This window comes from Perna viridis, chromosome 14 (assembly GCF_037379345.1).
Source record: "Perna viridis isolate PV_CMFRI_1.1 ecotype Kerala chromosome 14, ASM3737934v1, whole genome shotgun sequence".
NCBI lineage: Eukaryota > Metazoa > Mollusca > Bivalvia > Mytilida > Mytilidae > Perna > Perna viridis.
In genome coordinates, this window is record NC_142458.1 from 13,952,407 (window position 1) to 14,024,495 (window position 72,089).

The 72,089-nt window shown below is 32.6% G+C and overlaps 3 protein-coding genes and 1 long non-coding RNA gene across 6 annotated transcripts; 2 read left to right on the forward strand and 2 right to left on the reverse strand.

Annotated features, from left to right (window-relative positions):
- Positions 1–1,043: 1,043 nt before the first annotated feature.
- On the reverse strand, positions 1,044–10,186 carry LOC148598306 (uncharacterized). 2 transcript variants are annotated; one of them, XR_015918627.1, is made up of 4 exons: positions 10,075–10,186; positions 7,644–7,717; positions 6,757–6,900; positions 1,044–2,987 (listed from the first exon to the last, which is right to left on the reverse strand). It is a non-coding gene; the product is annotated as an uncharacterized LOC148598306 (long non-coding RNA). The 2 variants fall into 2 exon arrangements; XR_015918628.1 differs by lacking the exon at positions 7,644–7,717.
- A 14,237-nt stretch (positions 10,187–24,423) lies between these two features.
- Positions 24,424–38,117, reverse strand: LOC148598307 (dihydrolipoyllysine-residue acetyltransferase component of pyruvate dehydrogenase complex, mitochondrial-like). The gene is made up of 11 exons (XM_088560168.1): positions 37,964–38,117; positions 36,585–36,661; positions 34,397–34,620; positions 33,411–33,713; positions 32,528–32,757; positions 30,091–30,231; positions 29,171–29,252; positions 28,296–28,376; positions 27,424–27,498; positions 26,602–26,666; positions 24,424–26,418 (listed from the first exon to the last, which is right to left on the reverse strand). Exons 1-11 carry the CDS (start codon positions 38,065–38,067, stop codon positions 26,289–26,291), a joined length of 1,512 nt encoding a protein of 503 aa, XP_088416294.1. The 5' UTR covers positions 38,068–38,117; the 3' UTR covers positions 24,424–26,288.
- A 158-nt stretch (positions 38,118–38,275) lies between these two features.
- LOC148598308 (uncharacterized) lies at positions 38,276–46,822 on the forward strand. Of its 2 annotated transcripts, XM_088560169.1 has the most exons (5): positions 38,288–38,393; positions 40,286–40,300; positions 41,220–41,303; positions 43,719–43,962; positions 46,614–46,822. In XM_088560169.1, the coding sequence occupies exons 1-5, from the start codon at positions 38,384–38,386 to the stop codon at positions 46,717–46,719; spliced, it is 459 nt and encodes a 152-aa protein (XP_088416295.1). In that variant the 5' UTR covers positions 38,288–38,383; the 3' UTR covers positions 46,720–46,822. The 2 variants fall into 2 exon arrangements, with proteins under 2 accessions (XP_088416296.1, XP_088416295.1); XM_088560170.1 differs by lacking the exon at positions 40,286–40,300 and having other exon boundaries at positions 38,276–38,393.
- Positions 46,823–63,872: 17,050 nt separating this feature from the next.
- On the forward strand, positions 63,873–70,354 carry LOC148598309 (uncharacterized). The gene is made up of 6 exons (XM_088561806.1): positions 63,873–63,975; positions 65,358–65,537; positions 66,133–66,297; positions 67,220–67,314; positions 68,106–68,202; positions 70,067–70,354. The coding sequence occupies exons 1-6, from the start codon at positions 63,921–63,923 to the stop codon at positions 70,318–70,320; spliced, it is 846 nt and encodes a 281-aa protein (XP_088417932.1). The 5' UTR covers positions 63,873–63,920; the 3' UTR covers positions 70,321–70,354.
- The last annotated feature ends 1,735 nt before the right edge of the window (positions 70,355–72,089 follow it).

A 72,089-nucleotide genomic window follows, 5' to 3' on the forward strand; every position in this document is an offset into this window, starting at 1 on the left:
TATAGCGGTAAATCATTGAATAAAATGTTGGATTTCGCAATATGACTATCTTGGGCGTAAATGAGACACATCTATTTCAGTGATTTTTTTTTTCGAAAATGTCACATTCCTGCAAAATATGTGAGTGCGAACACTTTTAAATTCCATCAGGGTCTAAATTTATTGTATGAAATGTAAAAATTGTGAAATATTAGTATCATACGGTTAATGCTATATACATTAAAATCATAATTCTAAAAAATTACATATTTTTGCAAAATGTATGCGTGCGAGCGTATTTAATTTCCATAAAGATCAAATGTTGAATTTTACCATATGACTTTCATGTGGGAGACTGCGACAAATATATTTCAGTCAGAATTTTTCCAATAATGTTATATTCTTGCAAAAGTTTGTAGAAAATGTTAAAAATTGTCAATTTATACTTGTGACTGCGACATATAAATTTCAGCCCAAATTCTTTAAAATTCCTGGTACGGCAGGTAAGGCTACCCATGGCTGTATCAATAAATTGTGTTAATAATGTATGCCGTACTTAAAAGTCTTGTCAAAAATTGAGAAATAAAAAAAAAGTTCAAACATAGCAAGACGTCTTTCCGTCCTATGAATCGGGATTCGGGTGCTACGCCTGTTTTTTTTTCTGACTCACGTACAGTACATGTACTGTATGTAATTAATTCACCCAGAGAAGTATTTTCTAGCTATTGTCTGTCATAATCTGACAGGATATGTAAGGAACTCTTCTAATCCACGTCACAGTAACTATTCCGCCTCGAACAGTTTCTGACAGGAGACTGTCACGACCTATAACAGATTATGATAGAGCTTGTCCTAAGCCCTAATGATCCTTGCAAGGTGTGTCGTGGATCAAAACAGTTCTATGACGGCGAACCCTGACAGAATCTATGAGAGATTAGAAGTGATCGCAACTGTAAGTTTCAGTAGAAAATGCATTTTTTCAGATTTTTGCAGCTACAACTTCGTTGAATTTTGCAATATTTTTTTTCCCGCCAAATGTGGCAATAACACAGTCTTAACAGACAACAAGTACATTTTTTTTTATCTCTGAAAGCTAAAATTAAACAAAATTTCAAGTAAAAAAATTGCAGGTTTTTAAACAATCATCAAACACATTTAGGCTACTTTCTACTTAAATATCAAATATGTAATTAATTTTTCTTTGCATCATTTTGTAAAAAAAAAATATACTGAAATAAATTTCACCGAATATTCATGCGAAAGTACACAATAAAAAAGGAACCGATATGGCGAAATGCAACAAATGTATCACTGTATTTACTAGTAAATACCATCAGATATCACCAAAAGGTCTTCAACAAAAACACCTTTAAGCACGCTCGGAAAGGCATCGACATCAAAATTAATAACACAAAGATGACAAAACTAAAACAATTCCCCAAAATAAAACTAAAATGAAATATAACTACACAAAAACAAAAGATGAAAACATTTATAATGTATTACAAACAATGTTAAAAAATAAAACACAATATTAATCGATAATCAAGGGAAGTATTTTTCATGATATAAGCCATCATAGGAAAAGCAAACATTTAAGATGTCTATAAGAAACACTAAGTGTCAGTCTTTGTAAGAATCAGACAGTGGGTGAAACATAGTATAAAAAACCATCATATCGATAGTGTAAATTGACTATTTGCACCATCAAAATCAAGGAAAACATGTCATGCTGGGCCATTGCGTTACAATTTCATTGAATTGCACTAAAAATGAATATTTCAAGGACAGATAACTCTGTCAAAAACCAAATTTTTCTAAAATTCAATTGAACAATTTCAATGATGCGGAGATCAAACAATGAGCAAGCTTCCTTGAGTAAAATCATATTGTCAGATCGGTAAGGGTTTTGACATGCATGTTTCTGATTTTTCTAATTTTACCTGATTCTTACAAACATTTACACTCAAAGATTAGATTGAATATTATGTAGGAGTTGAACAACCCTCTGTTTGATTTACACACACATCCATACTAATTCAGTGCAACCTGGCCAAACCAAACCCTAGTAATCCAAAAATCTGTCTAAACCAGATACTGTAAAAAAAGTCCCAAAATATATTTTGAACCTGGTAAAATCAAGAACCTGACTAATCCGAACCAAAACGGGTTTAGTTTAGATAAGTTCCACTGTATATTCAGAGATAGGTTTCCATGATGATATTTCATATTTCAGTGTCAGTGTTGTTTTCTTGATTACTGTCTGTTTCCACTAGCGACTTATATCTTACTTCATCAGACGGCTTCTCATTTGCTACTTTCATCATTATCAGGAAAACGAAAAGCATTAATATAAACACCGTCCCGCAATGCCAAGTGAAAACAAACCCCGTTAGCTTTAAACTTACATGAGATTCTTGATTCCATGGGACTGAGAACGGATTATAAAGTATGAATCCGATTTGACAAAACCAGGAACCTTGCAGAATTGTTAAATAAGGTCGAAAGAGAGCAACAAGAAAATTATCTTTATACTTGATTTCAGCAATGACAGCTATACAACTTCCTATAAGGACAAAAACTAATAGATGATGTACTAAAATGTCTAATTCTGTGCGTCCATACAGATGAAAGTTGAAAAGTGTGACTTCCATACAGTAAGCTAGACATAATGATACATAATCGAGATTTTCGGGAATATCAATTTTAAAGAAGAGTAGCAAATCTACAACACCTGACAAACCAAAGAAAAAGTACATAGTGAAATGCTGTATGTTCTTTGAATGTAATCCCTCAATCGCCATCCCAGTGCTAGTAAAGATAAGCTTGGCTACGGGTTCAACTGGGAACCATCCAGCACGAAAAGTTGAACTTGACAAAAATGCAGTTTTGTTTTTACGGGCTGTTAGGTATTGTTTCATCATATGAATTGTCCACCATATTCCTACAGATATGAATAGACTGCCAGGAAACACGTGACCGGGAAAACTTCCCATGATTCTTTATTTCTAAAAAAAAATAACATACACACCTTCACAAACATGAATATACAATAAAACCTATTAAAAAAACTTTTTTAAAACATTTTAAAACTTTAAAAGTTTTATAAAAAAAAACTACTTTTTTTTCAGTTTAAGATATCTGAATAATACAGGAATTGAAACTGAAATGCATAAAAATAAAACTTAAATTTTCCCACTTCTTTTCTGAATGTAAGAAAATTTGGTCTAGTCACACCTTATACATATCGGCAAAAACGAATACCGACGTGTCGGCAGTAAGATGATTCAAATACGTCAAATTCCAAACAAGCAAGGCCTAAAGGTAAACACTTGCATCAAAGACGATCCATCTACATACACAATTTAGCGAACCGCCCAAATTAAATTACACATAAAACTGAAGATAAGGGAAACAAAACGTCACACAAAAACCTAAAGCACGTGCAATATGAACTCCCACAAAAAAAAAAACAAAAAAACAAAAACAAAAAAAAAAAAACAAAAAAAAAAAAAACAAAAAAAAAAAAACAAAAACCGAGAGTGACAACCGGAAGAGTTAGTATGTTCTGCTCAGCCAGTGCATCTGTTAATTGCAACTGTCCAACACTTTCCACACTAAGGCGAAATCATTTTTTCAAGAAATTATCACTATGTTAACGTAGTAAATAACTTGGAAACTGTAGGAAAATATCCGATAAACAATCACCATAAAACATACGCCATTATCACTTTTTTTTTTAAACCACTGGAATTCGATCTTGATTTCGAAAGGAGGAATACATTAATTGATAAAAAAAAAATAACATCGTGCCAAAACATTTCGTGAAGATGCCAAAAAAAGTAATAGTAAGATGTATATATCTCAACGTTTTAATACGATAACACGATAAATAAATAAATAATATATAAAACGAATTTAATCGGAAATATTAATATTATTTTAGCTGAACACGTTTATGGATACTTGTGTACCTCGATTAAAGTAGATATTTTCAGAATATGTTATATGTTTAGACTAAAACTCAAAATGAAATGTGTTTTGAAAATGAAAAGCCATGGCATTGGCACAAGGCCACAGTCGTTATCAAATTGAAATTTAAAAAAAATCAAAATAAAACATCCACTTCCGGTAGAGGATAAAAAATCTTATCCCTCCAGATATGGGCATGGATATTGAAATAAAAACTCAACAAAAATTCAACTCTTTGGGTAATTCCATCGTACACTCAGGAAAGCAGTTTGTTTTATAATTGTAATTATAGTGAATCTTATGACATAGCCACTTAGAGTTGTGTCAAAAGATCTACTTTACTACGACTGGTAGGTGTCAAGATCGGACGAGAGTCATGCAATTCGTTAAAGTCTTGAATCTTATTGAATTTATCTTGTCTAATCTGTGAGAGTGAAACTACAAATCGCGATCGATCAAATTGTGATGATATTAACAAAGGCTGAACATTCCCGTGATTGATTTATTTGACGATATCTGCACCCTGCAGACAATTTACAGGCTCGACCATAACGAAACAACTGTGAAATGTACAATCCATAGGCTATGGATGTTCGTATATTTCCACGAAGAACGGAGAAGTTTATTATTGGGAAGTCGAAATAATCGCTTTAATTATATTAAGTTTCGCTTGCAAATGGCTTGTATTGTCTAAGTTCAAATTAAGGTCTAAATATGAGTATGAGGCATGCGTAGGTGTACCATTTGTCTCTTTAATATCAAGTTCATTGTGGGTAGATAAGAGGGAGGTATTCTTTAAAATAAGAAAAAAAACATCATCTATTTAAAAAAAACTGATATGGATGTACTGGGCTATTCGCTTCTCTTTTATTCTGAAGGAGCCGAGTAAAAAGCTGGTTGCACATGAATACAGGAAAAGATCGACCAAGTGTATTCCAATGGTCTGTTGGAACACATGTACCCACCCCAAAAACGACCAGCAGTAATTAAACATTTAAAACAACATCAGACTCAGTATACTTTTTGTTAAAATTAGTGTGTTTTTTCCCGATTATTTGAAAATCAATATAAAGAGATTTCAATTGCACAGTTACAACGACATTTTCAAAAAAAAAAACAAAACAAAACAAAAAAACGGACATAAATAATTCGATCATTTTACACGAATGTTTCCCAGGACAAATTCATTCATTGGATACAAAATTATTTCGTCATTCAAAAATAGAAATTAATTTTTTTCTAATTTGTTTCCAAGAGTAATCAAGGTAACCAAGATTCTAGTGAAAATCAAAAATATTAATCCATGGACAATGACCAGACATAGAAAACAGACATACCCAACAAAAAAAAACATCAAATAATCAAGATAATACATACAAAATAAAGAACTCGCACTCCATTAAAAACTGGGAGCATGGAGGAGGTGCAACGTTAGGATAAGAGACCTCTGCTTTTCCAAACACAGCGATGCTCATTAAAAGTGAAGTGCGGGTAGACAAAAGAGGAAAGGAAAACTATGACACGTTGAACAAATCAGTATTCATGACTTTGATGGATACACCGTATCGATCCAAGAGTTCATGATCACGACTATAAAACTTCCGTAGTAATGATTTCAATCTTATAGCAACATAATCCTTTTCGAGATGCCAAGTTGTAGCACGTCTAGCACGATACAAAAGTCTGCGTAGTTGCGGCAAGCTCTGGCATAAAGTATAAGTTGTGATATAAAAACTCCATACGCAGGTGCTGAAGATATGTTTCCACAGATAAAAGGAAAATACGGAATGAAACGTCATCGCGTTTGTCGTATAGTTTGGTCAATAGTTTTCCTTCCCCATCGACCTCCAAGTGCAGGTCGAGATATGAAGCTGACTTTGCAGTGTCTGTGATTGTAGTATCTTATATATCAAGTTCTCTGGGATAGATACCATGTATCAAATCCCCGAAACTAGGATTGTTCAACGATATTTCGTCAACTGTACAGCGGAAACTGAGATTAAAGGATCTAACTAAATGATGTTCCTTTTTTTTAGATCAGACCAGCTACAAATTCAACCAAACAAATGTGAAGATGGTAAGAAAATCGAGGAGCATGAAGTGTTCCCATGACGACCGTTTGTTTTAAAAATGTGTTCACCACACAGGACAAATATGTTGCTGATAAAAAATTCAAACATTTTTTAAATCGTCTTCATCGGTATATTTGGAAGATAATATGGAATTATTTTTCAAGAAGTATGAGGAATCTCTTCCAAGAACTACCTATTTATATCTAGGTGTCCAATTAATGAACACACGAAAGTTAATGATTCGTCATACCATTTATTAAATCAATTTTAAGCTAAACGATGAAAAATATCTCTGAGATTTTAATATCAATTTATTTTTAAGAGCCTAATAAATAATCAAAGGAACTAAAATTCAAGCGGAAATCAAATGATGTACCAGGGTCATAGACTAAAATGGAAAAACAGAAACACACAAAAAATACATGAAATAACCAAAACCAAAATAATATGTACAGGGAAACAAAGATAAATGAACAACTCGGACTTCACTTAATACTGGGAACCTGGACCTGGCGCACCGGTATGGTGAGCGTCCTGTGCTTTTCCAGAAACAGCTGCCAATTGCTCATTAAGGGTCAAGTCTGTGGTAGACGAAAGTGGAAATGAAAACGTTGAAAAAATCGGTTCTCATAGTGCAGATAGATGCACCTAAACAATTCATGAATTCGTGTTGACGACTATAAAACTTGAAATTGTAAATTTAATAGTTTTAATACAAATTTTATCAACTTACCTCATTGACAGGTTATGTTTGAATTAAATCTTATCGATTGCATGCTGTCAGTGAAGCGTAATTTATAAGAAATCTGGCTCTGAGTTGTTTTGCATCAATACATACATATTTATTCTAGACAACAACAAACGAATATCAGAAAATCTAAAACAAAACCAAAAACAAAAAGAATAAATTCATAAAAAAAGAATAAAAATGAATAGAACCTAATGAATTGCTGCGCTTGTATTCATTTAAGTAGCTGTCTTTTGTACGAATCATGCAAAATCTGAAAAATGTGATACAAAAAAGGCCACATATTTTTATTTTTGTAATTAAGCTGTCGGGTCTTTACTGTGAAATGTGTAATTATTCATTCAAATCTGCCTGCTCCTAGGAGATAAAATATAATAGATTATATTGTATTTGAGCGCCATTTACATGGTTATCTCCCTTAATTTCGAAATCTATCGTGCATTCTATATAATTTTTTATCTCCTAAGAACACGGGTTATGAAAAAAAATGAATGTTAATTTCTGTTTACTATTGCAGTTCAAACAAAATATCAAAAATAAAATATGTAGGCTTTTAACCCGTGAATCACATTTTGCATGTTCTTAGCTGGATTTCTACTAAAATAGTCGATGCTGTAGTCGATTTTATAAGAGGCCCTGATTGTAAAGTTTGTCCTAAGTATTTCTGTCATGAAGGAAAAACAACATAGCGATGTCATTGCGGATAAACTTCACACAGAAATTGATTACTAATTTCTAAAAAAAAAAAAACATAGTGCAAATTTTAGTTTACATCTCTAGAATGCTTTCCATAAGTTTTTATATAAAATTTATAGTACTGATTTTTAAGAAATAAATTTTATTTTATTTTACTATTATAGCTAGATTCTTACCGGATTTTACTCATGCGCACTGTGACGGTTGTCGCCGGCGGATCAGTACATGCTAATTGCTCCGGTACACATATCTGATATGGGAGTGAATTCAAGAAATTTATTTTAAGGTTTTATTATCTACAGTCTTTACATGTAATTGTATTTGATTCTGTTTGTCAGATTGTATATGCAGATCGTCTCTGTTCCTTATTTTCAGCATAAAAATCTCGATGTTGATGACTCTGAATTGTATGATTTGGACGGGTTTGTATATTTGCTTTGGTACTTTTCCGATATGTTAATGTTATTGGGAATATGACCATTAACCTAAACAGAAAGTATTGGATAAAACAAACCAAATCAATGTACCTATTCGTATAAAGTACTTTTCTATATACTGATAAAAGTTTTATATAAGTTATGTACTAATCAATAAACCCTCTACTGAACACAATGGTTAAGAAAATTATGGCTGCGTGTTTTGATAGAATAAGGATTATTGATTCTATGTACATATATTTTATTCAGTATGAGCACAATTAAATTCAAAATTATATTTCATTTGAAATTGAAATATACATCTGGAGATATACGTTCGTGGGGATCTGCTTTCTTTTTTTTTCTACCCTAAAAAAATGAAATTTCAAAGAGAATTAGCTGTTATCGTGACCGATTATTTTTGCTGTTTTATGTATAGATACTTTTCCACTGGAAGGTGTTGTTTTCTGTTGAGCTTTATTTAAATCAGGGGTTTCAGTTTTTCTCTGTCTAAAGATCAGGTAAAATGTGTATCAGGAATTGCACATGAAGAAAAAAACGCAATTATAGCAACAGCTAAAATTACCAAACACGTATTCATTTTAACACATTGGGACTATGCTCGAGGCAACCATTAAAAGATAAATAATGTCAAAACTACCGTACACACTATATTTATGGTAACACCCTGGCACTATGCACGAGGAACCCCATTAAATTCGTTTGTTAATAATTCAGGCAGATGAGCTAAACCCATCTACATTCGAGGGACAGCTTTATTATTACACATTCTTACACGAGTTAGATACCTAACATCGTGGAACAGAATTGATCTGCACTTGATTGAATGATAATTACTTGATGAACTGCCTTATAAAGATAACTGGACAGTTGAAATGTGACCTAACTTAACATAGATTTAGACACCTATGAAATAATAGATGGTTTGAATCTCTTTTATTTTACTTGCTAAGATGACACTAAGCATCGACTGCTTTAAAAATTATGTTGGCTATATGTTTTCAACAGTGAAAAATTCTTATTTTTAAGGATAATTTCCCGTTTGAGTACTGAAATCAATTGGACTTTGATAGTCATAAAATCGGGACAAGACCAACTGTTTAAGGCTTAGTTAATGGTTCATTGCTAGCCACAATACGAACTTCTAAAGTATTCACAACACTTTCCTATTACCCTAAATGTAAGCTTTTCAATTCTAGTATGACGTCTTCATATCGTCAAACAGTCGGTACAACCGCACCTTTAACACCTGCACACTGTCTCTTTTCTTTCGCTGTCGCTTCCGACAAAACACTCATTTAAAAACGTTTACGCCATGATTTAATGGCTGGGAGGTTATCTAAAACTATACTGATACTGATACTTATTCAATACATAGTTTACATGGATATATGGTTTATTTCTTAATTAATCCAACTTCCATACGGCAGAGGTTAAACGGAACAACCATTATTTTGGCTACGCCTAGGGAAATTTTTGTCACAAAAATTACCGTATTTGTCATATTCGAAAATAAATAATTCATTCGCTGTCGCTAGGTGTAAAATAATCGAATATAAATGCCGTACCCATGTTAAAATGAGTACAAATCTACCCCCTCTATGAATTATTTCTTAATTATTCTGTCCACATCTAGTGTTTGATTGGCCAGGTAAAAGTAATAGCCGTTTGTTAGGAAAAAATAAATGCGTTTGGTCTATTTTCAATATGACATGTGATGACTTATTTTAAATTACAAAATTCAACACTGGATTGAACACGTGCCAAGCTGAAAGTACACTTTTGTCAAAACTTTTTTTTCTTCAACTTAAAGACAAGCTAGTTCATTCAACCATATTTGTTGAGACTTCCAAATTTCTTTAGAAAATTGATCTGTAAACTCAGATGTTCCAACGTAAAAATACCGGTAGAGACTGGTAGATGGGTTTGGGTACCACGAAATGAACGTTTTTGTCATTTGTGTACATAGTTGGTAGTTGGGAACGAATTACATTATTTGTTTTGTGTAAATGTGCAAAAGTTACTGATATCAGTGATAAGTATATTTCGGCATATTGTATGAATAAACCATCGAAAGTAAAAATGTATGGTCTGTTGACATTTGCAATATACCAGTGCTAATAAAATTGGCATTATTTGTCAAAGATCTCATGAAATTACTATAACTTACATTCAAGAATAATAAGATTCCAGCTGTCTCTGGTAACATGTTAGTTCCCATTAGCTCAGATGTTATTATTATCATTATTTTTATAGCACGTGCTTCCTGGTCATGAATAGTTTTTGAGTTATCGGTCGTGATTATGTTGGTCAATATATTGTTCACACAATCTTTGTTTATTTGTATGAAAATTTACTATTAATTTGTATGAATGTCTATCCTGTCTGTCATTGTTGAATTGTAAATGGGTTAGTTTTCTGCCTCTTGTTACAGTGTAATTCCTGTCAGAGATTATTAATAAAACTTGAAAAAAATGAAACACATGAAGCACGTGGTTTTATTGCTTTTATTTTCTTCCCCTGAAAAGCTCTTACCGTAAAGGTGGTTTTAATTGGGGAAAGTTTTGCAGTAGGCTATTGGGAAACTTTCAGTAAATGGGTTCAGGGTCCGTTTATGATGTGCCTCACAAGCATGTAATAAATTCAGTTGATAATCTGAATTTCTAAGACTTGTGTTCATCATACGTAAGAAATAAAACTGTCTTTTCCTGGTGAAATTTCAAATGCTTATATCGCAAAAACGAGCACCGTGCAATGACCATCTTTTTCTTCTTCTTATATTGTATTAGCATTGTTATTCTTAAACAGAGAAGCGGACATTTTGAATAAGTGCTTTACTTTTCATCTTTTCATGTCTAATTTAATCTAAGTTTGATAAAAAGATTAAATCTGTCAATTATCCAGTTAACACCCTACGGAAGTTCATAAGGAAATTTTCTTTGATCAAGGTTAATTTATTCCAGGTGATTAACTAAATCTTTTGCTGTGAGTAATTTAATATTATTTACCTGAACATTGATATGCATCCTTAAGCATTGCTTTCATGATGACATTAGTAATAAAGAGTGTTTAGAATAGATGGTAGCGATACGTCAGTTTTCAGGCACTTGAACGACGGTTTCCTCTATGAATCAAGCGATCGCCTGTAGAGGCATTGACGGGGACTATGAAATGATTATTTGCTTTATTTGGGGAGGTGCCAATTGTAATCAAATAACGCCTTAGACATCATTGTTCTCGACCAATGGGAAGAAGCAGGACTGAACTAACTAGAACATCCGCTTTACGACTATGTCAAGAACAATGACGTCCGATACACGTTCTTATGCTCCCCAATACAATTGTGAGCTATGAAATGTTTCAGACTACCCTCTACGTATAAGGAGGGTCTCTGACGTTCCGTCTCTTTAACTTGTTATACATATAAAGACGTCCAATACTTATGTTGTGAACGCACTATGTCACTGAATGACTGGTACTAAATATTTCTTCCATGAAAATGATAATTAAAATTGAACTGTAACACAAGAGACAAATACTTAACCAAACGTTTAAAAGTTTAATTGATAATGAATGATAGGCAATGGATGACATATGGTATGAATAATCTAGCATTTTGAAAGTGTCACGTGTCATTCATTATCAATTAAACTCTCATTTTTTTCTGCTGATTCTGATGGCATTGATATGGTCAAAAATAGTCGAACACTGTCGAAGTTATAGGTCATTTCATACCATATGTCATCAATTATCAATTTTAAGTAGCACTCCAGCTAAGAATCATGCAAAATGTGATTCATGGGTTAAAAGTCTACATATTTTTTTTTTATTTTTGATATTTTGTTTGAATTGTTAAAGTAAACAGAAATTAACATTCATATTTTTTCATAAAACCCTTGTTCTTAGGAGATACAAAAATATATAGAATGCACTTTATATTTCAAAATTAGGGAGATAACTCTGTAAATGACACTGAAATATAATATAATCTATTAGATTTTCAATATTGATTATCTCCTAAGAGCAGGCAGATGTGAATGAATAATTACACATTTAATAGTAAAGACCCTTAAACAACTTAATTACAAAAATAAAAATATGTAGCCTTATTGGGGGTGTATCACATTTTTCAGATTTTGCTTGATTCTTTCAAAGACAGCTACTTAAGAATTAAACTTTTAAACTGTTTATCTCTTGTATGCTTTGATCAGAATCAAGAAGTAAGGATAAGAATTTTTTAATCTTTTAGATAAAATTAATGATGTTTTTATTTGAGAGTAAATAACTCTGTCAATACCTTAAATTCCGAATATTCTAATGACAAATTCTAATTTCAAAGCATCTTCATATACAACAGAGAAATGGATAATAGGAAACGGTAAATTGTGAGATTAACAATGCATGATTTGTATGAACGACTTATGCAGAATAACAAAAAATTATATCAACCATGGAAACTCGAAAATTTAAAATGGAATAGGCATCTGCAAACTAAAATGTTAAGATAGCCCGGTATTCTTAGATTACTAAAATAATCAAAGTCTTTTTACAATATGTCAAAATATGGAAGCTTATTGACAGAGATGACGATCCTCGGTAAATATCCTATTGACTACTCCGTACGAAGGATTAGGTGGCTATTAGTTATTTATTCTGACACTGACAACGATTTTTTTTTAAATTATTTTTTTATTTATTTAATTTTTTTTTTTGTCTATCTATGTAATATTTTTACGTAATGATATTCGTCTGTGTAATAAGTTCATCTTCCACTTTAATTAAGAAGGATACATCTTTCAATATGAAAATGTCATACACATTCTATTTAATTTTATCTAAAAATGCAACAACAAACTTTGTGGTAATTTGGTGTTTTTGTTTTATATGAATGAATCACCTCCTAACTGAGTTTTATCAAGACGGCTTAAAATACGTTATTACTAAAAATCCTGCGCGAATTTATTGTTCCGATTGTAACATGTTTGGGTCGGAAATGTTATTTTATTTTTGCAACTTTCAGGAAAATCACGTGCATGCATCAGTAATGTTTCAAGTTATTATTATTATTGTAATTTAAGGCCAGCCGTATTTGTTCGCAATTATTTTAGTTATGGTTACAATTACATGTAACTTTTCAGTATATTTAAGGAATGACTGTAATATTTTTCGGTCTATGTAGAAATACAACAGTCATTCCTTATGATTTAATTTAATTTCAATATTTAACGAGTAAATAATTAAAAAAGATTGATGACGTCATAGTCACATTAAAAATTTTGGTATATGTGATAATAGACAAAATATTTTATACAATCAGAAAGAGTGTTACTTTTGAAATCAATGATATGAAATGAAAGAGTAATCAAGGGAACCAAGGTCATAGCGGTAATCAAAAGAATGTAATCCAGGGACAAAGACCAGACATGGAAAACAGACATATACAACAAAGAACATACAGTAACTAAAATCATACATACAAAGTAACAAAAGTAAATGAGCAACTCGGACTCCACTAAAAACTGGGAGCATAGACCAGGTGCACCGGTAGAGTAAGCGTCCTCTGCTTTTCTAGAAACACCCGCCGAGTTGTTCATAAAAAGTCAAGTCCGGGGTAGACAAACGAGGAAAGGAAAACTATGACCCGTTGAATAAATCAAATTACGTTGAAAAAAACGTACAAAGAAACAGTAAATGTGCATGGACCGGACGTACTGTTGATGTGAGCGTCCTCTGTTGTTCTAGAAAGAGTAATAATGAATAAATGAATAAGAGCCACGTCAAAAAATAAAAAAGAACTACATACAAATAACATATAAATAAAACGTGAAAAAAAAATCAGGAAAATTAGCCTAAATCTTCGACCTTACGGCTTTCGTAAGGAACAAAAACTAAACTACCAACCCCTATCACAGAGACCAGGTGCCCTTTAAAATTGATCTTGATCATTGTGAAATATGCGTCAAGTTCAAGATGAAAAATATAAATTTGTATGTGAGCTGACGAAAAGCAATTGAAAACCGGGTTATGGTGACTAAATAATGCAGGTTTTAAAATTCATTCCAAATGGAGTGAGCAGTCCCAAGAAACACCCGACGAGTTGCTCATAAAATAACAAGTCCAGGGAGACAAAAAAAGAAAAGAACTATGACAAAAGGAACACATCGGTACTCATGGTGCTGATGGATACACCATTACTATCCAAGAGTTCTGTAGTGATGAGTATAATATTGTAGCAATAGGCATAACCCTATTCCAGAAACCTAATTGTAAGGAAACTAGTACGGTACAAACAAATCACGTAGTTCCCGCAAACTCTGACATAACGTTTGAAAAACAGGTCATATGAATCAGGTTGATTACTAGACAGGGAAAATACACACACACAACAAAGAACATATAATAACCAAAATAAAGAGAATAAAGACGTAAAAGTAAATGAGCAACTAAGACTTGGACTCTACAAACTGGGGCAGAGATCAGGTGCACCGGAATGGTAAGCGTCCTTTGACTATGAGTTGTGATATAACTTACAACATTTGCCATCATAACTTTTTTTTAATAATTAAACATGGGCATGTTTTCTAAACAATAATTGACTTATTCGATAGCGATACAAAATGGATTTGAACTGTTCGTAACGAATGGGTTATTCCGTTAGGTAATAAGATTGTTCATACCCAAAACTTTTATTGGATACAGTTTCCGGTTTTTCTCTCAAAGATGAAATTGAACGAACATCATCTATCGAAAGTTTTCAGGTAATACCGACCTTATTTGGAGATAATTGAGCATAAATATGGGCGATTCGTACAGCATTTAGTTCGACACTTGAGGAATTTTTCACTGCTTCGTTAAATTTTAAAAAAAATGCTGTTATTTTTTTTTATCAGATATTGTTTATTGTCTCGAGCCTTTTCTTTGTTTTCTAGTCAAAACACAATTTTACGTTGCTTTTATTTACTTGTATCGCATTTTCGTTTACAATAATCATCTCATCTGTATCAAAACTACTATGAAAAAACATATCAGCAAATTTACCAAAAATACTAACGTCATATCTTCAAGCAGACATATTTTCATTCATGTTAAAACAGTTAACAATATTTCACATTTAGAAACAACGGCTTTAACTTATTATGAATTATCACGTTATTCTTTTGAAAATGGCCCTTTGCAAGTAAAGGCGACCCATGTAGGACGAGGTGACACGTTCTCTTTGTATATTGAACGTCTTTATAGTGGCAGCAACATAGACACATTCAAAAGATAAGAGAAAATTCATGCCACTTTATACTATCTTCATGAAATAGAGGCGATCTCTAGTTGAAGCGAACAAAATAAATATATGTTTCATGGAAGGAACAGGATTAAAAATCGTGTTATCTTTAACTTGATCGGGAAATTTTTCGTCGTTTCACTCGTTCCGCTTCGCTTCACTTGTGAAAAAAACTTAAATTTCTTAAACTCGTGAAGATAACCCCATCTTTAATCTTAACTAATGTAAGAACATATCACTATTTTGTTAATTTTTTTTTTATTTTGATAATGTATTTAAGTAGCAGTCTTCCTAAAATTCAAACATGAGGGGATGTCAAAAACCCACCAAATTCAATTCAATCTTGTTCAGAAACAGTTACTGATCACATAACTAGTCTTAGTTTTTCATATGGTTGTTGCTCCTTTGAGATAAAACAAATATATAGACTGTACATGGAATTTGCACTTTGCAAGAGTTATCATTCTTCGCTTGGCTAGATTTGGTTGATTTTAGGTGGAGATGAATGTACGATTTTCTAAAAAGTGCGGATCTGAATGCAGTAAAAAATGTTGTTATGTGAAAGTATAGCATATGTTGACTGAAAAAAGCATCGTTTGTTTGGTGGGTTTTCTTCACTATGAATCACTTTCCTATTAGCAGTATCTGAATTTCATGTAGACTGGTACTTTATAAGACGGTTTTACGATAAACAAACGTATTATAATAAATGATCTAAGTTATTGTAAATCGTGAAATTTTCGCGGCGGTTTTATGTTTGCTATTTTCTCGGTAAGACCCAATACGCGAACATTAAACTGTGGTGAATGTTTTCTTCGAAGAACATTCTAATGCGATTCGGGGAACAATCGCAAATTTAAAGCTGCGCAAAAGCGGATTGATTGCGGAAATCGCAAAAATTTCCCAGTTTATACAACATATATGTGCCTATTAACGAAATAACCATGACTCGTAACAACTAAAACATTTTGCAATCCGCAGTTGACGCTAGTAATTGAATATAAACAATCTAATAGTTAAACAACAAAACAAACAAAAACTATCAATATTATGTTTTCATACCTCATTTTTGTTTTTGTTTACAAGAGTCTTAACACTTTATTTTAAATATGGTGCACAAAATACAAAACAAAAAAGAAATTTACTGGAATTTCGGATCAGCAAAACAATGTTGCATTTACAATGAGCATTTTTCTATTATATTTGGTTTTGTATTATCTATTAAAAAAAATATTGTTTTGAATATTCATTCTCTGACCTTTGAAACCTCAAAGATATATAAACTTTCTGACAAAAGTTATGAAAAAAAAGTCCATATGCTGAACATGACAAAACGTTTTTTTCGCTGATATTCAGAATTGTTTGGGACATATTCTGTTTCCTGTAAAATAATCGTAGACGATGGATGTCCATAATATTTTTCATAAACTATATTCTGTACTGCTATGACTATTGATTTTAGTCACTTTGCCTGTTGACAATTTACGCTTTCTGTTCGTATTGAAATATACTTGAAACAAATTGGGATGTATAGCACGATCGAACCTGGTTAAAGAGTAATCAAGGGAACCAAGGTCGTAGCGGTAATCAAAAGAATGTAATCCAGGGACAAAGACCAGCATGGAAAACAGACATACACAACAAAGAACATAAAGTAACTAAAATCATACATACAAAGTAACAAAAGTAAATGAGCAACTCGGACTCCACTAAAATCTGAGAGCATTGACCAGGTGCACCGGTAGGGTAAGCGTCCTCTGCTTTTCTAGAAACACCCGCCGAGTTGCTCATAAAAAGTCAAGTCCGGGGTAGACAAACGAGGAAAGGAAAACTATAACCCGTTGAATAAATCAGTTTTCATGGTGCTGATGGATACACCATAACGATCCACGAGTTCATGATGACGACCATAACACTTCTGTAGTGATGACTTCAATCTTGTAGCAACATAACCCTGTTCCAGAAGCCTATTTGTTAGAGTTCTAGCGCGATACACAAAGTCTGCGTAGTTTCGGCAAGCTCTGGTATAATGTATGAGTTGTGATATGAATACTCCATACGCAGGAGCCGAAGGGATGTTGCCACAGATGAAAGGAAAGTTGACAATTCTGAATGAAAAGTCATCACGTTTGTCGTAAAGTTTAGTCAATAGTTTTCTATTTCTATCGGAAACACCTGTACCAAGTCAGGATCTATGCGGTAAAATTGCAATTGTTCCTTTAATGTTTTTGCTTACTCACAGACTTCTAATGCATTCGGAATAACATATGCAATTTGTCATATTCAATTAGACATAATTAAAAATCATGTAGCGCATCGGCTTAAATAGACTTGATCATTGGCCAGTCATAGTCTCATGTTGTTGAAATCAGTCGCTTCAATGCCTTTACCGCCGTATTATTCTTATAAGTGTTGACATCGCAGTGTCATTAATCATTTGATTAAAACTAGTAAATATTTGTTTCGCTTTTTCATAGGTTAATTGCTCTTAGTATGTATTTGATTTGTTTTGTCCGGTTTCATTATTAGGCACAATATTTGCTTTAAATTGTAAAAATTCAAGCAGATCCCATCCATTTTTTTTACGCCAGGTATTTGTTTCCCTAATTCACAAGAAGTCCTTTCTGACTAAAATATTATATTTATTTGGTTAGAGGATGACTAACACTTTGTGTCCTATCAATTTATTTTTACTCATATTTTCTAGTTTTAATCTCTGATCAAATCCGCTAGTACTATTTGATAGGAGAAAGTATTTGACAATCTATGCATAATTGAATTCTAATCTAATGATAAGTAGGTATAACGAACAGACAACCCGAGAAACACAAAACAGTCGCTGATCATGCTGAACAAATGTCCTTCTAAATTGGTCAGTTAAAATGGTCGATTGGAATATTATATTTAACAACATATACCCTCGTTAAAATTTCTAAAGTCAAAAATGGAAAATGTTGACAAAACATTTTTTTCACAAATAAGCGTTCAGTTGTTTAAAATGTTTCAAATTAAAGGACGATATGTTGAATAAAACAAAGGCTCCAAAAAAGCAAAAATATATATATATATATATATAAAAGTAAATGTAATCAGATAACTAAGCTTATATCGAGTATACAAACAATAAAAAAAACCAAACAAAACTGTAAAAAGTTGCTTTTCAAAAATGCAAACAAGCAATTATTAATGTACAATTTTTATCTCATAACCACAAATGATGCCATGTATATAGAACTTATGATGCTATGCGAAATGAAAAACAATCTTTTATATACGTTCTCAAAAGATGGTTAATACTTTTAGTTAATGAATAAATCCTGTCTAAATGTAATTTGATTGGCTAATGCATTGAAGATATTGCTCAATGGACATAACTTTATATTAAGATATGCCTCTTTGCAGAACTCCTTTTTAATTGATCAAAACAAACACCTGTGAGCAAAACAAAAACAAAAATACAAAAAAAAAAAAATAAAAAAAAAATACGTTATTTGACAATGTAATCGTGTCCATTGAGAAATTACCTTAATTTTGGGTGTTTACATTCAGAATATTCCCCTACGTGGATTATCAAATGCTAACGCCAAATATTAAAGTTATTTCTCAGTGGACACAATTGTTATGACAGTCATTCCTTAATTATACTTTTATAATTTCATTAACTATGCCCATATACAACATACAGTGGAGTATGTCGAAACCGTTTATAGTATGACATTTTAGAAACGAACTCTTGTAATACATCCACAGAACCGACATGGCAAATTATACATGTACAACATAATCAAGATCTTATTGCTCCGCACTTTGTCACATTTGCATTTCCCACTTATAACAACTATTTCAAAACGACTTTTATTATATACAACATGTAGTGGGTACACTGACTCAGTTTAACTCACTGAAACATTAGGTTTTTTTCTCAAGTAAAACTTTTATAATATCAATATGGTCATGTTTACATGCAATATGTAGTGAATTCCTACTTGTCTCACTACAGGTATTTGACATATCTGTAATACTAGCTATAGTATATGCAATATTTTTTTCATAATTCAATTATGACCATGCTCACATGCATCATAAACTCCTGCCACAGCACAACTATGAGACATATCAGCATTTATCTCAAGCAACAATTTTACAATTTCAGTATGACCATGCTCGCGTGCAACATTCAAAGGAGTAACTCCTTCCTTAGTACAACTCTGTGACACATCAGGATTTCTTTCTATTCTCACTTTTACAATTTCAGTATGACCATACTTACATGCAGCATAAAATGGGTAATTCCTGCCCCAGTACACCTCTGCGACACATCAGCATTTTTCTCTAGCAACATTTTAACGATTTCGATATGTCCCTGCGCGCATGTACCATATAGTGGAGTGTTTCCTAACCTATCACACTGTGACACATTCGCATTTCGCTCTAGTAACAACTTTACGATATGAAGATGACCTTCTTTACATGCAACATGAAGTGGAGTAACTCCTGATTCAGTATAACTCTGTGACACATCAGCATTTTTATCCAGCAACAATTTTACAATTTCAATATAACCGTTCTCGCATGCAGCACAAAGTGGAGTAACTCCTGACTTAGTACAACTCTGCGACATATCTGCATTTCTTTCTAGCAACAAGTTTACAACATATTTATGGCCATTCACACAGGCAAGATACAGTGGAGTATGTTGTAACTGATTATACTGTGACACATCAGCAATTCTCTCCAGTAATATTTCTACAATATCAGAATGGCCCTCTCTACATGCAGAATAAAAGGACAACCCTATCAAACCCCAATCTGAAACATTCGCATTTTTTTGGTAAAAGCTTTACTATGTCAATATGACCATCTTCACATGCACCATCTAGTGGGGCAAATCCTTCCTCATAACAACTCTGTGACGCATCAACATTTTTCTCTAGCAACATTTTAACGATTTCGATATGTCCCTGCGCGCATGAATATATAGTAGAGTGTTTCCTAACCTATCACACTGTGACACATTCGCATTTCGCTCTAGTAACAACTTTACGATATGAAGATGACCTTCTTTACATGCAACATGAAGTGGAGTAACTCCTAATTCAGTACAACTCTGTGACACATCAGCATTTTTATCCAGCAACAATTTTACAATTTCAATATAACCGTTCTCGCATGCAGCACAAAGTGGAGTAACTCCTGACTTAGTACAACTCTGCAACATGTCTTCATTTCTTTTTAGCAACAAGTTTACAATATATTTATGGCCATTCACACAGGCAAGATACAGTGGAGTATGTTGTAACTGATTATACTGTGACACATCAGCAATCTCTCCAGTAATATTTCTACAATATCAGGATGGCCCGCTCTACATGCAGAACAAAAGGACGACCCTATCAAACCCCAATCTGAAACATTCGCATTTCTTTTTAGTAAAAAATTTACTATGTCAATATGACCACCTACACATGCACCATCTAGTGGGGTAAATCCTCCTCATAACAACTCGGTGACGCATCAGCATTTTTATTCAGCAACAATTTTTACAATTTCAATATGACCTTGTTCACATGCAACATAGAGTGGAGTGACTTCGTCTATAGTACAACTTTGTGCCCCATCAGCGTTTTTATCCAGCAACAATTGTACATTTTCAATATGCCCATATTCGCATGCAACATACAGTGGAGTACATCCTTCGCCGGTACAACTTTGTGATACATCGAGCTTTCTCTCAAGAAGCATTTTAACAAGATCAATATTACCATTTCTGCATGCAATAAACAGAGGAGTATCTCCTGGTTTCCCAATATGGCGTGGTTCAATACCATATCTTTCTGCTAAATAGTGGATATGCCGAGTCGCCTCATATGTAAAACGCACTGGAGTTAATGTTGACACAGTACAGGTCTGTGATACATCCGCATTTCTCTCCAATAACAATTTCACGATATTCGTATACCCACCGCTACATGCAGTAAACAAGGCGGATTCACCTTTGAACTGGGACACATCGGTATTTTTCTCTAGTAACAACTTCACAATATCAGTATGCCCACCATCACATGCGCCATGCAGCGGAGTTTTCCCTGATTCACCACCCTTTGACACATCAGCGTTTTTCTCTAGAAGCAGTTTCACGACATCAATTTTACCACAGAAACATGCATCATACAAAGCAGTATACCCGCAACTACAACATTGTGACACATCAGCATTTTTGTCCAGTAACAAATTAACAATATCGATATGCCCATTTGAACATGCAGCACTCAACGGAGTGCCCCCTGACCTACCATTACACTGTGAAACATCAGCACAAGGAGAACATGTAATAAAGATTCTGTGAAAGTTTCATTCAATTCCATTCAGTTGTATAGAAAGAGTAACGAATAAGAGTTAGGTCCCCAATGTCCCCGTATGTACAAATGATAAGTCCATGTTTTAATAGAAAGTGCACAGTAAGAATAATTTTTAATAATTTAATGATGCCAGCGCAAACAAATCGTGTTTACATCTAGAAAAGAAGACGCTTACCCTACCAGTGCCATTCTTTCGCATGCTATTTTGTATACTTTCAATTCCCAGTCGTCATATTTGGATTATATTCTTTTCATTACCGATCGAATCCTGCTTTTCCTTGATTTCTCAGTCAACGTAATTTATTATCGAACTCGAATCCTAAAAAAAATACCTTCCTGTGCTAATGAATATGTACCAATATACTTTTTTCGTGTGCATACACTGCTCATTTAATTTAACCTGCAATTTTTTTTATCCTTGTTTAAGTACTGTAAATGTATAAATCTGCAGTTGTCGATATTCGCAGATTTTTCAAATGAATACAGTTGGAGGTAAAATATATTTTTTTTATAAAAATATATTTTGCGTTTCATTACGAAATAGAAAGTTTCGTCAAGCCCAGTATGATACGACCGAAATAGTCGAACCCTGATCAGATCAGGCAAGTGTGGGGACAATATTAGTTTTTGACATAATTAAGCATAAGTACATTATTTTGGACACAAATGGTCTGCACACTAATATGCACAAAATTTTCAAAATCTGACCAAAAATAAAAACGTGGATATTTTATGGTGTGATCCCTTCTACCCTTGCAACTAGAAAACAGTAAGAGATATCTCAACACGCAGGCCGTGATTTGTATGAGAAATAAAAAAATATCTTTTTTTTTCGAAATTGGACAAAAAATAAAAATAGTTAATTTTTTTAAGCATACCCCAACTTTGACCCCCTATAACCTGGAAACGGTCTAAAACACATAAAATCTGCTTTTACATTCGTTTACCAGAATTAAATAAGAAATACAATAGAAAAGAAAAATCCAAAGTTTCGATCTTCAATCAGTCGGGAGAAAAACAAATAACAAGTTTGAAATAATAAAACAGTGTAAACTTTATGTACAATTCGTAAACATGGCTACCACCGCTTCGACAAAAGATCCGAGCCGTTCAGAGGCTTACTAACTGCTTTATTCCACTCATTTTCGGCTTTTATTCAAAATAATTTTGAAAGAATGTATACTAGACGGCTATAAATGTATGTTATCAGTAGCCGATAAACATCTTGAAGATTGAAATTGACGACTATGTCACGTTGTCAGTTGCATGGCACCATCTGCAATGTCGATTTCGAGAGTCATAATGACAGATATCATATGAAAAATCTCAGAAATGTATTCTATTAAGAGAATATAGTTACATTTACTGTGTATATCATTAAAATACGTTAATCTCATTGGAAGAGGATTCAAAGGAACCAATGTTACAGCGGTAATCAAAAGAATGTAATCCAGGGATCAAGACCAGACATGGAAAACAGACATACACAACAAAGAACATGAAGTAACTAAAATCATACATATAAAGTAACAAAAGTAAATGAGCAACTCGGACTCCACTAAAAACTGGGAGCATGGACCAGGTGCACCGGTAGGGTAAGCGTGTTTGACAAGGAAGGCACTTGTCTTTTTGGTTAGTATCTTGATCACCATTATTATTTGAAACAGTTTGATCTCAACTTACAATGTAAGAAATAAGTTTTCACCGTACTTAGATTTGATTGTGCTCAGTAAAGTTATGAAAATGAGCCAACTCTGGTCATGTCATCAAGCAGAATGCATTTCCAAATGTACCTTAAAGCATAATGCATCCACCAAGTTTCTCAGTAGCAACATTTATACTGCATACCATGCTTAAATGTATTTGTATCTAAAAAAACAAAAAAAATAAACCAGAAATTTAGAAAGGTTATTATTTAGATGTATTTTTGTAATATTAAAATGCTCCGATAGGCCTGTACTTAATCAAAATGTAATTGATTTTATGATTTGTTTTATAGGGAGGAACTTTCACAATATCAAATTTAGTAACTAAATCATACATACAAAGTAACAAAAGCAACTGAGCAACTCGGACTCCATTATAAACTGGGAGCATGAAGGTAGGGTAAGCGTCCTGGATAATTGGTTTTATACATGTTTCATGGGTTCATAAAACTTATTTTCCAGCTATTTATAACCTGTGAAAATACTATTTTTTGTTCGCTACCAATTTTCATGGTTTTCGTGGGCAGGCCAAACCACAAAATTTGGTTCCGAACTAAAAGGAGAATCCCATTGCCGTGTATACTGAAAACCTCAAAACTTCAAATTCAAGAATCCACGAATTAAAGTACTTTCATTGTAGGTCACGCCATAATTAGATGGACAAACTTTATTGATCATTTACTATTGTTTATGTTCTATGTATGTCTAAATGTTTCATCTGCATGTAATGGTGTTGACCAGTATAGCATTTTGAAAAGAAGCGCTAGTAAGCTTACCTGAAAATGTATTTACACGTCAATGAAACATCAAAAATGACAAATGCAATTCTTTTAAAAAAATACAAAGCAGTATTAAAGAAATAAGAATAAGACAAATAGTCTCTGTCATGGAGAAAACGCAACAAAAAGCATGTTTTTTCCCCCCAAAAATAGCATATACTTCAAAATTGTTGATGAAGTATTGATTATGAAGACTTATTTTCAACTCTTTCTTGGTTAATGTAGATAATGTAGACAGTGAAGGCAATTAAGGCAGAAAAAATAGAGGTGTGTATAAAAAGACAGGAGGTAAGCTTGCCTATCTGGGACACATCACTAAGCCTAAAAATAAGCCTCTATAATTACATATACCAGTAGTATATATCAGTGTCAGTTTAATGTATCAGATAAAATGAAAACTTCCGAAATAAATTATTTATTTCATTATCCATCATATAACCTTGTCAACAATTGTTTAGTGATAAGCCATATGAATATTGTAGTCACTGACTGTACAATTAGGCAATGCCAGTTCTTACTTATTACACGTTCTAAATATATAATGACAGAAAATCCAACTTTTTATTCAACGTATTACCTCCCTTTAAAATATTGTGAGATTCCTCAGATTCTGGTTTTATAATTATGAACATTTTTGTTAAGCTACTGCTTACAAAGCATTTGGAAGAACAACTAAAAATATTCTTAGTTTACAGGCCCTTCTTTGTCCCTTGTGATGGTACCTCATTAGCCATTCCATCACCATATTTATGAAATGTAAAACGGTCAAAAAAAAAATACCTCTTTTATCATTTGTTTTTGCAATGAACAATGTTAAAAGCATTCCTATTACATTTTTAGACAAAAAGTAATAATGTATGTTTTCCCTCCTAAAGTTTTTTTTAGAGAATGACCCAAGAACCAAGTAATTAACTTTGAAAAGCCTTAGGAGAATTAGTTACACACCATTTACATAATAAATAGTCAATAATAATTGTTATAAGAGTAACATTATGCATATGATACACTGTTAAAATCATTCAAAATGTCGGTCTCTGTAAGAATCAGGCAGCGTGTGAAACATGGTATGAAGAAAACCCAACATTTTTGAAAATTTAATTTGGCTATTTGCACCATCAGAATCAAGGAAAAAAGACAAGATTTTCCACATCATTTTGGTAAATTGAGTTTCATTATAGTGCTCTGGAACTGAATATTTCAAGGGCAGATAACCCTGTCAAAAACCTAATTTTTCTAACATTCTATTGAAAAATTTCTGTCATAGCAAAGGTCAAATAATAGTCTAAAACTAAAAGAACTATCCTTTAGTGAAATTATATTGTCAGATTAGTGTGTTTTAGACTCTTTTTCCATTTTGCCTGATTCTTACAAATACATACACTTAATACAATAACATAAAACTAAGAGTGACATTCACTCAAGCACTGTACTGAATCGTCAACAATTTACATGTAAATAATATTTAGTATTGACCACTTCCTTCTAAAGCTTATTTTACAGAACAAATAAGGACAAAAATGATTTCAAAGGCAATGTTATACTTTTCTATAAGAAAACACCAGTCATGGTGAAATTTGATGAACCATTTCGAAAGTCTAGCAGACATTTTCAGATATTCTGACAACTTGTAAGGTAAAAATGTCAAAATTAACATTCGTTTGACAAGTTTTAAAACAATTTCACCAATACTAAAATGCATGAAGAAAGAAGAATTTGCTTTGCTCATTTTTTATCATATTTAACAGCTAAAAATAAGTATTCTAAAATGTTCTAACCACACAACAGAGAAGTCAAATACCATCCAAAAACCAGACTGGCTTACTCTTGTATAAACCAATAAAATGGAAAAAAAAAAAATTAATTTAAATTGAAACATCTAAGTGTTGCAAGCGAAATGTCAAGCAAACTTAAAAACCAATCTTGATACCCCTTGACCCGGTTTTACAAATATCTAAAGTTGAGTTGAGAATTTCTGCAAATCCTTTCTCGACTCAAAATTCAACAAATCAGGACTTGGTTCCAAAAACAAGAAAAAACAGTTGGCACTGTTTCATGTTTTATGTCCAATTGTGGTTTCAACAATATATCTGATTGATATCTTTTCAAGCTGAGAAGAATTTGAACAATTCTTTATTTTGGATAATCTTTAAAACAGAGCCGCAGGTGAATTCAACTTTAACAAGTGATCTAGTCATTCTCTATATCACCATGGTACCACTGCAGAACTTCTATTAAATAAATTAAAACCCTAACAATTAACATGGCTATAACAACATTGTTTCTGGTCTCTCCATATACTTTTTGAACTCAGCCAGCCATTGTGCTCCTACAGCCCCATCTACCACACGATGGTCACAGCTCAGTGTCACTGACATCATAGTAGCTGAACTGTATCTGAAATATAAAACATTGATATTAAAAATATTGACAATCTGTGAGCCAATGCCCATAGATGATTTCGAGTGGGTTTATAATAATTTATCTTCAATTATTTTCCTATATTAATTATCAACCTTTGGACAAAATACTATAAAAAATCTACAAAATAAAGTATCAACCGTAAAATTTCAGACTTACCCTTTATCACTGTCCTCATCTACGACCAGTCTTTTGTCTGCTCCTCCTACTGCTAATATACAGGCCTGAAATAAGTTAAATAGAGCCATGACTGATTTTCTGAAACCATTCTGGACTAACTATATTCTTATGTATTTCAAAAACTTTGACCTACTCAAAGTCTGGACTTTTTTTTTTAGTTGGGTTTTTGCAAGTAAGGTACTTTTATTCGCAGGTGTCAATTTTTGTGGTTTCAGGGAAAAAAAAAGACTTGGCAACTCAATCATACTGGGAAATTTCTTTTTCATTAGGAACTAAATATCCAAATTCATATGTCAAGCATTTTCACCAAGTACAGCCAATTTGGTATATTGAAGTTTTTATCTAGTTAGCACACTATGGTAACCATACTGCTAAAACAGTATACATATAATTCTATCTAATACAGGGATGTTTATGCTACTTTATAACAATCCATATTTTCTGCCATATTTCATGAAAATGACCTTAAGATCCTTTTTTTTTGGATAAGTCTCCATAGGATTTTCAAGATCATTTTCATAAAATATGGCAAAAAATGTGGATTGTTATAAAGTAGCATTAACATCCCAGTATTAGATAGAATTATATTAGGTGTATACTGTTTTAGCATTATAGTTGTAACAATGTGCTAAGTCTCAATCCATAGATTTTTACAGTCAAAAGTCATAGTAACTATGAAGAAACAGTAACAGAAGGCACTTGGAAGAGATTCATAATCCATAAATGCCCATTTTGCAGACAAATTTTATAGAAACTACAGAGAATCAGTAAAGGTTAACAATTTCCGAGAATATTACATACCTGTGGTGGATTTATCACTGCTGAAAATGACTTGATTCCAAACATTCCTAAATTTGATATTGTGAAAGTTCCTCCCTATAAAACAAATCATAAAATCAATTACATTTGATTAAGTACAGGCCTATCGGAGCATTTTAATATTACAAAAATACATCTAAATAATAACCTTTCTAAATTCCTGGTTTATTTTTTTGGTTTTTTATGTTTGTTTGTTGGGGTTTAACGTCCGAGCAGCAATTTGGTTTTTTAAATACAAATACAAATACATTTAAGCATGGTATGTAGTATAAATGTTGCTACTGAGAAACTTGGTGGATACATTATGCTTTAAGGTACATTTGGAAATGCATTCTGCTTGATGACATGACCAGAGTTGGCTCATTTTCATAACTTTACTTAGCACAATCAAATCTAAGTACGGTGAAAACTTATTTCTTACATTGTAAGCTGAGATCAAACTGTTTCAAATAATAATGGTGATCAAGATACTAACCAAAAAGACAAGTGCCTTCCTTGTCAAACACGCTTACCCTACCGGTGCACCTGGTCCATGCTCCCAGTTTTTAGTGGAGTCCGAGTTGCTCATTTACTTTTGTTACTTTATATGTAAGATTTTAGTTACTTTATGTTCTTTGCTGTGTATGTCTGTTTTCCATGTCTGGTCTTTGTCCCTGGATTACATTCTTCTGATTACCGCTATAACCTTGGTTCCCTTGATTACTCTTTATCTAAGCAAGTTTCATTTGAATTTATGAAGGCAACCTCCAGTGAAGGAAGCCATTTATGGATGAACAAAAAGAAAGCTGCCATTGATTTAATAATAAAAGTCACCAATTTTTCACATTTTTCTCAGAAATAACTTGAGGATTTACCTGAAATTCATGAGGTTGTAGTTTTCCTTCTCTGGCTTTAGCTGCTAATAAAATTACATCTTGACTGATCTGTGACAGACCCTGCAATAGTAAAGAAAGTTAGTACAAACCTTCTTGGGATCAAATTTCATCACATCAAATACTGAGGCCAGATAAAAAAGGATGTTATAGACAATGACAGTGCACTGACGTGATTTATACAGGTGACCCTTAGAAATGCAGGAAAATAAGAGACTGCACTGGTTCAAGCCGAATTCATACATCAAAGTTTGTTTCAAGTCAGTGCACTGTTATTGTCTTTATACTGCAGCAAAAATGTAAAAGAAAAAGAGATATTTGAAGTAAGAGAAATGTTTTTTCATACAAAATGGCAACATCCTGCCAACTTCAAAACAATGTAATGTTTGTGACATCACAACAGTTAAGTTATATTCAGTCAGTGACCACATATCACTTGTAAATATACAGTCAGTGCATTTTGACTTCTCAAATTAAACAGCTGCTAATGAAAAAATATCATTGTACTTACAACGGTTCTATTGATCACTGTAGTTATCAATTTTTATGGTTTTGGGGGGGGAGGGATATATGTTATGTGGGGTTCATAAAATCATGGTTAATATGTCAATCAATAAAAAAAAATATATTCACATTAACTGTCTTGACATGGTCAGTACAAAAAAATGAAGTTTTAGCATTATCAGATGTTATGCTGAAATGTAATTTACAACATTGCAACAACAAAATTCAAAAGGGAAGTAGTTCAAAATACAAGTATACAATGATCCTCGCTGATCATACTCATTTCCTAACATGTAGAGGATACTACTCACTGATCAAACTTAATTTCCTAACATGTTGTAAATAATGCTCACTTTAATATCAGCTCTGGATACTATAGGAGTAATGAGACCAGCCTCTGTGGCTACTGCTACATTTACATCTACTACATTGTATCTGAAATATTTTTACAAATCAGAAATTTGAACGGCACTACATAATGCAAGAAGCAAATCTAGAAAGAATATGTAAAAGAAACATAGATGGCCCTGTTACCCATAAAATGCATTAGACCTTTACACTGGGCTCAGATATGGCGCTACCTTTTGGTCTTGTGTATTGTGAAAATGAGTGTTAATTACTTCTTAGTAGTGTTACTCCAATGATTGTAAAGTGTTATCCAAACAATCAATAATGTCAGGTCTTTTCTAAGAAAAGTATTAGTGTGTAAACTGGATCAGTTCAATTACAAATTACACGAGTCCAACAGACTTTCATTATATGTTTGTGAGGAACTTAGTAGTCCAAAACTTTATCTTAAATAGGCTTAATATCATTAGAATCCTTTTAAACTGGAGATCAGGAATTTATGTCATGGGATCCGTCTGGTCTGGCACATGGAAATTGCTGCAACTTTGATTACAAAATTTATTTAAAAAAAAACACAACAAATAAACAAAAACAAACAATAAAAGACTCTTTGAGAACAACTACTAGTAACCGTCTCAACCTTTCATATGAATATATTCCCAAATAAGCAAATCATGAAGGAATTATTAAAAACTAGAAAAACTGAGAGCAAAGCTTGCTAGGTGATACTCCTCGCTTATCTCATTCAGATGGAAATTAGGTGCACAATGGCACCATGTGATATAGAATGGCTGAAAGTTTCACCAAATTTCATTCAACGGTTTAAGAGGAGTTTGGGATTAGAACCCTTGACAGAAGGATGAATGGAAGAACAGCATGATCACTATATATAAACCTCCCACTGTGCTGGAGGTATGATACTTACTGTCTAATGGTATCATCCAACCATTGTGAGTTAGCTTCCGGTACCTTTTTACATGATAATGCAGAGGCTTTGATAATAAAATCATTTACTGATAATTTAATATTGTCTTTAGATAAAATCTCATTTAATTCTTTACGTAATCTGAAATGAAAGAAAAAGAGTAATTTTTATACTTTAAATACTGTTTATCTATTGTAAGAAGTTGTTTTTGATCGTTCCCTCTGCAGGACTCCAACTCATACCATTGTGACATCTGTGGCAACACCGCCTGCACGAAGTCAAACATTTTGTGTAGATGTAAGTAGACGTCTTCTCAATACTTTTTAACCGATAATTTTTCGGCTGCCAAGTTTCACGATTTGCTTTATGAATAGGGGTACAAAATATTGGTGATTTTAATTTGCAGAGTCCATAGATACAGTTTATGGGATTTAACTTTGAAATATCTGGACTTAAAATTGGCAAGCTTTTATGTTCCCCAATGCTTTCATATAAAGCCCAAATTAGAACCTCATGAAAATTCCCACTACATAGTATCTTAAACAAAATAAACCAAAAAAATTTACGTGTACAGTACAGAAATGATGCCCTCGATTGGACGTCTAATTCAGCAAATACTAATTCTCGGAACACAGGACCATCGGGAGATCATACATTTGGAACTGGCATTTTGTCTGTTTATACTTAGATGAATATTCATTTGTTTTTTTTTCAGTAATTTAACTTTTACTTCTGATTAAAATGACCTTTTTTCACCTTTTGTGGCAAGTGTAGCAAAACTTACCCCCATAACTACGACAATTTTCACCTCTACCATATGTATTCAAATCTATAAGATGTTTTTTGCTTCAAAAAATTATGTTTGGCTACTAAGAAAAATGTTAATGTTAAAATTTGGGACTTGTTCACTTCTTGCTTAATTTACTAAGTGCTTAATTGCATGACTGTTTTGCCAAATTTTCATGAAAATCGCCTGGACATACAAATTCCTTATTATCTTAAGACAATAGTAGCATAAGAGCATGCTACTATTGTCTAAAGATAGTTCGTTATTTATTAAGAAATGGATTAGCATCTTAAAGCTTCAGCTTGTTTCCGTATCCATGTGTTCCATTATAAAATCGTCACATCATATCTTGATGTATTCTTTGAAATAAAAAATTCGTTTAAAATAAACTAAAGCTTTAGCTGTAAAAGACAACTGACAAATGATCAAATTTACCATAGAACAATAAATTGGATAGAGGGAATATCTAAAATATATTCAGGAGTGCTCAAGAACCAAAAAAGATTGAACCAGTGAGTGGAAATTGTTTTGAACACTAATATAATCTTTTAATTTCTTTGAAAGTGTGATCATATTTTTGTTATTCACAGGTACCAATTGATTATCCTTTTGTACTACATTGTATACCGATTATCAAAATTTTTTACAGTAAGAATATATGATTTTTAATAGCAAATGAAGTTAAGTAGCACTCCAGCTAAGAATCATGCAAAATGTGATTCATGGGTAAAAAGCCTACATATTTTTATTTTTGATATTTTTTTTGAAATGCCATAGTAAACAGAAATTAACAAGTGGTTTTTCATATAACCCGTGCTCTTAGGAGATAAAAATTGTATAGAATGCACTGTATATTTCAAAATTAAGGGAGATAACTCTGTAAATGCCGCTCAAATGCAATAGAATCTACTGGATTTTCAATGTTGATTATCTTCTAAGAGCAGGCAAATTTGAATGAATAATTACACATTTCATAGTACAGACCCATAAAACAACTTAATTACAAAAATAAAAATATGTAGCCTTTTTTAGGGTGTATCACATTTTTCAGATTTTGCATGATTCTTACAAAGACAGCTACTTAATTATTCAAGTTTTGAAGCTTCATTATTGACTCAAAATAACCAGTATGCTACAATTGCAAAGTTATGTGATGTTTTACCATGGCAAACAATAGAATGAAATATCAAATGAAAACCAAACATTTTTTTTTGCCTAAAATTATTTCTATATATTTAAATGCAACCTACATTTGAGATTTTTTAGTTTATTTTTATAGCTTTTTACCTTCATGATCTTGTAAGAGAAGCCATTGACAACAAAAATAACCCTTGCATAATCTTTTTTTATTAATCCATAACAAATCCTATATCATCCATTTCTTTAGAAGGCTAGCTAAGGTAAAATAAAAAGTCTGTTTCCTGTTACCCTACCTACCCTAGTTTTTGTGCCTACCCTACACATTTTATGGCTATTGTGGTGCAAGTACTGTTAAAGTCTAGATTGTTGACCCATTAACTCAACAAAAATTGTTTTGAAAAATAAAATAATTTCCCTACCTACCTTCCCTATTTTTTTCTTGCTGGTAGCAGGAAACAAAAGGGTTTTTTTTTTCGTCTTACATTATATCAGTCCCCCCTTTATATTTACCTTAATACTTTTTCTACATTTAGATCTATAGTTAAGTAATAATGTGGTATTGTCTGTTTGGACTGTAATAATCTCTTGGCAATTGTCTTTCTCATATTGGTCAATGGAATATCAACATAGCTTCCAGTTGGTGCAGATGTTGCCACAGCAGCAGGGGAGACAACTGCAGGACTAAAGTTCATTACATCATCAGCTCTGATTTCTCCACTAGGTCCAGTACCTGTCACTTGCTAAAATAGAAAAAGTACTTTTTTTTTCCAGTTGTGACTTCCAGACTTTGATTAATGCTACTGACAACTAGATAGAATTATATAAGATATAAACACCTTTAGTTTATTTTTAATGTTACTTGAGAAAATAGGGGCAACTCTTTCAATGTACCTGCGTAGAATGACTACATGGTGATGTTTTGGGGCCAGCTGCAACCTGCCCTATGTTATGAGGATTTCCTTGTTCACTGCAGACCAAAGGGTAGCCTTGGGCTGACATTTTCACTCCGGTGGGTTGTTGTCACTTTGGCATATACACCATACATATACTCGTTATACATGTAGAAATTAGAACCAAACTAATACAAAAGATTTATTTACTCATAGCTAAAAAAAAGACCTGTAAAATCTGTTCAAATTGGTAATAGTCCTATCAATGAAACATGTTGCGTCAAAACAAACTAATAAATGTATCCCTAAAAAAGAGGTGTGTAAACTGATCACTTGCCTAAAGAAAACAAATGATTCAGTATAACAGAGGTTACTCAAGACCAGTATTTGTATGTTAAACAGGCTATTCAGTGCAAATAAGTGAATCAGACATTGAAAAGAATAATCCCAACCGTGCAAATGAATTTTTATTTTATGAAAATTGAATAATAACAAATCCTTACACTAAGATCAATTCCTCTTTCAGCTGCTAGTGTTCTGGCGTAAGGCGAGGCTGCAATCTTCCCTCCCTGAGGGGGTGGGGAAACTGCCTGTGATGGGGGCTGTGCTGGCTTAGGAGGAGCAGCTGGAGCAGGAGCTGCCTTAGGAGCAGCTGGTTTTGGAGGGGGAGGGGGAGGCGGAGGTGGAGCAGCAGCCTCAGGGGCAGCAGCTGGTTCCTTCCCTTGGAATTGGTCGTCCTCTGGTTTTGGCTGGTAGTCTTTAAAAGCAGCAACATCTTCTTCATGTTCCACTATAATACATAACAGCTGTAATACAAAAAAAAGGTGTAAATGTTTCATTGATGTACTTCCTTCAAATGATTTTTTAACTAGAAAAATTTGCTTAAGGAAACCTCCACTCCCTAACCTACATACAGTGATTATATGGTCAAAATATAAACATATAAGTCGTCAAACAAGTTGGTGTCACTTCAGTCTGAAACTGAATCCCACCATATGGCATGTATATATAAAACTTCTGTCAAAATATAAAGTGGCTTTGATAAGTATGAGATATGCACAGAAAAAATAAACAAAACATCATGATGACTAAATACCTTATGCAAAACAAGAGGTATTAAAAAAATAAGCATAATTAAGAAACAGATTTTGCTACTGATATCAACAGCTTTAACATATTTCAATGTCTAGTCTCTAAACATTCTGATTCACACAAATAGCTTAATGCATTCTTACCAACTATGACTTTGAAATGCATTTATACTATTCTATATATATTTTAAGCAACTATTTGATTTTTATAGATGGTGGGAATAAAATCAACATGTTCATCCTGATTTTTTTTTTCCTAAATTAATCCTGTACTAAATTTTCATTTTCCATTGTGACTTGCTCCATCTGGACTTTAAATTTTGTAAATCATTAATTTTGGTCCTTCCTTTTTAATTTCAATTCAATAAATACAGTCAAATGGTTGTTTCTTTATATACTTTGCCAATGGGAACATCTTTCTCTCCTGCAGCAATAAATATTTTGGCAAGATATCCTTCTTCTGAAGATTCAAACCCCATAGTGGCCTTGTCTGTTTCAATTTCCGCCAACAAATCTCCTTCAGCAACTTTATCCCCTTCTTTTTTCTGCCAATTGTTGATAGTCCCCATTTCCATGGTAGGTGACAGGGCTGGTAATACCACTTTGGTACATTCTGGATATTCTATACAGGAACAGAAATAGAACAGTTAAGTATTTCTCTGTCTAAGAATCAGGCAAAATGTGTAAAAGGTGTGGCACAGGAAGTAAAAATACACAAAGACTTTACTGAATTATCAAAGTATTTATACCTCATAACCTCAGGAAATTACTGTCAAAGGGTTTTTGTAAAGTTTGCCTTTCTAATATCTTGTTTTTCCCAGAGTTTTTCATTATATAAGCAGTCAAAAAATATCTACATCACCACAGGGCTCACACTACTGGGCGATTTGGGTGAAATAGTTGCCCTGGAGTCGCTCATTTTGCCCTCAGACTACACCGAAAGCGAAGTGAAGTCGGCCTCTCATTTATAGACATCACCCATGATCGGCACTGTACTGTCTTTTAGCAGTATTTGACCAGAGTTATCTCTCTTCTGATAACAATTCAAACAAAAATGGCGCCCATTCGAGAAAATAAATTGTAAAATTCTTTACAAAACATGCAAATTTGTCGTGTGGGTTCTTTGGACGTTAAATTTATCTTAATTGATAATTCAGCAGAAAACCAGTAGCGTTTCTTTTGATCTTCGTGTTTCATATCAGAACAGTTAATTCTTCATTTCGACGGAACATTTCTTTAGCTTGAGACGAGTTTGTACCGACCGCTGCAGTCTACAATACGTGTCAATAAAGTTTCAGTCTTGATTTGTCAGTAATATTTTTTTACATGATTATTGATACTCTTGATCAACATCTATCAAGAGACTGGATACTTTGAACAAGAAATCATTATGGATTAAATGGGATCAGGAAAAAAAAGCAGAACAAAAAAATTCCAAAAGAATGTCACTGCCTGAAATTTTCTAATCCAGTGCTGCTAAAAAAAAACAAAATCAATAGGACAATGCAATGCAAGAAGCTTTGCTTTGTTCAATCCAATTACATGTATATATTAATTTTGCTGTCATAAATTTGGTAAGGAGTAGAGGTATAGATTAGAAATTCAATTTCATGAATATACGATACAGTCAATCATTCAGTCAGCAGGCTGATTTCATTTTGTCCAAAATATTTAGTTTCTTCAATATGCAGCTTAAAGAAAAAGTAACATTTATCTCAATAACAGAAAATGAATATATGAAAATGCTTACTTATATTGTGTGTAAGTAACATACATTTTATAACACATATAATTTTCAAAAGCATTAGTAAATGATGCACATACACGTTCACTTCTCCCTGTTCATCCCCACTTCTCCCTAGTGTCTCTCTGAAAGAGAAGTCACTTCTCCCTGTTTTTCTCAAGTAGCTTGAGCCCTGCACCAATGCTTCTGGATAAATTTAAATAGCTTTTCAGTTGTTTTCTAGATGTATTTGAATACATTTGCAGCAAAAAAGACCAAATTGAAGAAAAATGTTGTGCCATTCATCGCCTGATTCTTACACAGAATGGTACTTAATTGCAAAGAGCAAATAACAAAGATTTTTTGAAGGCCTGAAGAAACTGTTCACCCCAAAATCACACAAAATCTTAATTACTGTGAAAGTACTATTGATCTTTGATTACCAATTTCCATGGTTTTCAAGGGTAAGAAAAACCACGAAATTTGGTTTCCAAACACAAGGAGAATACTGAAAACTTCAAAACCACAAATTTAAGAATCCACTAACTTTTGTTTCTTCTCTAAATCGACGAAGAATTGGTATCCACGAATTAAAGTACTTTCACAGTATGTGTTTCATTAAAATAAATGTCACATATATATAGTTTTGATGTAAGGTAGATTACGTTAGAATGAACAGTGAATTTTGATATGAAGCCTCTTGAGTAAAATAAAAGATATTTAATGTTATATTTATTTCTTGAATTAGTTGACAAATAAGAATTATCTCCCCTTAAAAATTAATGATAGAGCATTCCATTTGTAAGTTTTCCTGCAACTAGAATAAGATTTATGTGAAACCAAATTTCAGAAGCACTTAATACCTGTACTATAAAATCTGTTGTTCAGGACAAATCTGTGTACTTCTAAAAGTTGCCTTGAATTTTTATGGTGTGGTTGTCTACAAAAATATATTTATAGAATCAATTTATTAAAGAACGAACTTAATATGATGATAAAGGGGTGTTAGAGGTGAATTGTGGTTAAACCATTTAATTGCAAGAGAGAGGTAAGGGCAATAAAGTGTACTTAATGGAAAAACTGTGTTTTGATATGAGCGAGTAGGATAGAAACTAGACAGAAGAGAGATTATACCATTCATTATACATTGTATTGTAGCCATTCACCATGAATGCAACAACATGGTATTTAAAGAAAAATTAGAACAGAAAAAGAAAACAGCACAAATCCTAAGGGCACCTCAGTGTACTTGCAGCTGTGTTGCTTATAAAATTGGATGAAATGACTGTTTCGAGCAAGTCATTACACTCCTCGAGACGTTTAGGTTGCTCACACACGATACCCATATGCACACTAAACACTCACCAAATGCACAATAAACAAACTAAACACTCACCAAATGCACAATAAACAAACGCTACTATCATGCATTTAAATGCACGATAAACTAACGCTCTCAGGTTGCGTTTAAATGCATGATAAATGAACATTTCTAGCATGTGTTTAAACACAAGATAAACAAACGCTACTATCATGCATTTAAATGCACGATAAACTAACGCTCTCAGGTTGCGTTTAAATGCATGATAAATGAACATTTCTAGCATGTGTTTAAACACAAGATTGACAAACGCTCAGATCATGTGTTTAAACATACAGTAGACAAACGACAAAAAATAATAATATTGACATATAATGTAGACAGAAAAAATAGGAAATGAAATTATTTAAATTAATAATAGCAAAAAATATAAAATAATAGTTAAATCAATGAAATTACAAAAATAAACAAACGCTCGTATCATGCGTTTAAATGAACACTTCTAAGGTACGTTTAAACGTACGCTCCTAGTGTGAATTTAAACAAACGCTTCTATCATGCGCTTATACGAACACCAAACGACGTCTAAACGCACGTTAAACGATGCACAAACTCTTAAATGGAAAACGTGAACATCTCAAGGAGTGTATATATGTACACATATTTCTAATGAAGAAAGAGTACAGTAAAAGACCCAGGTCCTTCCCAAAAACAGTAGGTAATCCACCCATAACTGAACATGATTCAGTTGGGACATATTCACATTTGTGCATGCCATTGATAAAAATAAATTTACGTGAACATTGTGCAATCCTACATCCAAATATGCCTTTAAAATAAATCTATGCTAATATTTTTTTTTATTATTATTTTAGTGAAATGAAGCTCTTGTCTGGTGATCTTTTTTTTCTACTCGAGTACCTTGCACTGAAGAAGCATGATTTGGAAGCTAGTGCTCTAATGTTGTTGTTATTTTTTCTTTGAAGCCTCAACAGTACTCGAATGGCTCGCGCAGGACGAAACATCGTCGATTTTGTGCGCTCTGCTGCAGCCTGCCAATGTCAGAATCAATGTCACCGTGTTTACGTATTCTTATTTTGTATAAAAAAAAACTTTTTACTTTACTTTTCCGTCATTAGACTCCAAAAAATGATGATTTTTTTTTAAACTAAGGTGTTTTTTATTCCAAATGCAAAATTAAAAAAAAAATAATTACGAAACTATATACAAGTGCGTGATCAAATCTCGCGAGATTTAATTTCCATGGCAAATTGTTTACAAATGTCTGCGCCCATGTTATAATTTTGACTGGTAAATTTCATCGATTTCAGGATATCTAACATGCCAGCAGGTATGTATACAACGATTGAATGAAAACAAATAATAGATGACATTCTTTGTTTTAGATGAAAAGCCTGACACATAAGTTAAAAGTGTTTATACACATTATTTTTGTGATATCTACTCTAGAAAGTTTCAGTGTATATTATTAACGATCACGGATCAGATAATAGAAGAGTTCGCCTATCTCATTAGTGATGTCATATTCACTTATTTGCATATCATTAAGTGTCAATATGGTTGGCAAATAAACAACTCAAGTTCGTGATTAGAGTCCCAATTTTCAAAACTTTATAACTGTTAATTATTTTATATTCAATTTTGGTTCTGTAAAATGTTTCATTTAGATAAAATAATTCATATTTTGTATATGAATTTATATATCTTTTTCTTGAAAAATAAATTTGTAATAATATTTATTTCAAAACCTCTATTTTCATATAAAAAAATATAATTAAAATCTTATGCACATAATGCCTAATTACTTAATGTTTATTTAAAAATTCCATGGATAAAAAGAATTTAATTTGCAATTCTGGGAACCAGGTATGGTCTAAAATGTGTAATCCGTACCTGTACCAACTTTTCCTGGTACCCAAATACTATTTTGCCAATATCTTTATTATTATTTGCTATTTCCAGTTGAAAGTTGGTACACATTTACAAACATTATGGTTTGGCTATGATTAATGATTTTAAAAATAAAAAAAATGATTTTATTCAATATTCTGTTTTCTGAAGGTCTAAAATGTGTAACCCGAAATGCCTGTACCCAAAAATCAAAGTTCTGTATTTTTCTTATCTGTTCTAATTTAATGCATGTTTGACATTAGAACATCATTATATCATAAAAAAAATTTCATTGACGATAAGTTAAAATCACATCAGACTCTGGTTATGAGACTTTGTTTTTCCCATTTTGGATAAGATCATATCCTTTCTTTGCTGGTACAGGGATTCCGGTAGGTACGGTGCAGAATTCAAACTCAATCTCTTCTTTTTTAAAACAATACCAAATCATTCAAAACTTTATCCAGAGTCTTAACGTGAAGTTTTAACCTCTTAATGATTTCAGAAAGAAAAAATTCGGACAGGACAGTGAGAAATAGTCAATATATATTTGGGTACGGTAACTTTTGGTTACACATTTTAGACCTTTTCACTTCAGAAAACTGATTAAACAAAAATTATCAGAAAAGTATACATCATTATCTTGTTGAGAAATGAACTAAAACAGACTTTTCCACATCTCATTCCATTTTTAGTTCTTTACATACTGTAAGAATGAATATTTTAGCAAAACATTATTTGGGTACGGGGAAAAGTTGGTACGGGTATCAGAACAGTATACACATTTTTCGACCCTACCTGGGAACCAAAAGAATTTTTCAATTATCTTAAAAAATGAAAAAGTTATGATTTAAAGTTGATGCCCTATGCCGCTCAATGGATTTTTTGCCAACCGAAACCAAATCATAGGTAAGTGATGACATCTCAAAGAACTCCCCTATACATTTGTACATGTATATATATTTCATTGACTTTTTTAAGTGCTGCAAATAGATAATGAATACTTGATAAATTGTCCTCACAAAATGTGAATACTTCATAGAGTGCACAGATTAAAGCTAAATAAAAACCCAGATCTTTGCATATATTTGTACTATTGTTGCCTTAACCATTGTCCTTAACTCAAATACATGCCCAATGCATGACCTCCTGTTTTTCTAAAAAAAAAAGAAATTAAAATGAAAGAAAATCACTGAAGAGTGAATGTGGACCCATTCTCTTTGGTCAATTACATGTAGCTTGCCCCCATTCTTCAATTTCTATACATACGCACCTGGTCCTCATCATTTGTGACTGAGGCAAATCTAATTAATATTTTGTGGTGAATTTCAGAAAATCTTGTGGAAGGTAAAATGTGTGGACTATATTGTGAAAAAAATATGTTGTCAATTGTGCTTACATCTGCGTAAAAGCACTACTTAATGCAAATACAGTGTGAGAATTGATATATTTTAGCTAACTTTGTGTAGAATGTGTGAAATGGCTTGCTTTTCAAGCTGCATTAGTCTGTGACTTTTATGTTTCAGATTTAAATAAAGCATTTTTTTAATCCATTTTTTTTTCTTTTCTTTTTTTTTGTCATTAAAATTATTGCATTAATTATGTGTTGACAGACAATAACTTTTTAAAAATACTCCTCTTCTTATTACAAAATATGGATTAAAAGTTAGAACGCTGTATTGTTAAGTTGTGTTTTGAATTCATGGTACTAACACAGTCTGTTTTAAGATGAAAGGTGAAAGTTATTTTTGAAAATGAGTTTTTTATGCTTGTTAAGATTTGTTAAATCAAATAAAATAAAAAACAAAAACAAAAAAACAATGAAAATAAATATTGCAAGATTTTCCTTTGAATTAAAGATCAAAGGTCAAAGGAGATGAACTGCATGAGTTCATTAAAAATCTCCATACAATAACATTTTTGAAGTTTTAATCAAAATATTTCAACACAGCAATAACTATTTTTTTTCTTCAAAAATACCCTGCACTTACCAGATCTATTCACTATGCCTTTATTCATAACAAGGAAAAAATGCTTTACACAACATAATCCTTTCTCAATTTGTATATCCTAAGTCCTCACTATATAATACCCTGTCATCACAAAATTGCACTGGCTTTTTAAATTATTTAAAAACTACTAGATTTTTTTTTGGAAAAACTCATAATTTTACACCATGCATTCAGCTGCGCAATCATTTTGAAAGCTTGAGTTACTCATAAAGAATTTACTAATGTATTTTTAAATCAGATTTATGATTTTGCAGATAAGAAAGACAAAAAGAAACAGGAAGATGCCACACCCACTGTGCTGAAGGGAGTTTATGTGTTCCCAAACGGAGATAAATATGGCAAGTCATTTTTCTTTGTTAGCTAAAAATCAGTGAAATATACCTAAACATTAATACTCAGAAGACATGGCCAGAATGTTAAAACAAGAAACTGAGATGGTTCTAATCTTTGGATCCTTAGATTTTTTTCAACATTAAAATACCTGAAGTATTTTTGTTTGCCTTAAATTACCTCCAAAATAGGGCTGTTTCCCCTGATGGAAGTTTTCCAACCTGTAAGATAAATGGCCAAAACATAATCCAAATAAGATAAACTATTTCCCAATTACTAGTTGAAGGATAGGGTATGGAATTTTGTTCAAAATTATACACATTAATTGTTTATGGCTTATGTTTTTCTTGATATTCTCCACAAAATTAAACATTTTAACTACAATTTCAAGGTTTTAAAACATTATCCCAAATATAAAAAAAAAATGACACATATTTTCCCAATAAAAAAGGGGATGGAGGTAGATTTGAAAAAGTTCAACAATATAACTGAGTCCTCACAAGAATGACAAATAACAACTGTAACTTGTGTCAAATCGCACAAAGGCTAATAGGGTATGTAAGTCTCGTCATATGACCCTGTGATTTCACGAGAATGGGTCCTAGTCTACCATTCAAAGGCATAGATACTTGTCATTTAGAGAGCATTGGGTTCAGTGTTAAGGGCAAAAATATTTCTGTGTAAAAAATACTGATAAAAATAACAAATAACTATTTCTACATGATAAATGTAGTAAGAAAAAACATAAACTAGAAGATTTTGCATTGTTATACAGTGTTTCAAGTACCCAGAAGTGAACAATGAAATAAAGATCGGTCTTCGGTTTTCAATACGTTCTACATCGGAAATTCTGGTCAAGAAAATGAAACTAGAACAAGACTTACATACCCTATTACCTAGATAATAAATAACCAACAAAAATTAATTTATCATTGCTATATTTTAGTGTAGTTAAATAGTTATAGCACATGTTACATTGGTATATCTAACTAAATGATGGTCATAAATATCTGATCATCGTAATTGATATGAAAGAGAGTAAAACAATTTGAATCAATAATTTAAAGGATTATGGATTAGTAGTAATTAGTAATTACTAAACCATACCAACCAACCAATGGAATAAACAGGTATAATGGTACCACACACTTGCTAAAGTTGCACAATAGATAACTTTCACATTCACTTCCATGCCGGAAACTTCTTCAATTATTTCAAGGTCAACTGGGATCAGCAGGCATAAGATCAGGTGACATTGCAATGGGAACCAAGTGAACAAAAACATGATTTGTTAACGGTCAGGAATTTTTAAAATGATACATATACTATAGAAGCTTTTCTGATAGTTTAATGTTCGGAGACATATTTCCACAAAACTATTACTGTTCTTGTGGCCTTCAAATCTGATATCCTGTCACGTTCTTTGGGTCTGAGGAACAATGTTCAACTAAAGAACTACAAACTGCTTTAACCTTTTAAATTTTTGATTTTCAAACAATAATTTTTCACATTCAACTATACATCAATACACATCACAAAAAATATCCCTCAGACGATTATTAAACTCTTTAAAATCTCTGCCCTGATCCTGGAGTTGTACCCAATTTTAAAGTAGTTATAATATTCAGTCCCAGAAAGCAGACATAAAAAAATAGAAATATAACATGTCCTAGTTCTCCACCATGTCATGTTTGTTTTGATCTGGAAAACAATTATCAATTAAAGAACTATGAACTGCTTTAACCTTTTAAATTGTAAAATTTCAAAAAACAATTTTTCACATTCAACTATACATCAATACACATCACAAAAATTATCCAGCAGACGACCAATAAATTCTCCAAAAGTTCTATCCCAGAATTGTACGCAATATCAAGGCAATAATAATATTCAGTCCCAAAAAACCACGAAAATAGGAATAGAACAATCCTTTCTTTGTCCAGTATGAAACCGTTCACCAGTTTCCACCAGATTCGACATAAATGGTGAAGGTCATCTATACTCTTAGCACTTGAAATTATTATTACAGTAACACCTGTTAAATCTACACATTCTTTAGCACTTGTAGTCATAATGACTGTTACTGTAATAATATGACTCATAATAAATATTCAGTTTTTCATGGTTCATTCGACAATGATGTATATAGAGTTGATCGTCCCTTGATTTAATGAAAACCACCTGATGAACTTCTTTTGTCAGTTTGGTCTGTTTGATTGAGAAGGAGACTTAAACTTTTTATCAAACACAGATTTAAATACAGTGATAATCTCTGTGTCAGTTGTCAAGTTAACTACCTGAAGGAGTTCATCAGGTGTTTGTCATTAAATCAAAGAAAGATCATCTGTATCCCCTGGATATGATTATTGTATGGGCTGTAAGGTTTTTTTCAATAAATGACCCTTCAATTTTGTATTTTGTAGAAGGAGATTATACCCATGGTAGTGATGGATCAATGGACCGCTGTGGAATGGGGGTCCACATTACAACTGATGGGACCATGTATGAAGGAGAATGGGCCAACGACAAGATGAATGGAACGGGTACACTGACACACACCTCCGGTGCTAAATATGAAGGATCATTTGTAAACAATCAGTTTCATGGTTTAGGAACATACACATGGCCTAATTGTTCATCATACACAGGCCAATTTGTAGAGAATAAGTAAGTAGTGGATGGATTTTAAATTGAAGTGCCATTACATTTTTGATCTGTGTGTCTATTCATTTTTTTCATCACATCTCAGAATAAAGCTTTTGCATGGTTTTGATTCTGTGACATCATGATGTTACTATTCTAAAAAAAATGAGAACTGTTAACAGGGATTGAAATAAGCACTCGCCAACTGGCCCACTCATTATGATGATAGGAAGAAAAGGATTTTTCTGTATCAAATGGGGATGACAACGAATGTATGTTCAAAGTTCAATAACAAATCAACTAAATTATGAATAGATCAAAGAGTTATTTCCCTTTATTTAAATTTTGTACTGCTATATGTGTACTTTGTTTCATTCATATCATTTCAGTAAATTACAAAACAACAACTTATTTTTTTAGTTTGTGACCTCAAATTTATGAAAATCTTTTAAAAATAAAATTTGGCATGTGCCACTTACTGTCTCTGTCCTCAGTTGGCACCCTCTTAATATACACCCAATATAGAGTAGCCATAATAGCTTTTTACTGCAACCACCTTGCCAACATGTCTTTTCATTCTTTCATAGCTACTTCCCTGATTTTATGAAATATTTTTTATATTTGGAATGCTGCTCTGGCATATCGTAAATTGTGTAATATCTCCTCTAGCCATGCTTTTAAAACTTGCTATGCTAGAAAAAGAATTAATCAAATGTGGAATTTGAAAAACTCAAAAGAACATATATGGAATCTTAAGGAGGTAGACCTAGGGTAAGGGACGTAATTCTTGAAATCAGTGATATGTTTGCATCATATTCAATTTCACCAAATCCTATCAAGCTTTCATTTGAAACAGAATGAAATCAGTCCAAGTTACTTTGATGCTTACATGAGATTGATGTAAAGTTGTTAATTAGAACATTCCAATAATTTGTAATTCAAGGTTGCTTTTTAAAGAAAAATAGTAAACACAGGTATCAGTACATTATTTTAGGGCAAAGACGTTCAAAATTTAGGAAATACACCAACTGTAAAATAATCAATGTTCTATTTTTTGATAGACATCATGTTTGTTCAGTTTTTCGGCAGGCAATTAGAATACATTTGTATCAATGATAAAATATGTGCAATTCTTCTGGCAGATTTTTTTCTACATTCCTATGAAACCACAGCATTCTAGGATTTTACTCTTAACAAATCCTTTAAAAAATTAAGCTGTCAACTTGCCGAAGGGGAAGGAGGCACACTCCATTTTCTTCTCTTTTGGGTTTAGATTTTAGGTTGAGTTAGAATTTTTTTTTCGTGCATGTGCAAAATTTTTTTTTTTCCAATCAGCAGCCAGAGGTAAAAAATTATTTGAAAATCTTCATTGTTAAGTAATTTGGGATTTATTGAATCTTAATTTTTTTGCTGTCCATTGCTGAGTAAAAATGATTTTGCACTTGCCCAGGAAAGTGAAATCCTAGAACCCTGCAGCTGCTGCCAGAGTTCTCTATCCTGGGTTTACTGCTATAAAAATAATGCAAGTCAGCCCAGTCTTTTATTTAACTTTATTGCTCTTTCACTAAATAGTCCTCTCTTTGGAGATTACCGTCATCTAATCTATTCCAAAGAGATGGAAGTTTAAGATACTTTAGACACACCTAAATCTGCATCCTGTCTTGACAATGGAAAATGTACACAATAAAAATTTACGATAAAGCAGACGATGTTTCCACTGTCAACTAGCCATTTCTACAATGTATGTGGAAATATTCCTGTTGCCACAGCGTGTGAAGTTTTCATTTTACAGCTTATGCCTTTTGCAAGTTGCAGATTTTGTTGTAATGGTTAAGAAACTATTGAAACAAGGAGACTGAAACGTACGTTTCGAAAGACCGACGGCCGTCACAATGACCTAGTTGAACATTATGACCTAGTATCTGTTAAATGAACTACATTTGCCATTGATTTTTTTTTCATCTTTTCGGACATGATCTTTATCAATCAGCACGTTTGGTGTTTTGCAAGAAGCCTGAGTTCCCCCGGTAATTAGTGAGGTTCTCTTTGCTTGTCTCTGTCTCTATTTACTTTTTTTTCTTTCTCGTTGCTTATACTCGCCCGTTTATATGTTACCGATCACGGTTTTCCTATGGATTTACCATCTTGACTATCCCCATTTTTATTGGCACTTCTGTATTTCCGATTTTCCTTATTCTTAACATAACTACTTTCTATTTATTTTGCAACTTAAAATTTATTTTAATTACTGCTTACGAGTGGTGTTATATAATGAAAGTAACTTGAGACCTGAATATGTACTAGACAGATCGAATGGAAAAAAATATACTATCTTTAAAAAAGATAGTCGACACAGTTAAATGTGTTCTTTTTACTTATAACTTTAAACATTTCATTCAGGAAATAACACATGACATGCAATGTCAGTTTTCGATACAGTTCTTTGAACGCCACTTAGTTATCAGTATTTGCCCAGTCTGGAAACAGAATCGTGATCAGGTGACTTGCGTTCCCATGGACAAGCGTCGTTAAAGTCAAAGGGTAAAAAGCGAAACTATACCGACTGCGTCGCAAAAATAATTTAAGTTGCCAATAAACTGGTACAGTATCAAAGTTTAAGCAACCTAGTAACAGTAGAAATTATCAACAAATATCGTTTTAATATTTTTTTTCAGATTGGAAGGTGAGGGAGAATTTACAGACACTGATGGTCAAGTTTGGGTTGGAACTTTTAGATACCGGGCGGCCCCAGGACTTCGTTTCAAATTGAACTTGGACTAACCTATGTAAAAATAAACTAGTTAAGTGGAATATGTAAATATTTATTCATTCATTTATGTTGTAAATATTGTATATAAAAAGAATAAAGTGTTTCTTTACGTTACTCTTATCTGTAAAAAAAAGTTCTGGGTAAACCATCACCATTGCCATTTAAGTTACAGGAAATGGAAAAAAAACAAAATACGAATTTGCACGTTTTGTCCTGATAGGTATACTTGTCTTGTTTTATATAGTGAAAACTGAAGTCCAATGAATAAGAAAGATGATATTTGACAGAAACCAACATAATCGATCACAAAGCACATCCGGTCACATATTAGTACCACATTTGAAATCAGCCTGTTAGGGAAAGTTGAGGTTTCCTGATACAAGACCCAGCATCAGTTATATTTAACTATCACACTGTTAAAACATAATTTGTCTATTTCAACACAAACTCTCGTTGTTACAGACACGTTCTTATTATCAAAGCTTAAATAGTGTCCACTTTGACATAAAATGTTCTGCGTTGTAGTGGAGAAGACTATTAAGGTAGACATTTTTGACTAATTGGTTTACAAAAATAGCGGTGATGTAGACATCGTTTGACTTCTTCAACCTTAATATTTTTTTTATGTTTATGACAACAAAAATGACCGATCCTTTTTTGAAATGATGGTAAACAAAAAGTATTCCGTATAGACAGAGTAAGTCTTTACAGCGACATCTGGTGTTAGTAATAATACGACTATGACATGTATAAATGGTCATATCGGTCAATATATTGTAAAATAGTGTTTTAATAACGATTATTACCCCCGAAATGCACTACATACAAGTTAAATTGGTAAGGTTTGATCAATTTTGCTTCCATTACACCTTGACAGATTCTCAGAAAAAACACACACCTTTATTCTGACTTTCAACACGTGTTATTTAAAATATTAGAAAAAAATCAGAATGCAACATAAATGGCTTGATATTTGTCAGTTTTGCATCAAATGGGATGCTTGAGATTTTAAAAGAGTAATCAAGGGAACCAAAAGAATGTAGTCCATGCACAAAGACCAGGCATGGAAAACAGACAAACACAACAAAGAACATAATATAACTGAAATTACACATACAAAGTAACAAGCGTAAAAGAGCATCTCGGACTCACTGAAAACTGGGAGCAGTTAGGGTAAGCGTCCGCTGTTTTTTTCTAAAAACACCCATCGAGTTGCTCATAAAAAGTCAAGTCCTTGGTAGACGAAAGAGGAAAGGAAAATTGTAACACGTTGAACATATCAGTTTTCATGTTTCATGATGCAGATTAATATATCGTAACGATCCATGAGTTCATGATGACGACCATAAAACTTCAGTAGTGATGAATTCAATATTATGGCAACATAACCCTGTTCCAGAAGCCTATTCATAAGAAGTCTAGTGCGATACAAAAACTCCGTGTTGTTACGTCAAGCTCTGGCATAAAGTAACGTATGAGTTGTCATATGAATACTCCATACGCAGGTGCTGAAGAGATGTTGCCATAGATAAAAAGAAAGTTGACGACACGGAATGAAAAGTCATCACGTTTGTGGTAAAGTTTGTTCAATAGTTTTCCTTACCATAGATCTCTTAAGTGTGGGTCAAGATATGAGGGTTACTTCACAGTGTCTGTGATATCCCTTATCTTAAGTTATTTTGTTTAGATGCGATGTATCAAATCCCCTAAACTAGCATTGTTTAACGGTAATACACCATCTACTCAGAGGAAACTCAGATTTAAGGATCTAGCTAATCGATGGTCTTTCTTTCGGATTATGTCACTATAAAGTCAGCCTCATAAGAGTAAAGGAACAGCAAGTAGAGGAGCACAATGTGTTCCCATTGGAATGGCGACCGTTTGTTGAAAAACGCGTCCACCACATTGGACAAATATTTTGTCGATTTTAAAATTCCAGCATACATGGAAGATAACTGGAAGATTATTTTCACAAAGTATAAGGAATCTCTACCAAGAACTATAATACATTTGCATCTAGGTATACCATCTTTTTTTTGAGAAACAACGATGTATAATGTTTCCGAGTCGGGATATACACTAACCGAGCATGGGGAATAGAAGTATAAAGTGTTGAAAAATCATAGGCACATATGGATAACTTAGTAAGAGGCTGCCCATATATAAGCAAGATATGTGATATGGGCGGCACAAAACATATGTTAAACTATATAATGCAGGATTCTTTCTGTATTAGCAGTTGATGATTTGGAAAATATGTTAAAGTTCCCGCCAAATTATGAACAGATTAATAATATATTTACCTTTATTTTAATTTGTGTCTTATTTTATAAAATTTATTTTATTCTTATAACAATTTTAGTAAATCACAGACCAACATGCATTTTATGTTTAAGGAAAACATTAGACCAGTGTGTGATCTGTCACCAGAACGTACCTATATTACACACATAGACCATTTAATGTCTTAGCTTGTTTCTTCATATTCCGGATTTTCTTTTCTCTGAGATATAGACAATCTTTTATAAAACGTAAGAATACACACTTCTTGAATTCATTGTAGATATCTCGAGAAACGAACAAAAAAGTTTGACATTTTTAATTAATTCATCGAAAAAAAGGTTTTTTTTCAAAAGTTATTTGTAGCCCCGACCCTGAGCCTACTGAATCGTATGTCATTCAAATTAAGTGTATCGCTAAGAAATTATAAACTAAGAATTTACAACATACGTCCATCGTAAATCATGATGTTTTCATTCCGTGATGTTAACGTCAGTGAGATTGTATTGACACCATACCCAATATATGTCATATAAAATGTCCCGTCAATACACAAAGAATTACTACTGTAAATATTCATTCCTATAGAATTGTTACATAAATCACTGTTGCCTCCAATTTAAAGCGCTATGGTCTCGAGAACTACATGTACTACTTACGCCCTAGTGCCCCTATAACTGCAACAAGAGGCGGCCCACTGCTGCCCGCCCAGAACTGTTACTATAAACACTTGTATAACCACAACTACCACTTGAAACATTCGTTGATCTGCTTGTGTCAAATTTGTCATGCATATCTTTTGAGTGAAAAAAATAAACATTATCTTTTTGTCTTATCAGATTTCGGAAAAGAAGATTTCTCAAAAAGCGCGATACACACGGTAGCACACATAGGTTTATTGATTTCGATTGAAATATTCTCACTTGCTTTCAACACTAAAATACGCTGTTTTAATAATTTATATTTACTAATCTAATGGTATGTGCTGCAATAGATAACACAATCAGACGAGACTTTAATTAGAGCTATCTTGAAATGGTGTTTTTCACATTTTATACGTCTCTCTACGTGATTGAGCCATATCTGTCCCAAAGTGCCTATAAAAGTAATTTCCATGATGGATGGCCATTTATGTCGCATTGTTTTACCCTGAGCGATATTGAGGGAATAAATAACGACATAAATGGCCAGTCCTTGGTAAAACAATGATAAAATGAAGTTTCCCTGATTTATCTTGATTCTAATATGACTTGTTTCTTCATGGTTTTGATTAGACACCGCCTATTTGTTGCACGAAATGTTGGTCATGTGTTTATCACGTTTTGTTTTACCATGGCTGTGGTCTTAAGAGCTTTGAAGCATATCATATCAGAAAAATCATCTATACCAAACATGGTACATGTATTTTATGTTTCATTCACAATACTTTTCTTGGTTGGATATATAATTGGCTTGGATATCGTCTATATGAACGCAACAATCAAATGAAAAACTAGGACTGCATGGTTATGTTACCAGTAAGTGTTACTTTTCTTGAACAAGAGATAAAACTGAATTTGTTGGGGTTGGACATGCATAAATCATTTTTCTGTCTGATTTTTATAAAGACTAATACTTAAAAATTTATAAAAAAAAAAAAAAAAACAAAAAAACAAAACAAAAAAAAAACAAAGACTAAACAATGCCATGGTCAGTGATTCCTTTTATTGAACTATCTTCTAGCTCTTAGGCCTTTAAAATCTGTCGGAAATATACATGTTATGTACATGATATTTCTAAATTTTCATTCAATTCGCTTGTATGCTCGAATAATTTAAGAATTCTAATAACCATTTTATAGGACATTTCTGTTAAAGTTGATAACATTAAAAAAATATACACAAGCAGTTCTTGGTATATTGTTGGACTGTATCTGGATCGTTTGATTAAACATTGCCCAAGAAATAATAACTCATTGTATTTAGCATTTTACATCAATATCATGTAAGCATCAAAGTAACTTGCACTGATTTCATTTTAAATGGAAGCTCAACAAGCTTTGCTGAAATTGAATATGATACAAACATATCACCGATTTCAAAAGTTATGTCCCTTACCCTAAGTCTACCTCCTTAAGCCCAGTTCTCGTGACCAAATTTGCACATTTGAAAAATTTGCACGCGTAAGTTAAGTTTTGTCTTGAGAATCGGACTTAAATGCTGTAATATATTCAAATCGATTACAATTATCTATGACTGAATTCTTCAGAAAATATGTTCGATATATTTTATATACATGTACTATTACTACACATTGAAATTCAAATGGATTTCAAATACTGGTCACATATCTTTTAAATGTGTTTTAGAATCTTGAATAAAAAAGTATAATTTAATAACTTTCATAAAACTAATTGAACCATTCCTACAACGAACGAGCAAATCGAGAGACACAAATGTCCAGTCGTCATCGCAAACGGTATTAACATGTAAGATGAAATTATATGGTAATCTCAAGCATGAAATATGTTTATATGAGGGTTGGAGTTATGGTTCGTAAATATTTGTTAGTGAAATTATTTACCTTTATTTATGCAACACAATATTTCATATAAATTTATGCCATAATTTTCACGGTAACTGCATCCAATTTTGAACATAAGGTATTGGCAAAAAATACCGGAGCGTCAGAATAATTCTACCAAGTTCCAGCTCCGGAAGACGTTTATGAACCTCAAAAGTGTAGTCGATGATTTGTGGTGCAAATCTGTTACCAGAAATACTAGACAACCCTATGAATCAGGATAATAATCTTGAATAAGATTCTTTTGATTTTGTTAGATTATAACATATTTTGGTTCAAGTACTTAACCTGATAATGAGGAATTGCTTCTCTGGATACTACGAATATGGATCGATTAAAAACGATTCTTAATGGCCTTTAACGATCAGATATAGTTAAAACTATTACTTGATATCCGATCACTTAAGACATTTTGAAACAAATATGTGTATGGTTACGTAAATGTAGTATTTTAAAAAATGTACTATTAGAGACAACGTGTATAGCTACATTTTTTTTAAAGATGTGGAGAATTGTTTTTTTAAAGTTAAGATAGATTGTATCCTGCTTTTCTTATATGTGTGGTCCACATGGAACTACTTGACGATTGTGTCTTGTTTATGTTAAAACGGAGAAGGTGCGATAAATGGTCTTATTTGCCTAACATTCAACTGAAAATAAATCATAAAGTGTTGAATAATTACATTGTGAAATTAGAGGCTTGATTCCATCACAAATGAGAAAACATGAATACTTCTGATAATTCATGAATTGAAGGGACAGTAAAAATGCTTAAAGTTTACCAATATTCAGATATTCTGTCAAACTGTGTAACTTTTTGTCACTTTCTAGTCATATTTTTGGCAAGGAAATGGTGTCCACACCTACGAAACAACTTCATATTTAGTGAATTCATTCATTTTTACATAATTCATCATATGTGAAAATATAGATTTGTTTCTTTCGTTTGGACATAGTTTTATGGATGTAAATATGTCTTAAAAAACAACAAAATTTTCACTTCCCAGCAGTTTTTGCTAAATGACATCAAATTATAGCACCATTATGACGAAATTATAATGAAATAACCCCACAAATCATTATTTTTCCTTATATTTTACTATGTTATGAACAACTTTTATATTATTTATTAAGATATTTTTGGGGCAATTTTCGTAGCTTAATGCCCATACACCTTTCAAAAACTGACCAATTTCGTAAAGGGGTTACAAATACATTACAATCAAAACAACATGGCCTGAACGTGACCATAGGGAACAAATATACGATCTACATAAGCAATGAAGCCAACCGAATAAAATAAGATTACACATAAAAACCGAACACAAGGAAAACAAGACGCAACACACAAGAAAAACTAAAGCTATTACAATATGATTTATTCAACGGGTCATAGTTTACATTTCCTCGTTTGTCTACCCAGGACTTGACTTTTTATGAGCAACTCGGCGGGTGTTTTTTTAGAGAAGCAGAGAACGCTTACCCTACCGGTTCACCTGGTCCATACTCCCAGTTTTTAGTGGAGTCCGAGTTGCTCATTTACTTTTGTTACTTTGTATGTATGATTTTAGTTACTTCGTGTTCTTTGTTGTGTATGTCTGTTTCCCATGTCTGGTCTTTGTCCCTGGATTACATTCTTTTGATTACCGCTATAACTTTGGTTCCCTTGATTACTCTCCCACAAGAAAAAAAAAACGGGAGTCACATCAGGTGCTCTCACTTTAAAATCATTCAAAAGTATTTCAACTTCTCCAAACTCTTTCATTATTTTGAATGTTACTTACATGCAAAACACTAATTTCACATAGTGGAAGCATTTATACTATAACGAAAATTGTAGGTACAATGAATAGACATGCATGATTTTGTAGATAAACATTAAGGTTTTATTTTGCGTTCAATAAAACATAACTAAAACGTCTCCCGAATTGAAAATATAAAACCAAAACAAAACTAAATTCTATACGTTGGTTTCAAATGAGTCAAATTGTTGTGACACTGTTTATCTTCTCTTATAAAGCCTTTACGATGAAGACCTTAGTTTTTTTCTACGTGAGAGCCTTTCCGTGTAATAGAATCATAATTATAATAATAGGGCGTCCCACTATATGTCGTGCATGTCCAAGAGTCGTACAACGAACAACTACTGGTAGACTCTTCGTAATTCAGGAATGAGCATACGTCATAATTGTTTGCGCACAGAATTACACAACGGAAAAAGTCATGAGTTACTCTTTCCAAAAACAGATCGGAACTTCTACAGTAAAACTCTCCGTTCTTATTTTTAATTTCCAATTGTCGAAAAGAATATGCTGTAAATGCAAAACAAAAAGGTTATTTTGGAGGTGTTAATGTTTTTTTACGTATTTTGTGGTTCGATTATTATGTTTCCTATTTTTGCATGATTAATGTGTATGATATTTATTATCGATTTAAACAAAATAAATAAAAAAAAGAGGAATTTGAAAGAAACAGTCTGAAAATTCATACATGTACTGAAAGAAAGAAGATATTTCGTTAAAAAAACATATTATTGATTGAAATCGAAACTAAACATTTGTTACATTGATATTAGCTAATACTTGCATTTATAATTCATTGATGGAAATGCTTGATTCACGATGCATATCTTTTCAGAAAAGCAGAGGACGCTTACCCTACCGGTGCATCTGGTCCATGCTCTCTGTTTTTAGTGGAGTCTGAGTAGCTCATTTGCCTTTGTTACTTTATATGCACGATTTTAGTTACTTTATGTTCTTTGTTGTGTGTGTCTGTTTTGCCAAGGCTACATCAGTTTTCAAAGACCCTGATGTAGCAAAAACATTGTCTACTATACATGACAAATATGTTGTCGTACCAGCAGACAAAGCCCAAAACAACATTGTTTTTGTCGGCAAAATGTTGTATATCCAATGTTTATTATCAGAGGTAGATGTAGAAAATAATAGCAGTGATAAGACCTATACTGCTACCACTCTCTCCAAAGAAGAGATTGTAGAAAACCATAAATCTGTGCTATCCTCCTTTAGTCTCTCTACCAAGGACGATGATTGTGATTTACCGTCCATGTACTGGATTCCTAAACTTCACAAGAATCCATACAAACAACGTTTCATAGCTGGATCTGCAAAATGTACCACCAAACCTCTTTCAAAACTTTTAACTTCTATACTCACAACTGTCAAAGAGGGTCTACAGTCCTACCACAACACTTACTACTGCCGTAGTGGTATTAATTCAATGTGGATCCTGAAAAATTCGAAAGATCTTTTGGAGACAATCAGTTCAAGGCTATTATCTGAATATAATAGCATTAAAACCTATGATTGTTCAACATTGTATACTTCTATTCCCCATACTCAATTAAAATCCCGACTTAAAAACATTATACATCGTTGTTTTTCCAAAAAAGATGGTACACCTAGATACAAATATATAGTTCTTGGTAAAGATTCCTCATAATTTGTAAGAAATAATTTCAAATCATCTTCCAAATATACAGAGGAAGATGTTTACAAAATACTGGAATTTTTAACAACATTTTTGTCCAGTGTGATGGACGTGTTTTTCAACAAACGGTCGGCATTCCAATGGGAACAAATTGTGCTCCTTTACTTGCTGACCTATTTCGTCACTCTTATGAGGCTGAATTTATAGCTGATTTGATCAGAAAGAAATAATATCGTTTGACTAGATCCTTCAACCTCAGTTTCCGCTATGTAGATGACGTATTATCTTTAAACAATCCTAATTTCGGGGATTTGATACATCGCATCTACCCAAAAGAATTTGAGATAAAGGATACTACAGACACTGTGAAGTCAGCCTCACATCTTGACCTACACTTAGAAATCGATGGTAAAGGAAAACTATTGACCAAACTTTACGACAAACGTGATGACTTTTCATTTAGAATTGTCAACTTTCCTTTCATCTGTGGCAACATCCCTTCGGCTCTTACGAATGGAGTGTTCATATCACAACTCATACGTTACGCCAGAGCTTGCCGAAACTACGCAGTCTTTTTGTATCGCGCTATAACTCTAACAAATAGGCTTCTGGAACAGGGTTATGTTGCTACAAGATTGAAGTCATCACTACAGAAGTTTTATGGTCGTCATCATGAACTCGTGGATCGTTATGATGTATCCATCAGCACCATGAAAACTGATTTATTCAACGGGTCATAGTTCACAATTCCTCGTTTGTCTACCCGGACTTGACCTTTTAGAAACACCCGCCGAGTTGCTCATAAAAAGTCAAGTCCGGGGTAGACAAACGAGGAAAGGAAAACTATGACCCGTTGAATAAATCAGTTTTCATGGTGCTGATGGATATACCATAACGATCCACGAGTTCATGATGACGACCATAAAACTTCTGTAGTGATGAGTTCAAACTTGTAGCAACATAACCCTGTTCCAAAAGCCTATTTGTTAGAGTTCTAGCGCGATACAAAAAGACTGCGTAGTTTCGGCAAGCTCTGGCATAACGTATCAGTTGTGATATGAACACTCCATACGCAGGAGCCAAAGGGATGTTGCCACAGATGAAAGGAAAGTTGACAATTCTAAATGAAAAGTCATCACGTTTGTCGTAAAGTTTGGTCAATAGTTTTCCTTTACCATCGATTTCTAAGTGTAGGTCAAGATATGAGGCTGACTTCACAGTGTCTGTAGTATCCTTTATCTCAAATTCTTTTGGGTAGATGCGATGTATCAAATCCCCGAAATTAGGATTGTTTAAATATAATACGTCATCTATATAGCGGAAACTGAGATTGAAGGATCTAGCCAAACGATATTATTTCTTTCTGATCAGATCAGCTATAAATTCAGCCTCATAAGATTGAAGGAATAGGTCAGCAAGTTAAGGAGCACAATTTGTTCCCATTGGAATGCCGACCGTTTGTTGAACAAACACGTCCACCACACTGGACAAATTTGTTGTCGATTAAAAATTCCAGCATTTTGAAACCCACCAGTATGTAGTAATCCATTTACGTCAGGTTTTATGGGGTTTTTTTTAATTTATACTATCATTTGTGTTTACTGTACCGATTAATTTGTTTGTTAGTTTGTTTTTTTGTATTATTTTTTTGTTTGTTTTTTTGTTTTTGTTTTTTGTTTGTTTTTTTGTTTGTTTGTTTTTGTTTGTTTGTTTGTTTGTTTTTTTTTGTGAAACTAATGTAACCACCCTGTAACCAAAGTAGAACCAGTGTAACCAATCTGAAATCAAAGTAGAAGCAGTCGAATCAATCTGTAACCAAAGTAGAACTAATCTAATGAACCTGTAACCAAAGTAGAACCAATGTAACTAATCTGATAACAATGTAAAACCAGTATAAGCAATCTGTAAAATAAATACAGTCAGTGTAACCAAATTGTTACCAAAGTGTAACTAGTATAAGCAATTTATTACAAGTGAAGAACCAAGGTACAAATATGTAACCAATATAATCCCAATCTGTTACCAAAGTATGAACAATGTAACAAATCTATAATCAAAGTATAACCAGTGTAACCAATCTGTAACCAAAGTAGAACCATTGTTTCCTGGTCTCGGGTTTTCTTTAAATAAAGGCATACTGCACAAACACTGACTACTTTACCGGAACTCTGACTTCGTTTCAGGAGAAAAATTACCAACTGAAATCAATAAATTAACTGAAATAGGAAACAAATAAATTTGATTGTCTAAAACACCATGATCAGTGGTACATAATAGAAACCACAAACAAACAATACAGGTACTTGGTAATTATTGTACCCGCTTGTCACAATTGCAATAATTTTATCCATTTCCACAAAATTGCAAATTTGTTATTTAGAATAAATAATTTAGTTTCTAGAAAATTAGGAGACAAAAATAAAAAAATAAATCGAACAACAGTATCTATAAGTTCAAGATTCGCGCCACAGATTTTAATCAAGTATATTGTGCTAGTGTAACAGATACAAGACTGCACCATTATTCGTAGAAAATACCTATACAAATTATGAAGAAACATGAGTATTTAACTTCAGTTCTATCCACACCCCATCCCCCATACACAAACATTTTCGACGTACCGTCAGAGATGCTCCTAAAAATGAGTAAATGAGTAGATGAATATTTACTAGGTCGTTTTTAAAAATTTTATTAGATTTTGTAGCATATTGCTTGTACATAAAGCATAAATAAGCTTGGTTTTTAGTTAAGTAATTCACTTAGTAGTATTCATATCACTCGAAACTAAGTTGCAGGGATATAACTTTTTAACCCGTCTGTCTGTCTCCCTGTTTGTCCGTCACAGAATGCTGTCACTTTGATCGCACTATCATTTTCTATACTGAAAGTTTAGTGAATAGTTTAGTGCTACAAAATCATGTATTGGATTGATTTTCAGATAAATTGATAAGGGGTTAACTTTTGTGTAAGGAGGGCTTATCTAACAGTTAATGTTTTATAATTTGGACCTGAAATTATTTTACTGATGCCTTTATTGTAGTTTGGTGAATGCTTAGAAGCAATGGAAACTTGGATGGACCGATTTTCACAACAAAAAAACTTTTCCGGGTATATAGAATGTCGAATTCCCTAGTGTTCTAAGGCGTTTGTCATCATGTCAATAAGAATTTGTGAAAGTTTCATCAAATTTCATTCTACGTTTTTAGTAGAGTTACGAATAAGAATCTAGTCCCCATATTTGACAAATGACTTAGTATACATTTTTTTATAAAGAAACCAAAGATATTTACATGAAAAAAATAAATAGGAAGAACACAATGGTGTCATATGATAGAGAATTTTTGATAGTTGCAATAAATCCTTTCAGCGGATTGAGAGGAAATGCGAATTATTTAATCTACTAATGACAAAGTCCATTCTTAGCATCAGCAAACCCATCAAAGTATGCATTTAGATCATAGAAAGACAGAATAAGAGGTGCGTAAGTGAATGAAAAAAAAAATCCCGCCCTACAAAAAAAAATGATAACGGTGAGCAATTATTTTGGAAAGTTTAAAGTTGTACAAAATAAGATATAGCATTAGCAATATTCTTTCTGTTGTTTATTTTTCTCATATTCAACGGAATTGTAAAAAAAAAAAGAGAAAGACTGAAATGATAAGATAAAATATCAAGTATATTTTGATACTTTAATCCATTCTCTTACTACGATGAGGTTTCTGCTAAGTCATAAAAGAAAAAGAAAAAAACATCCGTTATGATGTGATAAAGTCTATATCACTCACTGTATTAATATTTTTGTGTATTCATGCATGTATTAAGCATTATATGACACTTCGTAAGAGTGTTATTTAGTTCATTTCTTGTCGCAAGCAATGAAGTCAAAATTTATTTTTTTTTTTAAATGTGCTTAGCTAGCTATGGATGTTTACCGTCCGTTTCATGTAAGTGTTAATATAAAACTAAAACGGAAATGAAACTCAAACAAAACCAAAAATGCATTTGATATAGAAATTAACCATGTAGCAAGGTTTATAACAAACCGTTTTTGACGAACTGGGAGTTTGTGTGACGTCATCAAAACGGAAATAAATAGAAAGGGTAATAAATATGCTTTTTTAGATTTATGTTGAGAGAAAATTTAAGATACCTCAATTAGCATTAGACTCTCTTTAGGCCTTATGTTATCAAGTGGAGGTCATTAAAACATTGCAGACAGTCTAGCAATTAGTCTACTACAACGTAAATAATTTATTTCAGACACGAGTATAATACCTTCGTAATATCCACATTGCTCATTTACTTAAATAAATGAAAGGATTGAATTTCATGTGTTTCTCTCCTTGTGAATTTATTTGACAATTGCCATCAGATATGCTCATTTTTTTTTTTTTTTTGTAATCTAACCTCTATACACAATATATATCATGCATACATTTCCATTTAAATAGCTTCATTTTATTTTTGAATATTTAAACAATAAATAAGATGATATAATAATTCATGAATATAGGTAATTTTGAAATTTAATGACATTCTCAATTAGCTACTGTGAAATGTCTATTCAATATTTGTCCTGTGGAATGTACATGCTTACTAGTAACATTGTAGGTAAATCATGTTAAATTTTGACTGATTTGACCTAAAAATCTTTAAAAATTGACATCAGCTTTTATATGTAATGCATGTACCATGGAAATTATACATGCTTTCACTATGAATAGAATAGGGACACTCAAGTATAGTACAGTAAAATTGACATTTCTTTGTATAATGCCTTATTTTTTCTACAGAAGTGCTTTCAATGTCATACATTGTATCTAGAAAGATTAAAAGTTAGACATTAACATCGAAATAAGGCGGTAGAATATTTAAATACTGTTTCGTAAATTAGGGCGTTTTTTTTTAAATTCGGAAGCTGATGTCAAATGCTTTTTTTCAATATTTGTCATGTGATTGAAATTAATTATGACCATTGTAAGCTAGATTTACATTTTGCCGGTTCACCCATGGTGACAATTATTGAACGGTTCATCAAAGATACAAATAGAAACCAGTTTCAAAGTTAATAATACATGTATGTAGATCAGAAGTTAGAATAAAGATTTGTTTACTCTGTGTGTCATGGTTTGAACATGCGTTTTGTAACCCTGGTAGTATAATGGCAATTACAACTGTTTTGACAGTAGATCAGGGGTCTATTTCCGGTCGGGGTACTAAAAATAATGCATATCATTAGGAACTACATGTACATTAGTTGACAAATAAGAATTATCTCCTCTTAAAAAATAATGATAGAGCATTCTATTTGTAAGTTTTCCTGCAACTAGAATAAGATTTATGTGAAACCAAATTTCAGAAGCACTTAATATCTGTACTATAAAATCTGTTATTCAGGACAAATCTGTGTACCTCTAAAAGTTGCCTTGAATTTTTATGGTGTGGTTGTCTACAAAAAGACAAAGAATCAATTTATTAAAGAACGAACTTAACATGATGATAAAGGGGTGTTAGAGGTGAACTGTGGTTAAACCATTTAATTGTAAGAGAGAGGTAAGGACAATAAAGTGTACTGAATGGAAAAACTGTGTTTTGATATGAGCGAGTAGGATAGAAACTAGACAGATTAGAGATTATACTATTCAATATACATTATATTGTAGCCATTCACCACGAATGCAACGACATGGTATTTAAAGAAAAAATAGAACAGAAAAAGAAAACAGCACAAATCCTAGGAACACTTCAGTGTACTTACAGGTGTGTTGCTTATAAAATTGGATGAAATGACTGTTTCGAGCAAGTCATTACATTCCTCGAGACGTTTAGGTTTCCAACACGCATGGTACCTATACGCACGCTAAACGCTCACCACATGCATGATAAACGAACGCTACTATCGTGCATTTAAATGCACGATAAACGAACGCTCTCAGCGTGCGTTTAAACGCATGATAAACGAACACTCATAGCGTCTCTTTAAATGCAAGATTGACGAACGCTCAAGTCATGTGTTTAAATAATATTGACATATAATGAAGACAGAAAAAATATGAAATAAAATTAATGAAATTATTTAAATCAATAATAGCAAAAAATATAAAAATAACAGTTAAATCAATGAAATAATCAAAGTACAAAAATAAACGAACGCTCGAATCATGCGTTTAAATGAACACTTGTAATGTACGTTTAAACGTATGCTCCTAGTGTGCATTTAAACGAACGCTTCTATCGTGCGCTTATACGAACACAATACAATGTGTAAACGCACGTTAAAAGATGCACAAAATCTTAAATGGGAAACGTGAACATCTCAAGGAGTGTATACATGTGCACATATTTCTAATGACGATATAGTACAGTAAAAGACCCAGTCCTTCCCAAAAACAGTAGATAATCCACCCATAACTGAAGATGATTCAGTTGGGACATATTCACAATTGTGCATGCCATTGATAAAATGGAAATCAAACGTCCAAAAAATACCTTTCAAATAAATCTATGCTAATATATTTTTTTTTTTATTTTAGTAAAATGAAGCTCTTGTCTGGGGATCATTATTTTTTTTTCTACTCGAGTACCTTGCACTGAAGAAGCATGATTTGGAAGCTAGTGCTCTAATGTTGTTGTTATTTTTTCTTTGAAGCCTCAACAGTACTCGAAAGGCTTACGCAGGACGAAACATGGTCGATTTTGTGCGCTCTGCTGCAGCCAGCCAATGTCAGAATCAATGTCACCGTATTTACGTATTCTTATTTTGTATCAAAAAATTCTTTTTTACTTTACTTTTCCGTCATTAGACTAAAAAAAATGATGATTTAAATTTAAACTAAGATGTGATTATTCCAAATGCAAAAAAAAAATAATAATAATAACTACGAAACTATATACAGGTGCGTGATCAAATCTCGCAAGATTTAATTTCCATGGCAAATTGTTTACAAATGTCTGCGCCCATGTTATAATTTTGACTGGTAAATTTCATCGATTTCAGGATATCTAACATACCAGCAGGTATGTATACAACGATTGAATGAATATAAATAATAGATGGCATTCTTTGTTTTAGATGAAATGCCTGACACAAAAGTCAAAAGTGTCGATACACATTATTTTTGTGATATCTACTCTAGAAGGTTACAGTGTATATTATGAACGATCACGGATCAGATAATAGGAGAGTTCGCCTATCTCATTAGTGATGTCATATTCACTTATTTGCATATCATTAAGTGTCAATTTGGTTGGCAAATAAACAACTCAATTTCGTGATTAGAATCCAAATTTTCAAAACTTTATAACTTTGTTATTTTATATTCAATTTTGGTTCTGTAAAATGTTTCATTTAGATAAAATAATTCACATTTTGTATATTAATTTATAAATCGTTTTCTTAAAAAAAATAAATTTGTAATGATATTTATTTGTAAACCTCTTTTTTCATATAAAAATATAACTAAAATCTGATGCACATAATGCCTAATTACTTAGTGTTTATTTAAAAATTATATGGATAAAAATAATTTAATTTGCAATTCTGGGAACCAGGTATGGTCTAAAATGTGTAATCCGTACCTGTACCAACAGTTCCCAGTATCCACATATTATTTTGCCAATATCTTCATTATTACTTGCTATTCCCAGTTGAAAGTTTGTACACATTTACAAACATTATGGTTTGGCTATGATTAATGATTTTAAAATGTTTATTAAAAAAAATGATTTTATTCGATTTTCTGTTTTCAAAAGGTCTAAAATGTGTAACCCAAAATGCCTGTTCTAATTTAATGCATGTTTGACATTATAACATCATTATCTCATAAAAAAAATTTCATTGACGAAAAGTTAAAATCGCATCAGACTCTGTTTATGAGACTTTGTTTTTTATTCTGGATAAGATCACATCCATTCTTTGCTGGTACAGGGATTCCGGTAGGTACGGTGCAGAAATCAAACTCAATCTCTTCTTTTTTAAAACAATATCAAATCTTTCAAAACTTTATCCAGTCTTAAGGTGAAGGTTTAACCTCTTAATGATTTCAGAAAAACGTAAAATTCGGACAGGACAGTGAGATATAGTCAATAAATAGTTGGGTACGATATGCTCTTGGGATGACTACCAACTTTCAACAAGTATTGCCCTTACATCCCAATTTGCAACAAATGTTACCTTAAGGGTACAAATATTCAACAAATATTGCATTTGGGGTACCAATATTTAATAATTGAGTGTTGCCATTACGGTATATATGTTCAACAAATAATGCCCTGAGGGTACCAATATTCAACAAATATTGGCCTTAAGATACCAATTTTCAACAAATATTAATAAATATTGCCCTTATGATACCAATATTCAACATATATTGGCATTGAGATACAAATATTCGACCGACATCGTCTGTAAACCCTGACTAACGCTACTTACTTAATACGCATAATGTGTAGAAAGTGATTCAATTATTTCCGGCTCTGACGGAAAATCGAATGATCTTGAATAACGATGTGATGTCATACAGTTGCTTTGCATGGTTTTATCTTATGTTACTTGAGTTACATGTACACAGGTTGAAAGGGTTTGCAAACTTTTCAGAAATTAACCTTCTTACATTGCTAGAACCCGAAATGCCTTAGATTTTCTATCCATTGTTAAAAATTTTAATATGACACGTAGAATTGATGGAATTTACCCTTTTACTGGTTTACTAGAAATTTTAAGATTGTTATGCTATTTATGTTTTAATCGAAACTGTACACTATGTTATGATGCAACATATGTGTTTACTGCATAAATGTTTGTTTTTTTTTCAACAGATGTACTCAAAACAAACATCTTTTTGGACATTTTTTTACATATTTCTCAGTTCAAAATGTATAAGAATCAGAGTGTTTGCCAGGTAGATCACAAGGACAAACGATGTGGAAATTTACACTGTTAGTGCTTGCCGTTGGCATTGGAGCCAGAAATTATGGTAAATATGTTAATTTTGCTATAATTTATTATAACACTTGTATCGTGCTTGGGTACATGTGAAAGTATTGCTTGTTAAGATACATTGTAACTGTCATTTCTTTACTTATTGTTAAACATAATGCGAATATATGATATTGAACTCGAATTAATGTATTATACCTAACGACCCAGTACGTACTCATCATAGTGAAAACATCAGAAAAAAGTTCTAAATTTATATTCAAGAGTAATCATGGGAATCCAGATTCTAACAGAAATCAAAAGAATGTAATCCAGGGACAAAGACCAGACACACACAACAAAGACCATAAAGTAATTAAATAATACATACAAAGTAACAAAAGCAAATGAGCAACTCGTACTCCACTCAAAACTGGTAGCATGGACCAGGTATACCGGTAGGGTAAGCGACACCCGCCGAGTTGCTTATAAAAAGTCAAGTCCGGAGTAGACGAAAGAGGAAAGGAAAACTATGACACGTTGAACAAATCAGTTTTCCTGTTTGTATTTGATAGTTTACCAGGGTTGAAGTTGAACCTATGCGTTACCTTCTTCTAGAAGGATTGTCAGTTGTTGACGACAGATTTATCATATGTGGTACTCCTTTAACATTTTGAATCTAAAAAAAAATTAGACTATACTTAATTAACCAGACTAACATAAGTCCTAGTACTTTTTGAACGGCACATGCCAACTCATGATAATTCTAATAACACCTGTCAATTCCAAAAGTTCCATTAAAATTAGCCAAATTAGACGAATTGCCAAAATAAAAGGATTGTCACAATAAGTACAAATTATAGATGTGTTCAGATAGTTCAAATTACTTATAAACGACCAAAAGTTTTTCAGGTAACAAGTAAAGTAGAAGTCTGTAAGAATAATGAAAATTCTGAAAAATGTAATACATCCCGAAAAAGGCTACGCATTTTTATTTTTGTTATTAAGTTGCTTTATATGTCTTTGTGATGAAATGCATAATTATTCATTCCAATCTGTCTGCTCTTAGGAGATAATTCACATTGAAAATCAATTGTATTTTATTTTCATTTACAGAGTTATCTTAATTTTAAATTCTACAGTGCATTCTACATATCTTTATATCTTACGAACAAGAGTTCTATGAAAAGCTACATGTTATTTTCTGTTTTTCTAAGCATTTAAATAAAACATAAAAAAAACATGTAGGCTTTCCAAGCATGTATCAAAGTCTGCATGGAGACTTTGATACATTTTTGACTTAATATGTATGATAGCCACATATTTCCCCCGATGACTTCAGAAATACCACTCAAACAACAGGATGATAAAATAAGTACCAACCAAATAATAGTGAAACATACTTAAATAAAAATAGAAAATTACTGACCAATTGAATAGGACCAGCATATAGATCCAGGACATGGATAAGACGACACGAAGTACCAGTTTATAAACCATGGACATGGAAAAGACAACACGAAGTACCAGTTAATAAACCAAGGACATGGACAAGACAATATAAACCACCAGCGTGCAGTAGATATCAACAAGAGCAAAATAAAGATATTTGTAACAGAGGTAAGGCCGATCTGATTTAATTATTTTTTACCTTCACGAATATACCATGACTTTGAGTAGGTAGGTGACATCTTGTCTTCTTCACAACGAACCTTTCATTTCGCACAAGACAAGTAGATCACTTATGAGAAGAAGTTTTTTATAGGGTTGAAAATTTAGAAATAGACATTTTCATTTTTGTTAATGAAAAAAAAAGGACACAAATATACATTGAACAGAATCGCAAATGAATTGGTCTTCGTTTGTTACAGGTTCTTCAACTTTGAAAAAGCTTTTTAATCAGTTTACTAAATTACATTTTTGACATGGCGGGTATTGCTGGCGGATCAGGACATGCTACACCCTTCCGTAGCACCTTTGTCATTCCATGTTTTTTGTTGGAGTTCGTATTGTTAGTGCTATTATTTTTGTGTAATGTTTTGTTTCCCTTATCGTCAGGTTTTATGTGTAATCTTTTTTATTCGCCTGATACGTCGGCTTCATATGATATCAAAAAGACAATTATAGATAATAAAGTTTCTTCAAACAGTTTATGTTTCCTATAAATGCAGAAGAGTTATATGTTAGGGAGTCATTGTTTTTTTTTCTTTTTCAGATAAATGTCCAGAAATTGCAAACTTCATAAATGGAAACGCTACTTACGAAGGAATGTCAGTTGGGCAAAGTGCAACTTTCTCCTGTGATAAGAATCATAATCTTTGTGGTGTGAAAAACACAGTTTGTAAACATGATCTAAAATGGAGTGGCCCAAATTCAATTTGTAAGTTATAATACTTGGACAAATGTGAATTTGCAATCTGCAAGTTATATAATTTGAACAAATCTGATATTGTAGTGGCTTAAACCCTACCTGTAGGTTATAAAACTTGGACAAATCTGAAATGAAGTGACCCAAACCCTTTCTGTAAGTTATAAAACTTGGACAAGGAAATATAAATGATATAAAAATAGTGTAGATTAGGCGATGTTATAGGGATTGTCATTGTCGCTCGTTGAATAACTTTGTGTCTGACTGTCTATCTGTAATATCACTTGCTAGAACACTTCTTCCTAATTAATGATGCCACATTTAAGAATGTTGAGAGATTGTCGTGTTCAGTGCTTGTACAGTCAACTCCTCGATAACAAGTACAAAACTTTTGAACAACTAATTTGAAAGGTTTTGTACTATTTATAGATTTGGTTTCCATGTTCACTGTTGTTTAATTTATAATTTCAAAAAACTACTCCTAAATTTAGAAGTCAACCAGAGAAATGTTATCCTCGAATGTTTTCGCTTCGACACTGTCTTGCTTTTAAAGTATATTACCATTATGACATGAATATGACGGTGTGCTTTGTCAATTTCATTTTCTTTCTTCAAGTGTGCGAAACTCATATAGAGTGAATGGTATCCTTTGATAAGAAATAAAGTACAGAGTCTTTACCTCCAACAAACGTTTAAGGAGGTAGACCTAGGGAAAGGGACATACCTCTTCAAATCAATGATATGTTTGTATCGAATTCAATTTCACCAAAGCATATGAAGCTTTCGTTTGAAACAGAATAAAATCAGTCCAAGTTAATTTCATGCTTACGTGAGATTGATGTAAAATTCTGAATACAATCTTTCCAATGATTTTTAACAGTTGTATCCCTTACCCCAGGTCTACCTCCTTATAAGCAATCTTTGTATGTTGCAGGTGTCCCTTTTTGCTTCCCTGGTAATTTCAGCTTCTCATATGGTTCTTCTAAATACTTCGTCAGTGGTTTTCACCTTTCATATAGTGAATCTAAGGTAGGGTATCTTCCATTATACTAACTACAGTTCATAGTAAATAGTAACCACCAGGCGTAATCAACAATAAATATTATATGAAAAACCATTTAATGCCACTGTCAAATGAGAAATTTAGATTATTAGATCTTCCATATCATACCAAGTTTTCATAATAGTAACGATTATGCATCATGGCCAGGTACCTGTGGATTCCACAGTTTATTTTTGCTGTATTCATTGAATGGAAATTAGAAATAGGTATCGTATAGGTCAACTAACATGGGCCAGGGAAGAGAAAGCAAAGTGAATGTAGCCTTTATACTGATTTAAAATTAAAATCTGCGGTTCTTCAACAAAGACTTTTTTTCAAATATTGTTTACAATATCTTGATCCAGTATGCTCAATAGTTTTTTTTCCTTTAATAGACAACCGTTTACTTATCACATCTCGCCCCATTTATCTGTCGTCCTTTTTTTCAATGACTGAACAAATGTAAAAACAAATGTATCAGAGCGTTGCTCGGTCGTAGGCAGTTCCTACCTCAAATTATAATGATATAATACAATTCAGAATCATATGATAATAAATTTGTACATACCAAGTGATGGTATATAACCATTCAGAGAAATGTTATTGCATTTTGAGGTTCATAACGTAAAAGAAACTAATCTAATACGTGAAAACGATTTTTGACGTTGAAATATCGTACCCAAACATATATTACAGAACATTACAAATGTAAATACACCGGTAAAATGATGAAGTAAAATGTTGACCCTAAGATTACCAAAGAACGATTAAATTTCAGAAATTTTGCCAAGATTTAAACGGTACCATTGTGATGATAAATTCAAGAGAAGAGCAAGACTTAATCCGCTGTGTGCTTGATACCCTTAGCTATAACGGTAACAACACTTTCTATTGATATATGTATATATAATTATTGAACATCAAACATAGATTAAAACTGTGAGTAAAACATCTCGCTTGATATCATCTAGGAATTCCATTGAGGGACTTTTGTTGATGGGATACAAATTAATGTCAATTTAACAAGCGACGAATTCAAATACCCTACAAAATGTAAATGTCCAATGAATGCAAAAGTACCAGTCATATGAATACTTTAAATTTCGATATGCTGTACACGTGTTTGAAGGAGTAACCTTTCATTGAAAAATATAATCCACTTTTTTCATTCTTAACATTATACCATTTATCCCCACTAATTAAAGTGCCTTTAAATTACAGAGATGAAGCTTTATATATCCCCTGCTTGAAAAGTGTGGCTATATAGTAATGGAGTTGCCATTTCATCTATAACAAATAATTCCGTCACACATTTCTTGGCTTCTACTAGAGTGAATGATTAGATATTTTGTATATGACATAAGCATGATGATTCGTACAATGTCTCCCCTTCCCAGCTTTCTGTGTTTTTTATTTTTTTTTCTTTCGCCTTTGTAGATTTCTCAGCACCCATCGGAAGGGATGATTAGATTTTTTGTTTATGGCTAACTCATGATGACTCATACAGTGTCTCCCTTTCATCAAATTCTCACCAATTTCTCAAAACGGAATGTTGATTTTTAACTACATTCAACTTCAATAATTAAAGAGAAATAAATTACCAAGAAAGCATTGAAATTCATTGAGCAAACTTTGGTTTCTTCTGTTAGCTATATAGGGAACTTAAAATTGCTTTTCTGAACAATCCATTGTCGATTTAGAACAAACTCTATTTGATATATATATGAAATTTACATTTTATTGGAACAAAATAGTCAGTTTGACAAAATTTACCCCGTGCCACCCGTACCATACCGTACCATAGCATCTGCTTGATCTTTACATGAACAGCCTCTTAAATGTTTCCAATGTTATTACAAATCCTGTTTTTATGGGTAACTGGTGCGTCGTCCCACCAAGTTAATACTCACTGGTGCGTCTTCCCACCAAGTTAATACTAATTGGTGCGTCTTCCCACCAAGTAAATACTCACTGGTGCGTCTTCCCACCAAGTTAATACTCACTGGTGCGTCTTCCCACCAAGTTAATATTAACTGGTGCGTCTTCCCTCCAAGTTAATACTAACTGGTGCGTCTTTCCACCAAGTAAATACTCACTGGTGCGTCTTCCAACCAAGCTAATACTCACTGGTGCGTCTTCCCACCAAGTTAATACTCACTGGTGCGTCTTCCCACCAAGTTAATACTCACTGGTGCGTCTTCCCACCAAGTAAATTCTCACTGGTGCGTCTTCCCACCAAGCTAATACTCTTTGGTGCGTCTTCCCACCAAGTTAATACTCACTGGTGCGTCTTCCCACCAAGTTAATACTCTTCTGATGATCACATGAATCAAATAACATGGAAAAACCTACAAACATCCGGGATTTTTTTGGACTTTACCAAGTGCTGAAATTGTCATTAAGATAATTTTCCGAATTAAAATGTTTTTATAGTGATCGCTGACGCGAATTTCGGATTGAATACTACAGATCTGCAAAAGAAGAAAAAAAGGCATGAAAAAGATTAAATTCTAATCGAATGTTCTTAGAGAGTATGATTTTTGGCTATGCCTATAATCGTCTAATTCCGTGTCGAAAAATTACGTTACTCCCTCCAGAATATTATTCAGCCATTCATAGTTCTGATCGTAAATTCTACAAGTTATGGTGTCGCTGAAGCTCCGTCCGTATTAAAGAAAGAAATTTCACTAAGTTGGCATAAAAGATACAATTTTCAAAATAAAAATGTTTTATCTTTAGAAGGTTTATTGGATGTTTGCCAAAATGACAGAACTTATATCTGGTTAGGTGTAGTGAAAACTGACGGAATTTGGAAATTTATCAACGGTGACAACATAACTGAACACTTTTGGGGTTTTAATGAACCGAATAATAATGACTTCTGTACAGATTTACACAGAAGGAGTTCGTATGATTGGTACGGTCACAATGGGAGTTGCAATTCATCATTTATACGCATGCACATAATATGCGAGATGTATGCTGACATCTAAATTTTATGGAAATAAATTAAAGTTTGAAACCAGATTCTGTTGTTTATGTCATTCAAAATTACAATATTTCTTGCTGTAAACTATAACCGGTTAATTGGTCTGTCTATAACCGCAACTCATAACTTGCTTGTTAAACATGGACTTACAATGTACATTAATTGGCAAAATATTTTAATTGATTCCAGAGGCTTTAATGCATTTTCTTTTGCCCAACTTGTGAAATGTCCGCCATTGTCACTTTGTTTAACGCAACCACATACCAACAATCTGTTTTTATATCAAGCAATATAATAAAGTCAATTTGAAGGCGACTGATCAATAATAAAGTTGATATATCTTATGCCGGAACTCGCAAATGCAAAGATTTAAGTGTCTTGCTAGAAGCTATAAAATACCTTGCAATGATCCGGAGCAGTTCGATATAACCACAGAGGTCAAAACTCTCATCAGTAGAAACGTGTAGGGCTTGATAAATCCCAAAATTTGTATTGCAGTTAAACGTTTGACACATGATAAAATTTTACCCTAATTCATTAACAGTTCAAGTCACAACCTCTACAAACATCACAGTCTTCCTTTGGTGTATGACACGTTGTTTTACAATCCTAAAGAGATCAACAATTTTACTGAAGTTATTACCCTTATTTTTAAAACTTTGTATGAAACAATAAAAAGATCAATCCACTCTTTTATTTTCCAGTATTTTCAATTTTCAATTTCAAAGAGATATATTTTCGTGTACCTAAGGTCACCATCGACGACGCTCCGTACAGCCTCATTTTTGCTGCCATATAACTAAAAGTACTATCTATTGTGTGGTCGTTGTTTTCTGTTTGCTGGATTTATGATGGTCGATACTGTATTTTGTTCACAATGACGTACAAAAACTCAAGTTTATCAACCCCAACCCAGGGGCAGTCGTTTGTTTCCTGCCTTATTAACCGCTGCAGACAAACCTTTCGACATTCTCTGACAAAAGTAAAATGAAGCACTGTTTGACAACCGGAGTACATCTCATAAAATCATTCTATTTTCCCGACTTGCAAGATACTTGCATTTTCAGAGCGCCTAGAGTGAATTTCCAACGTCAGACGCTGTTTCGAAGCTTGCAAGTTTATATCTTGTCGGTGGACACTTAACAGCATAGATGCATGAAATACTAACAAACGAGGATGATTGAGGGTTTTATTTCATCAATTTAAGCTTGAAAAGTTGAAATATAAAATATGCCTTAATACAACTTCTTTCATTTCCTGTATATAAAATATGTCTACAGTCTCTCCGAAACATAGTATGCTCTTCGTTTAAAACTGTTCAAATGTTGACTATTCAATTAGAATATATATTAAAAGTAATGATACTATTTTTTTTAACATCTCTTATTAACTTATCACGAAATAAGCGAAATTCGTAATAAGAGATTTGTTTAAATATACTTTATGATTTCGTTATTTTTTATACTAATATCTTTATATTATTTTAAGAAAAAATGTTTCTTTTTTATAATTCTAAATAAATCAAAATCCTACACAGTAAGATTTTGTTGTCCTAGCCAATTGTTTTTTTTTTTTTGACAAAGTGGAAGGCAAAAGACGATTTACCATCAAGCAGACCTGGAATAACAACAGAGATAGAGTCAGCCAAATTTTGTTTTGATAGAACGCTTTTTAATAGTCGTGAGCAATTCAGCGTATACCCATTTCAAATTACATATTTATTGCAAACTCGTAAGAACAGCATTTCATTTGTTTAATGTGAATAAACGCAAA

Bases quoted from the DNA above. Each gene is read 5' to 3' on its own strand.
- LOC148598307 (XM_088560168.1), bottom strand. From the start codon at position 38,067: ATGTTTCGTCCTGCGCGAGCCATTCGAGTACTGTTGAGGCTTCAAAGA. The intron at 34,621-36,584 runs GTATTAAGTGCT...GTTCCTGTATAG, and splicing joins CAACAGATTTTATAGTACAG to AATATCCAGAATGTACCAAA. The intron at 30,232-32,527 runs GTAAATATAAAG...CTTTCATTTCAG, and splicing joins AATGTAGAAAAAGTATTAAG to ATTACGTAAAGAATTAAATG.
- LOC148598308 (XM_088560169.1), top strand. The intron at 41,304-43,718 runs GCAAGTCATTTT...TGTATTTTGTAG, and splicing joins CCCAAACGGAGATAAATATG to AAGGAGATTATACCCATGGT. The intron at 43,963-46,613 runs GTAAGTAGTGGA...ATTTTTTTTCAG, and splicing joins GGCCAATTTGTAGAGAATAA to ATTGGAAGGTGAGGGAGAAT.
- LOC148598309 (XM_088561806.1), top strand. From the start codon at position 63,921: ATGTGGAAATTTACACTGTTAGTGCTTGCCGTTGGCATTGGAGCCAGA. The intron at 63,976-65,357 runs GTAAATATGTTA...CCAATTGAATAG, and splicing joins CATTGGAGCCAGAAATTATG to GACCAGCATATAGATCCAGG. The intron at 66,298-67,219 runs GTAAGTTATAAT...TGTATGTTGCAG, and splicing joins GAGTGGCCCAAATTCAATTT to GTGTCCCTTTTTGCTTCCCT.